General features: G+C 48.4%; 2 protein-coding genes across 2 annotated transcripts; both read left to right on the forward strand.

Moving 5' to 3' along the window:
- The first annotated feature begins 34,108 nt into the window (after positions 1-34,108).
- Positions 34,109-35,662, forward strand: LOC144673615 (uncharacterized). The gene is made up of 2 exons (XM_078535364.1): positions 34,109-35,073; positions 35,158-35,662. The coding sequence occupies exons 1-2, from the start codon at positions 34,109-34,111 to the stop codon at positions 35,660-35,662; spliced, it is 1,470 nt and encodes a 489-aa protein (XP_078391490.1).
- Positions 35,663-47,546: 11,884 nt separating this feature from the next.
- Positions 47,547-54,884, forward strand: LOC144673614 (uncharacterized). Its single transcript, XM_078535363.1, has 3 exons — positions 47,547-47,582; positions 49,284-49,459; positions 53,483-54,884. Exons 1-3 carry the CDS (start codon positions 47,547-47,549, stop codon positions 54,864-54,866), a joined length of 1,596 nt encoding a protein of 531 aa, XP_078391489.1. The 3' UTR covers positions 54,867-54,884.
- The last annotated feature ends 17,205 nt before the right edge of the window (positions 54,885-72,089 follow it).

A 72,089-nucleotide genomic window follows, 5' to 3' on the forward strand; every position in this document is an offset into this window, starting at 1 on the left:
TAACAAGGAAAGGGAGTATACAATGAGTGGGAGGGCCCTAGGAAGTACAGGGGATCAGGGGACCTTGGTGCGCATGTCCATAGATCCTTGAAGGCAGCAGGGCAGATTGATAAGGTGCTTAAGAAGTTATATGGGATACTTGTATTCAATGCTTGACCAATAAAGACAAGAGCAAGAAGGTAATGATGGAGCTGTATAAAGCATTAGTTAGGCCACGTCTGGAGTACTGTGTGCAGTTCTGGTCGCCACAGTATAGGAAGGATGTGATTGCATTGAAGAGGGTGCAGAGGAGATTCACCAGGATATTGCCAGGGCTGGAGCATTTCACCTATGAAGAGAGACAGGATAGGCTTCGGGTTATTTTCCTTCGAGCAGAGAAGGCTGAGGGGGACCTGATTGAGGTCTACAAAATTATGAGGGGCATAGATAGGGTAGATAGGAATAAACTTTTCCCCTTAATGGAGGGGTCAATAACTAGGGGGTGTAGATTTAAGGTAAGGGGCCAGAGGTTTAGAGGGAGTTTGAGGAAAAAGGTTTTCATCCAGAGGGTGGGAGGTATCAGGAGCTCACTGCCTGAAAGGGTGGTAGAGGCGGGATCGCACACAACATTGAAGAAGTATTTAAATGGACACTTGAAAGGCCATAGCACAGGAGGCTGTCGGCCAAGCGCTGGAAAACGGGATTAGAGTTGATAGGGGCCAGATGACCATCGTGGATATGATGGGCTGAAGGTCCTCTTTCCCTGCTGTAAAACTCCATGACTCTATGACCTTTGGCTACAAGTTCATTAGGCAGTGGTCGGCACGTAATGTCCGAGAGGCCCTTCGGGAAAAGGAAATGGTGGATCCTGTCGGATGATTCTCTGAGTAGACTGTTAAAGTCATTTGGCAGAATGCCTCATTGCCAGAACTTTCCAACAAGCACCACGACATAGCTTGGCTGGTGGTGAGAAAGGCCCTCCCCATCAGATCCTTCCTACGTGCCAGGAGTGTCACCCCCTCTGCTCGTTGCCCTCGCGGTGGCTGTGGTGGGGAAGAGACCATTGTTCACCTCCAAGTGGAATGTGCTTTTGCAAAAGGGGAAAGGATGCAGTCTAAGGCCTTTCAGCCATAACGCACCGAGGGGCTGGGAATTCTATAGGCCTCTCAGACTGTATGACTCACACTGTATGTATGCAACGAATATTACATGCATCACAATTGTATTGAAGCTCCTCAAAATGCAACGTGTTCTATGTAGACAACTTAAATACCATTGCACTGTCTGACTGTCGGTTATGACAATTTAGAAATGTTTCTAATGTTCCTCCATTGTATTGAAGCACCTCAGAGTGCGACATGATCTATGTGGAAAACTCGAATATGATTGCACTTTTTGTGATGGCCATTTTGAAATGTTTTTCTTTTATTCAGTCACAGGATGTGGGCTTTGCTGGCTGGGCCAGCATTCATTGCCCATCCCTAGGTGCCCTTGAGAAGGTGATAGTGAGCTGCCTTCTTGAACCACTGCACTCCATGTGGTGTAGGTTCATCCACAGTGCTGTTAGAAATGGAGTTCCAGGATTTTGACCCAGCGACAGTGAAGGAACGGCCCATATATTTCCAAGTCAGGATGGGAACTTCCAGGTGGTGGTGTTCGCATCTATCTGCTACCCTTATCCTTCTAGATGGTAGTGGTCGTGGGATTGGAAGCTGCTGTCTAAGGAGCCGTGGTTAATTCCTGCAGTGCATCTTATAGATGGTACACACTGCTGCTACTGTGCATTCGTGGTGCAGTGAGTGAATGTTTGAGGATGTGGTGCCAATCAAGTGGGCTACTTTCTCCTGAATAGTGTCAAGCTTCTTGAGTGTTGTGGGAGCTGCACTCATCTAGTCGATGGGGAGTATTGCATCACACTCCTGACTTGTGCCTTGTAGATGGTGGACAAGTTTTGGGGAGTCAGGAGGTGAGTTACTCATCGCAGGATTCCTAGCCTCTGACCTGCTCTTGTGACTATAGTATTTATATGGCTAGTCCAGTTCAGTTTCTGGTCAATGGTAACCCCCAGGATGTTGATAGTGGGGAATTCAGTGATGGTAATGCTACCGAACGTCAAGGGGCGATGGTTTCATTTTCTCTTGAAGGTCATTGCCTGGCACTTGTGTGGTGCGAGTGTTCCTTTCCACTTATCAGCCTAAGCCTGGCTATTGTCCAGGTCTTACTGCATTTGGACATGGACTGCTTCAGTATCTGAGCTGTCGAGAATGGTGCTGAATATTATGCAATCATCAGCGAAAATCCCCACTTCTGGCCTTATGACGGAAGGAAGGTCATTTATGGAGCAGCTGAAGATGGTTGGGCCGAGGACACTACCCTGAGGAACTTCTGCAGTGATGTCCTGAAGCTGAGATAACTGACCTCCAACAACCACAACCATCTTCCTTTGTGCTAGGTATGACTCCAACCAACTCTCCCCCGATTCCCATTCTCTCCAGTTTTGCTAGAGTTCCTTGATGCCACACTCGGTCAAATGCAACCTTGATGTCAAGGACAGTCATTCTCACCTCATCTTGGGGGTTCAGCCCTTTTGTTTATGTTTGAACCAAGGCTGTAATGAGGTTAGGAACTGAGTGGCCCTGGTGGAACTCAAACTGGGCATCAGTGAGCAGGTTATTGCTAAGCAAGTGTCGCTTGATGGCACTGATGATGACCCCTTCCATTACTGTACTGATGATCGAGTGTAGACTGATGGGGCGCTAATTGGCTCGGTTGGATTTGTTCTGCTTTTTGTGTGCAGGACATACCTGGGCAATTTTGCACAGAGCCGGGTAGGTGCCAGTGTTGTAGCTGTACTGGAACAGCTTGGCTAGGGGCCCGGCAAGTTCTGGAGCACACATTTTCAGTACTATTGCCGGAATATTGTCATTGCCTTTGCAGCAGTCATTGCCTCCAGCTGTTTCTTGCTATCACATGGAGCGAATCAAATTGGCTGAAGACTGGCATCTGTGATGCTGGGGACCTTTGGATCAGGCCGGGATGGATCATCCACTCGGTGCTTCTGGCTGAAAATTGTAGCAAATCTTCAGCCTTATCTTTTGCACTGATGTGCTGGGTTCCCTCATCATTGAGGATGGGGATATTTGTGGAACCTCCTCCCCTAGTGAGCTGTTTAATTGTCCACCACTATTCACGACTGGATGTGGCAAGTCTGCAGAGCTTAGATCTGATCCGTTGGTTGTGAGAGCACTTTGCTCTGCCTATCACTTGCTGCTTATGCTCTTTGGCACGCAAGTAGTCCTGTATTATAGCTTCACCAGGTTGAGACCTCATTTTTTGGTATGCCTGGTGCTGCTCCTGGCATGCTTTCCTGCACTCTTCATTGAACCAGGGTTGACACCCTGGCTTGGTGGTAATGGTAGAGTGGGGGATATGCCTGGCCATGAGGTTATAGATTGTGTTTGAGTACAATTCTGCTGCTGCTGATGACCCACAGCACCTCATGGATGCCCAGCCTTTAGTTGCTAGATCTGTTCGAAAACTATCTCATTTAGCACAGTGGTAGTGCCACACAACGCGATGGAGGGTATCCTCAATGTGAAGGCAGGACTTTGTCACCATAATGACATTTTGTAATGTTTTTTCAGATAGTTAATCATTAAAGATTATTATTGCAAACAAAAATTATGAGCTACTAAGTTGGCACATCTCTCCTAAATGCAGCCTACTCTGTCTGCTGTAAAAAGTCTCTAGCACATGACTGCTGACATTACTGTCACATCATGGTTTACGTCACTTATTACCATAACTATTCTATTAACTCATTACGCTACATATGCCCCAGGAACAGAGAGTGGGGAAATACAACCCAGGGATAGACTTTGCGGGAACACAACCTAGGGTTAGTTATTACGGTATTCCTACTGCCATTTCAGACTGAAGTACAGACATTGGGGCATACATTCCAGGAGCAGAGATTTCTTGTGGCATGAGGAATATACCCTCCACCCACCACGGCTGTACCCAGGGTCAAATAATGGGAGGTATTCCAAATGTGTCAAAGCTGAGGAAATACCACACCCGTGCGATCATCAGGAGAAGGCGCCTCATGAATAGATAATGGGGGAACACATCCAAGGAGCAGATATTGTGGGAATATACACCACATAAAATGTTGCGGGAATACAGCCTAGGACCAAAGCTAATGCCAAAGCTGAGGGAATACCCCATCAATATAGTCAACCGGGGAATACGCATCATGCACAGATACTGGGAGAGCACATCTGAGGAGTAGATGTTGTGGGAATACAGCCTAGGACCACATATGGGGAAGATACCACACGCCTGTTTATGGAGTGTTGCCCAAGTGTTATTGGAGAAATATGCCCTTGGTCCCAATACATGGGAAATATACCCCTGGCCAAATAGTGGGGGCAATTCCCAGTCCCATGCATGAGGAAACTCCATTACACTCCAGTAATATAAATAGGGAGCATATGTCAATGGAATTTACCAGAACACATTCCAATACACAATACTATTAAATGATTAATGATACAATTCACAAGTAACAAATCAATCATGATACAATCTACTGGTGGAACAATTATAATACAATCCAGTGGGGTATACGTTCCAAGAGAATAGTCTTCCCTCCCATCATCTATTCAGTGTGTGCGACAGGCAGCTATAATATTGATTCGCCGGCAACAGAATCTGTTACAGAAACAGAAACCCCTCCCACCCAACCATTCACCCACCTACAAATTCAGGAATGAATGGTTACCTTACACACTCCATCGCTCGTAGGAAACAGCCTGGTCCTCTGTTTCCTGTTTTGTGCTGTTTGCTTCTCTCCTTTCAGCTGATGGCCGAGGCAGTCTGTTTACACAAAGTGCAGCCAACCTCGGAGTCCCAGCTTCAGTCTCTGTGCAGTGTGGGTTGGGAGCAAGGACAGAGGAAGGGAAGGGGTGAGAAAGAAAGAGAAAGGAGGGAGAGGGCAGGGAAAGTGTAAGGAGAGGGAGAGGAGGGTGAGAGCGAGGGAGAAGGAGAGGGAAGAGAGAGGAAGGGGGAAAATACAGAGGGAGAAAGGTGGGATGATGGAGAGATGTAGTCTCTTTGTACACACTGCAGTCAGTTGGTGAATTACAGTTTCTGCCTGTGTGCAGGATAGAGTGTGGAAAGGGATGGAAAGAGGGAGAAAAAGAGAAAACATAACATGAAAATAGGGGCAGCTGTCAGCCATTCATCCCTTTCAGCTTGTTTCAACATTCCATAAAAACATGTTTGATCTCCTGCCTCATCTCCACCTTCTCACGTTATTTCCAGATCCCTCAATTCCCTTCGCACCCAAAAAACCCATCAATCTCTGCCTTCAATGTACTGAACGACCGAGCATCAAGTCTCTCGGGCAGAGAACTGAAAAGATTCACAATCCTTTGAGTGAAGAACTATCCCCTCATCTCAGTTATAAATGGCCAACCCCTTTATCCTCAGACTGTGATACCTCGTTCTAGATTCCACAACCAAGAGAAATACCCTCCCAACATCTGTCAAACCCCTTAAGAATTTTATGGACCTGAAGGTTTGATCCATAATGCAGCTGGGGACAGCACTACAGAAGCCGATAACCCTCCTGGTGGGACACACTGTGCCTACAGCTGCTTCTGACACGCCATGCGGGGCAACCCATGCTGAGGCTGGTGCTCACCTCCCCTGTATGTGGTGAATCCTCTGAACTGGTGATGTGATGACATCAATCAGCCCTACTGGCTGATTTGATGCTGTGATTACAAATTTGGCCCACGCAGGACCATTCAATGTATTCACCTCACACTCATCAAAGAACATGTGTTAAGCTGCAAGAGGGGCCCAGAACAAGCATTATTTAAAGGGCCAGGCAACAACTTGCAGCTGAGGTGCTTTTTGACTTTCTTCTCCTCAGATTGAGTTTGTCGAAGGGCTGAGTAGTATTTCTGGAAGTGGCTTTTGAAAGTTGCTGCTCAAAATCTGGGAATTGCAGCCTGAGGTAGGTACGGCCACAGTGCCGTTAGGAAGGGAGTTTCAAGTTTTTGACCTAGCGACAATGAAGAAATGGCAATATAGTTCCGAGTCAGGATGGTGTGTTGCTTAAACAGCAACTTGCAGGTGGTGGTATTCCCATGCATCTGCTTCCCTTGTCCTTCTAGATGGAAGTGGCTGCGGGTTTGGAAGGTGATGCCATAGGAGCCTTGGTGAGTTGCTGCAGATCATCTTGGAGATGGTACACATTGCTGCTACTGTGAATCTGTGGTGGAGTGAGCGATTATTAAGTGGCGGATGGGGTGGTGATCAAGTGGGCTGCCTTGTCCGGGATGGTGTCGAGCTTCATGTTCTAGCTGTGCTCATCCAGGTGGATGGAGAGTATTCCATCACACTCCTGACTTGAGCCTTGTAGATGGTGGATGGGCTTTGGGAATCAGGAAGTGAGTTACTCAATGCAGAATTCCCAGACTCTGACCTACTCTTGCAGCCACAATATTTATACGGCTGATCCATTTCAGTCTCGGGATAATGTTGATAATGCAGGATTCAGTGATGTTAATGCCCTCGAATGTCAAGGGAGATGGATTCTGTCTTTTGGAGATGGGCATTGCCTGGAACTCACCTGATACAAATGTTACTGCCACTTCTCAGCCCAAGCCTGAATGTTGTCCAGGTCTTCCTGCACATGGGCATAGGGTGTTTCAGTACCTGAGGAGTCACAAAAGGTGCTGAACATTGTGCAACCATCAGCGAATATCCCCATCACTGGCCTTGTGATGGATGGAAGGTCATTGATGAAGCAGCTGAAGATGGTTGGTCTCAGGACACTAGCCCGAGGAACTCTTGCAGTCATTTCCTGGGACTAAGAGGACTGACATCCAACTACCTCAACCAAAGTCTTCCTTACTAACCTCTGGGGGCTTGTACCAAAATTGAGAGAGCTGCCCCACAGACTAGTCAAGCGACATCCTGACATAGTCATATTCACGGAATCACACTAACAGACAATGTCCCAGGCACCTCCATCACAATCCCACTGACAGGACAGACCCACCAGAGATGCCGGCACAGTGGCAGGCAGTTGGGTGGGAGTTGCCCTGGGAGTCCTAAACATCAACTCTGGACCCCATGAAGTCTCATGGATTCAGGTCAAACCTCGGCAAGGAAAGCTCCTGCTGAATACCACGTACTGCCTACCACCGCTGCCCGACCCCTGCCCCACCCCCCACCGCCAACTCAACTGATGAATCAGTACTCCTGCATGTTGAAAACCACATGGAGGAAGCACTGAGGGTGACAAGGGCACTGAATGTACTTTGGTTTGGGAATTCAATGTCGTTTGCAAAGAGTGCCTCTGTGGCACCACTACTGACCAAGCTGGATGAGTACTAAAGGACATAGCTGCTAGGCTGGGTCTGCAGCAGGTGGTGAGGGAAAAACCTACTTGACCTTGTCCTCACCAATCTACCTGTTACAGGTACAATATGTCCATGACAGTATTGGTAGGAGTCACCGCCGCACAGTCCTTGCTCCTTTTAGCTCTGAAGAATAGTCATACGGACTCGAAATGTTAACTATGTTTCTCTCTCCACAGATGCTGTTAGAACTGCTGAGTTTGGCCAGCATTTTCTGTTTTTATTCCAGATTTCCAGCATCCGCAGTATTTTGCTTAGTCATAAAAACCCATCTGCTTTTCCCTTTAGGGAAGGAAATCTGTCATCTTTACTTGGTTTGGCCGACATGTGACTCCAGACACAGCAACGTGGCTGACTCTTAAATTCTCTCTGAAATGGCCCTGCAAGCCACTAAGTTGTATCAAACCACTAAAAAGTCTGAAAGGAACGAAACCAAATGGACCATCCAGCATCAACCTAGGCACCGGAAACGGCAAACTCAGCCCTGTCGACACTGCAAAGTCTTCCTCACTATTATCTGGGGGCTTGTGCCAAAATTGGTAGAGCAGTCTCACTGGCTAGTCAAGCAAGAGCCTGGCATGTTATTACTGACAGAAGCATACCTTATAGACAATATCCCAGACACCACCATTAAAATCCCTGGGTTTGTCCTGTCCCACCGGCAGGACAGACCCAGCAGAAGTGGCTGCACAGTTGTAGACAATCAGGAGGGAGTTGCACTAGGAGTCCTCAACAATGACTCCAGAATGCATGAAGTCTCTTGGCGTCAGCTCAGGCATGGGCAAGGAAACCTCCTGCTGATTACCACAGGCCACGCCACCTCAGCTGATGAATCAGTACTCCTCCGTGTGGAACACCACTTAGAAGAAGCACTAAGGGTGACAAGGGTGCAAAATGCACTCTGGGTGGGGAACTGCAACCTCCACCACCAAGAGTGGCTCGGTAGTACCACCACAGACTGAGCTGAGCGAGTCCTAAAGGACATAGCCGCTAGGCTGTGTCTGCAGGAGGCGGTGGGGTAACCAATAAGAAAGAAAAACATACTCGATTACATCCTCGCCAAGCTGCCTGCTGCAGATGCATCTGTCCACGACATTATCGGTAGGAGTGACTACTGCACAGTCCTCCTGGAGAGGAAGTCCCGTCTTCACATAGAAGATACCCTCCATTGTGTTGTGTGGCACTGCCACTGTGCTAAATGGGATAGATTTCTAACACACCTAGCGACTCAAGACTGGGTAACCATGAGGTGCTGTGGGCCATCGGCAGCAACAGAACTGTACTCAACCACAATCTGCAACCTCATGGCCCAGTATAACCCCACTTGATCATTACTACCAAACCAGGGGATCAACCCTGGTTCAGTGAAGAGTGCAGGAGACATGCCAGGAGAAGGACCAGGCATACCTAAAAATGCGATGTCAACCTGGTGAAGCTATGATACAGGACTTCTTGCGTGACAAACAGCATAAGCAGCAAGTGATAGACAGAGCTAAGCAATTCCATAACCAACAGATCAGATATAAGCTCCGCAGTCTTGTTGCATCCAGTCCTGAAAGGTGGTGGAAAATTAAGCAACTCACTGGAGGAGGACGCTCCACAAATATCCCTATCCTCAGTGATGGGGCATCCCAGCACATCAGTGCAAAAGATAAGGCTGAAGAATTTGCAACAATCTCCAGCCACAAGTGCCGAGTGGATGATCCATCTCAGCCTGCACTGGAGGTTCCCATCATCACAGATGCCAGCATTCAGCCAATTTGATTCACTTCACTTCAAGAAATGGCTGAAGGTACTGGACACTGCAAAGGCTTTGGACCCTGATAATATTCCGGCACTAGCGCTGAAGACTTGTGCTCCAGAACTTGCCACGCCCCTAGCCAAGCTGTTCCAGTACATCTGCCCAGCAATCTGGAAAATTACCTAGATATGTCCTGTACACAAAAAGCAGAACAAATCCAAACATCCCAATTTCTGCCCCATCAGTCTACTCTCGATTATCAGTGAAGTGATGGAAGGGGTCATCAACAGCGCTTTAAAGAAGCAATTGCTTAGCAATGACCTGCTCACTGACGCTCAGTTTTGGTTCTGCCAGGTTCATTTAGCTCCTGACCTCACTAAATTCTTGGGTTAGACATGGATAAAAGAGCTGAACTCCAGGGGTTGGATTTCCGCCCCCGGGGTTGGGGGGCAAGTTGATGGGCGGGCCCGTATGGGTGCGCTTCCGATCGGCACCCCCAATTGGAGGCGTGGCACCATTTAACGTGGGTGGGCCAATTAAGGCCTGCCCAGCATGATGTCCACACAGAAGTGCTGTGCGCTCCCTGTGCGGGCGGGGTGGGATTTCCAAAATCGAGAGTGCTGCCTCAGGGAGGTCACGTCTACTTTCAAAAAAATTAAAAATAGAAATAAAAAAATTCCCTTACATGTCCCCTCATGTGACAAAGTCATATGAATTGGGACATGTCCATAATTTAAAAAAAATCTTGATTAAAATTTTTTCAAGCCTACATGAAACCTCATCCCTCCCACGGATGAGGTTTCATGTTTTATCAACTTCCTGCCAGGGCTCCTGGCCTGCCCGCCAACCTTAAGGTTTTTAATTGACCCTGTCAATGGCCTCAATTGGCCATTGACAGGTCGGCGGGGGCGCAGCTAATTTTGCTGCGCTCCTGCCTTCCTGAAAATTTAAATCGGGTGCGGTGACATCGAGAGTTCCCCCGACATCACCACACCTCATTTTACGCATCGGCGAGCAGGTCCCAGAGGTGAGATGAGAGTGACTGCCCTTGACATCAAGGCAACATTTGACCGAGTGTGGCATCAAGGAACCATAGCAAAACTGGACTCAATGGGAATCAGGGGGAAAACTCGCCACTGGTTGAAGTAATACCTAGCAGAAAGGGAGATGGTTGTGGTTGTTGGAGTTCAATCATCTTAGTTCCAAGCCATCACTGCAGGGGTTCCTCAGGGTTGTGTCCTAGGCCCAACCATCTTCAGCTGCTCCATCAATGACTTTGAAATGAAATCTGTCGTCCTTACCTCATCTGGCTTTCATGTGACTCCAGACTCACAGGAATGTGGTTGACTCTTAAATGCCCTATGAAATGGCCTCGCAAGCCATTCAGTTGTAACAAATGGCTACAAAGACGCAAAAAAAGAATGAACTGGACGAACCACCCGGCATCGACCTAGGCACCTGAAACAACAATGGCAATGGCAGCCCTGTCGGCCCTGCAAAGTCCTCCTTACTAACATCTGGGGGCTAGTGCCAAAATTGGGAGAACTGTCTCACAGACTAGTCAAGCAACAGTCTGACAAAGTCATCCTCACGGAATCATACCTGACAGATGATGTCCCAGACTCCACCATAACCATCCCTGGATATGTCCTGTCCCACCGGCAGGACAGACCCAGCAGCGGTGGCGTCACAGTGATATACAGTCAGGAGGGAGTTGCCCTGGGAGTCCTCAACATCGACTCCGGGCCCCATGAAGTCTCATGGCATCAGGGCAAACATGGACAAGGGAACCTCCTGCTGATTACCACCTTCCGCCCTTCCTCAGCTGATGAATCAGTGCTCCTCCACGTTCAACATCACTTGGAGGAAGCACTGAGGGTGGCAAGGGTGCAGAATGTACTCTGGGTGGGGGACTTCAATGTCCATCACCAAGAGTGGCTCGGTAGTACCACTACTGACCGAGCTGGACAAGTCCGAATTGACATAGCTGCTAGACTGGGCCTGCGGCAGGTGGTGAGGGAACCAACAAGAGGGAAAAACATACTGACCACATCCTCACCAACCTGCCTGCCGCAGATGCATCTGTCCATGACAGTATCGGTAGGAGTGACCACCGCACAGTCATTGAGGAGACAAAGTCGTGCCTTCACATTGAAGATACCCTCCATCGTGTTGTGTGGCATGACCACCGTGCTAAACGGGATAGATTTCAAACAGATCTAGCAACTCAAGACTGGGCATCCATGAGGCGCTGTGGATAACAGCAGCAGCAGAATTGTACTCAAACACAATCTGAAACCTCATGGCCTGCCTCATGTGGTCCTCCCACACCCAGTCGTGAATGGTGATGGACAGTTAAACAATTCACTGGAGGAGGAGGCTCCACAAATATCCCCATCCTCAATGATGGAGGAGCCCATCACAGCAGTGCTAAAGATAAGGCTGAAGCATTCACAACAATCTTCAGCCAAAAGTGCCGAGTGGATGATCCACCTGAGCCTCCACCGGAGGTTCCCAGCATCATAGATGCCAATCTTCAGCCAATTTGATTCACTCCACATGATATCAAGAAATGGCTGAAGGCACTGGATGCTGCAAAGGTTATGGGCCCTGACAATGTTCCAGCAATAGTACTGAAGACTTGTGCTCCAGAACTTGCCGTGCCCCTAGCCAAGCTGTAGCTACAACACTGGCATTTACACGGCTATGTGGAAAATTGCCCTGGTATGTCCTGTACACAAAAAGCAGGAAAAATCCAACCCAGCCAATTACGGCCCCATCAGTCTATTCTTGATCATCAAGAAAGTAATGGAAGGGGTCAACAGTGTTATCAAGCGGCACTTGCTTAGCAATAACCTGCTCACTGATGCCCAGTTTGGGTTCAGCCACAGCCACTCAGCTCCTGACCTCATTACAGCCTTGATTCAAACATGGACAAAAGAGCTGAACTCCCAAGGTGAGGTGAGAGTGACTGCCCTTGACATCAAGGCTGCATTTGTCTGAGTGTGGCATCAAGGACGCCTAGCAAAACTGGAGTCAATGGGAATTAGGGGGAAACTCTCTGCTGGTTGGAGTCATACCTACCACAAAGGAAGACGGTTGTGGTTGTTGGAGGTCAGTCATCTCAGGCCCAGGACACCACCACAAGAGTTCCTCAGGGTAGTGACCTGGGCCCAACCATCTTCAGCTGCTTCATCAATGACCTTCCTTCCATCATAAGCTCAGAAGTGGGGATGTTCACTGATCATTCCACTATGTTCAGCTCCATTCACGACTCCTCAGATACTGAAGCAGTCCATGTCCAAATGCAGCAAGGCCTGGACAATATCCAGGCTTGGGGTGACAAGTAGCAAGTGACATTCACGCCACACAAGTGTCAGGCAATGACCATCTTCACCAAGAGAGAATACAATCATCGCCCCTTGATGTTCAATGGCTTACCCTCACTGAATCCCCCACTCTCAACATCATGGGGGTTACCACTGACCAGAAACTGAACGAGACTAGCCATGTAAATACTGTGGCTACAAGAGCAGGTCAGAGGCTGGGAATCCTGTGGAGAGTAACTCACCTCCCGACTCCTCAAAGCCTGTCCACCATCTACAAGGCACAAGTCAGGAATGTGATGGAATACTCCCCACTTGCCCGGATGCATGCAGCTCCTACAACACTGGAAAAGCTGGACACCGTCCAGGACAAAGCAGACCGCTTGATTGCCACCACATCCACAGACATTCACTCCCTCCATCACCGACGCACAGTAGCAGCAGTGTGTATCACCTACAAGATGCACTGTAGGAATTCCACAAGGCTCCTGAGACAGCACTTCCAAACATATAACCACTGCCACCTAGAAGGATAAGGGCAGCAGATAAATGGGAAGACCACCACCTGGAAGATCCTGCAAGACACTCACCATCCTGACTTGGAAACATATCGCTATCCCTTCACTGTCGCTGGGTCAAAATCCTCAAACTCCCTTCCTAACAGCACTGCGGGTGTACCTACACCACATGGACTGCAGTGGTTCAAGAAGGCAGCTCACCACCACCTTCTCAAGGGAACTAGGGATGGGCAATAAATGCTGGCCCAGCCAGCAAAGCCCGCATCCAGTGAATGAATTTTAAAAAAAATAAGGTCAGAAGTGGGGATGTTCACTGATAATTGCATAATGTTAGCACCATTCACAACTCCACTAAAAATTAAACTGTCCATGTCCAAATGCAGCAAGACCTGGACAATATCCAAGCTTGGGCTGACAAGTGGCAAGTAACATTCAGGCCACACAAGTGCCGGCAATGATCATCTCCAACGAGAGTGAATCGAACCATCGCCACTTGACATTCAATGGCATTACCCTCACTGAATCCCCCACTATCAACATCATGGGGGTTACCACTGACCAGAAACTGAACGAGACTAGCCATGTAAATACTGTGGCTACAAGAGCAGGTCAGAGGCTGGGAATCCTGTAGAGAGTAACTCACCTCCTGACTCCTCAAAGCCTGTCCACCATCTACAAGGCACAAGTCAGGAATGTGATGGAATACTCCCCACTTGCCCGGATGCATGCAGCTCCTACAACACTGGAAAAGCTGGACACCGTCCAGGACAAAGCAGACCGCTTGATTGCCACCACATCCACAGACATTCACTCCCTCCATCACCGACGCACAGTAGCAGCAGTGTGTATCACCTACAAGATGCACTGTAGGAATTCCACAAGGCTCCTGAGACAGCACTTCCAAACATATAACCTCTGCCACCTAGAAGGATAAGGGCAGCAGATAAATGGGAAGACCACCACCTGGAAGATCCTGCAAGACACTCACCATCCTGACTTGGAAACATATCACCATCCCTTCACTGTCGCTGGGTCAAAATCCTCAAACTCCCTTCCTAACAGCACTGCGGGTGTACCTACACCACATGGACTGCAGTGGTTCAAGTAGGCAGCTCACCACCACCTTCTCAAGGGAACTAGGGATGGGCAATAAATGCTGGCCCAGCCAGCAAAGCCCGCATCCAGTGAATGAATTTTAAAAAAAATAAGGTCAGAAGTGGGGATGTTCACTGATAATTGCATAATGTTAGCACCATTCACAACTCCACTAAAAATTAAACTGTCCATGTCCAAATGCAGCAAGACCTGGACAATATCCAAGCTTGGGCTGACAAGTGGCAAGTAACATTCAGGCCACACAAGTGCCGGCAATGATTATCTCCAACGAGAGTGAATCTAACCATCGCCACTTGAGATTCAATGGCATTACCATCGCTGAATCCCCCACTATCAACATCTTGGGGGTTATCACTGACCAGAAGCTGGACTGGAATAGCCATATAAATACTGTGGCTACAAGAGCAGGGCAGAGGCTAGGAATCCTGCAGTGAGTAACTCAGCTCCTGACTCCCCAAAGCCTGTCCAACATCTACAAGGCATAAGTCAGGAGTGTGATGGAATATTCTCCACTTGCCTGGATGAGTGCAGCACCAACTACAGTCAAGAAACTCAACACCAGCCAGGACAAAGCAGCCTGCATCCACTCCCTTCACTACCGACGCATAATGGCAGCAGCGTGTACCATCTACAAGATGCATTGCAGGGACTCACCAAGGCTCCTTCGACAGCACATTCCAAACCCACAATTGCTACTAGAAGGACAAGGGCAGCAGATACATGGGAACACCACCACCTGGAAGTTCCCCTCCAAGTCACTCACCATCCTGACTTGGAAATATATCGCCATTCCTTCACTGTCGCTGGGTCAAAATCCTGGCACTCCCTCCCTAACAGCACTGTGGGTATACCTACACCACATGGACTGCAACGGTTCAAGAAGGCAGCTCTCCACCACCTCCTCAAAGGCATCTAGGGGTGGGCAATAAATGCTGGCCTAGCCATTGATGCCCACATCCCACAAATTAATAAAAAAACATAGTACTGTTGTGGTCCTGTTCCACTACTTTGCTGAGGGTTGAGAGTAGACTGGCAGGGTAACAACTAGCTGGGTTGGCTTTCTCATGCTTTTTACAGACAGGACATACGTAGGCAATTTTCCACATTGTCGGGGAGATGCCAGTGCTGTAGATGTACTGGAAAAGTGCAGCCGGGGGCACGGCTAGTGCTGGAGCACAAGTCTTCTGTACTATTGCATAATGTCGTCAGTATCCAGTTCCTTCAGCTATTTCTTGATATCACATTGAGTGAATCAAATTGGCTGAAGACTGGCAAATGTGACGCTGTTAACCTCAGGAGGTGGCCGAGATGGATCATCCACTCGGCACTTCTTGCTGAATATTGTTGCAAATGCTTCAGCCTTGTCTTTTGCACTGATATGCTGGGCTCACTTATCATTGAGGATCTTAGCTCTTCCATTGTATTGTTGTTTAATTATCCATCACCATTCACAACTGGATGTGCAGTACTGCAGAGCTTAGATTTGATCTAATTGTGGGAATGCTTATCTCTGGCTATCACATGCTGCTTCCGCTGTTCAGCATGCAATTGATCCTGTGTTCTCGCTTCACCACGTTGACATCTCATTTTTAGATGGATGCCCAGATAACAATTGCTAGGCCTCTTCAAAATCTATCCCACTCAACACAGAGGTCGTGTCACACAACAGGATGCCGGGTATCCTCAAAGTGAAGAGGGAACTTAGTCTCCACAAAGGCTGTGCGATGCTCACACCTACCAATACTGTCATAGACCACATCTGTGACAGGTAGACTGGTGACGATGAGGACAAGAAGGTTTGTATGACGAATGTCACAGGACTGCTTGTAGTCGAGCCACAGTGGATGTGTGAGGATGGTGCAGGACAGACGAGCATGACATGCCATGAGTGCAGATCTCCTGGCAGGAGTAGGTCCAAGTAGCAAGCAAGTCTCTGAGCCATGATACCTCCTCAAATCTGACCTCCTTGAGGATGGCCCTGCCAGTGTCCGTCATGGTCACCATTGCCGGACTGTACGACGTGAAATCTACAGACAGCATAGCCTCACAATCCTTCCTACTTGCTATCACAGAGATGACAGTACAGAGGAGAGTCTGGACAGACTGCTAACTCTGGACAAGCTGACAAAGGTTGTCAAGTCACTCAAGAGGCATAAAACTCTCAGAACTGAAGGCTAACTCGGCGAGTTGCATTCGGCTCTGTGGGAGTGCATTGGCTAGAACTGCCAGAAGTCTGTGAGAGTATGCTTCTGGCCAGCAGCATGTCCATGAGATATGAGAAAAAATCCATGAGAAAAGAAATCATCACCCTCATTAACATATAGAAAGGGAGGAAATAAAAAATTGATGGATCATTTCGCTATTTTGTGTGGATACAAAATTCTGTCCAAGGTCATCGCCAATTGGGTCAAATATGCTCTGGAATGAAATAATCACAGAATCATAGAATGGTTACAGCACAGGAGAAGCCATTCAGCCCATCATGTCCGTGCTGGCTTTCTGTGAGAGAAACTGTTAGTCCCACTCCTTGCCTTTTCCCCATAACTTTGTAAATCGTTTCTCTTCAGGTAACCATCTGACTCTCTTTTGAAAGCCACAAATGATTCTGTCTCCACCACACTCTCAGGCAGTGCATTCAAGTTCCTAAGCAATCACTTTTAAAATCGTTTTTCCTTAAAACACCATTGGTTCTTTTGTCAATCACTTTCAATCAGTGTCCTCTGGTTGATGATATGAGTTGGTGATCCACCTTGCTCAGGCCTGCACTTTACCGCTCTGCATCACTCACTTTACTCAGTCTTGGCTTTATTTCTCTCCCTCTATTGGAGTCTCTCCGAAATCACTGTACTCAATCAAACATTTCTCTATCTCCCTCTGTTGGAGGCTCTCTGTATCACTCACTACGCTCAGTCTTGCCTTTGTTGGGGGAGCTGGTGGCAGAGCGGTATTGTCACTGGACTGGGTTTGAATCCCACCACGGCAGATGGTGAAATTTGAATTCAATAAGAATATCTGGAATTAAAAGTCTGATGATGACCATGAAACCATTGTCGATTATTGTAAAAACCCATCTGGTTCACTACTGTACTTTAGGGAAGGAAATCTGCTCTCCTTACCTGGCCTGGCCTACAGGTGACTCCAGCCCCACAGCAATGTGGTTGCTTCTTAAGTGCCCTCTAATTCAAGGGCAATTGGGGATGGGCAATAAATGCTGACCTAGCCAGTGACGCCCACATCCCATGAACGGACAAAAAAAATGATCTCCGTCTAATAGTGTCTCTTTGAAATCAATCAAACATTTATTTGTCTTCCTCTCTGTATCATTTACTGTACTCATTCCTGGCTTTATCTGTCTCCCACTATTGAAGTCTCTCTGTAAGGTGTACTCAATCAAACATTTATCTATCTCCCTCTGCTGGAGACTCTCCATATCACTCACTGTACTCAGCTACAACACAGAACTAAATACGTGATAAAGAATGGAAACAACATGCTATGTGATTCCAGATGCTAAGGGATTCCACAACAACGGGATCAGATAAAGTCTTTGAAATCCTGCCACATCCAGTTGTTAATTGTAGTGACAATGAAACAACTAAAGGGAGGAGCAAGCACAATGAATGTCCTCCTCCTCAACAATGAGGGAGCCCAGTACGTCAGGTTTGAAGCACTTGTAAACACCTTCAGCCGGAAGTGCCACATAGATGATCCAGCTCCCCCTCCTCCTGCATTCCTCAAGTCATTCTTCCTTCACCTCCAATCATTCCAACAGACATGAAAAAACTGCACAGTGCATTGGATACATCAAACACTATGGGCCCTGACAATGTCCAGCTGTCGTGCTGAAGATTATGCTCCAGAACTAACAACGTCCCTCACCAAGCTGTTCCAGTACAGCTACAGCACTCACCTCTAACACCCAGGAGAGTCTGGGCGGTACCATCACCATTGGCTATCCCTTGATTTGAGGATGATGTCAATTTAGGGTCACAAGTTTCTGCCATGGGTCGACATCTGACTGAACAGGTCGATCCTCAACTGGCAGATCTTTATGCACATGGGGCAGCTCATCTCACAAGATAGTAAGATTTGGAGTGCAGAATTTGCTTCTTTTTCATTCCTTCCATGCTGCCGTTTCACCTCATTATTAATCTGTTAGGCCTCAAAGCATGATGCAGCCTGATAACCGAGTTGTCATCATTCTGAATGATTGGCATCAAGCTCCCTATAATCATTAATGGCAATGCCCTCGTGTTTCAAGGAGGGCTTCGGAGTGTCTTTGAATCCATTTATTTGTCCTTCCCTAGAAGGCCATTTGAGAGTTGAGAATGGGACATTGCTGGGAGACAATATTTGGCCAAACAGATACAGAAGCCAGTCCATTGACGTTGATTTTTCAGGAGCTTTTCCTGAATGCTTGTGGGCCTGGGTTTAAGGGCAGATGGGTTTGTTTGACAGGGAAACAGAAAGGTGACCTCAAGTTCAGAACGCTGGGTTGGGGGGGGGTGGGGGGAGGAGTTGGTGGCGCGGGTGGGTGGCAACCTGCCCATCACACCACGGCTCCTGGAAACCTGGAGCAATGCAGTGTCCAGTGCACACCAACTCCAGGAGGCTGGGAGCAGCAACATGACCAGGGCACCCCAGTTCCGGGAAACAAAGAGCAACGATGTCCCAGAAAATGAACTGAGGGACAAGACAGCATGAATGAGGGGAAGCCCAAATCATTCTACTTTCATGACACAGCCCACCACCCGCCAATGCTGCGTTTTTCCTCACATCCCCCCTAAACCTCACCTTGAAATTATGCCCCCTTGTGACTGACCCTTCAACTAAGGGGAACAGCTGCTCCCCATCCACCTTGTCCATGCCCCTCATAATCTTGTACACCTCCATCAGGTCGCCCCTCAGTCTTCTCTGCTCCAACGAATACAACCCAAGTCTATCCAAACTCTCTTCATAACTTAAATGTTTCATCCCAAGCAACATCCTGGTGAATCTCCTCGGCAGCCCCTCCAGTGCAATCACATCCTTCCTGTAATGTGGCAACCAGAACTGCACAAAGTACTCCAGCTTTGGCCTCACCAAGGTTCTATACAACTCCAACATGATCTCCCTACTTTTGTAATCTATGCCTCCATTGATAAAGGCAAGTGTCCCATATGCCTTTTTCACCACCCCACTAACATGCCCCCTCCGCCTTCAGAGATCTATGGACACACACGCCAAATTCCCTTTGTTCCTCAGAACTTCCTAGTGCCATGCCGTTCATTGAATACTTCCTTGTCAAATTTCTCCTTCCAAAGTGTATCGCCCCACGCTTTTCAGGATTAAATTCCATCTCCCACTTATCTGCCCATCCCGTCTATGTTTTCCTGTAGCCCAAGACACTCCAGCCAATCTTTGTGTCATCCGCAAACTTACTAATCCTACCCCCCACATAGTCATCTATGTCGTTTATATAAATGACAAATAACAGGGGACTCAGCACAGATCCCTGTGGTACGCCACTGGACACTGGCTTCCGGTCACTAAAGCAGCCTTCTGTCATCACCCTCTGTCCCCGACAACTAAGCCAATTTTGAATCCGCCTTATCAAATTACCCTGTATCCCATGTGCATTTGCCTTCTTTATAAGTCTCCCATGTGGGACCTTGTCAAATTTTCGGCCTATGCAGGGACAATCCAAGAGCCGGGACTAGCGCCGGCAACCATAGTCGTAAGCAAATTGCAGTTTAAAAGGCATTAAAACTTGTTTCCGTTATCATGTGTGGTGAAAAGACGCAATTTGTTTTGGTGACCTCGCCAAGCTCAAGGTCGAGCTGCTGTTTCTGCAGTAGTGCGCAATAGTACATCTCAGCACCTACAGGCAATGGTCGCGATGGTGTCCCACAGGTCATTGATATGATTAGCAGGAAATGATTCCTGTTTTTCCGACCTGGGTATTTTGCTGTAGGGGAAGATATCTTCACCATCTGTGAAGTGAGGGAGGTGTTGGGCGGTCACCTCCTCGTAGCAAAGCGCTCAGCTCCGGTTAATTGGCACGTACGGCTCGGCTCTGAACAGCGAGCGGCCGAGCGTCTTCCAGCAGCTCCCACTCCTGCTGGTGTGGTCCGGGTGGTCATCCTAACTGGTGGTTTCAACTGCATCACCGATGCGGCTGCACGGTCAAGGCAGGACCGTCAACAACTGGATCCAGACTCCTGATGGAATTGGCAAAAGATGCCAAGCAGCGCGACATCTTCAGCAACCCTGCAGACGGAACATCGTGTGGATGTACCTGGTCTTTTCCTCATATCTTTGTATTTTTTGCCTTTGGCTGTTCACTGAGGGAATGAAAGGGGAATTAGTTCCATCAACCCCTGTCCCCTAACTCTGCTGTTCCATGTCTCCCCCTTTTTCCTGAGGGTTATTTGTGATTTTGAAGCGGGCTGGAGGAGCCCCTGAACCCGCTCTGCAGAGTGACTGAAGGAGACTGAAGGACCCGACTCGCGAGCTCAGCCTTTAAACCCCAGCGGCAAAAGCGCGAGCGGCCGGGAGAGGGAGCGGGAAAAAAAGCACAGCTCCGATTGGAGACTCAGAGGTCACGTGGGCGGGCAGGAGCTGGGCGTCCAACGGCAAAGGCTCGAGCTCCGAAGCATGGGATAGAGGCAGGGAGGAAAGCGAAGCTGTGATTGGCTGATCCGTCAGCACGAGCGGGGCGGGGCGTGCGGCACTGAACGTTCCAAACCACAGGGCAAAAGGGGGAACGAAATAAAACGGGTTGGAGGGTCAGTCAGTCAGCAAGAGCGTGTGGGGGATGGGGCGGGGCGGGCGCTAAGCTTCGAGGCGGCTGAATGGTGAACGGGGAACGAGCTCCGCCCTGATTGGAGGGTCGGCCAATCAGCATGGGGTGGGGGCGGAGCTAAAGCTTAAAACCTCTGCAGCTTCAGCACGAGCTCTGTGCGGAGAAAGTGAGGCGGGAAAAAGGGATGTGCTGATTGGCGGGTCCGTCAGCACGAGCTGGGGGGGGGGGGAGGTGGAGCCGAGTATTTAAATCCCAACAGCCGAAGCGCTGGGGCCGGGAGCGGGAAAAAAGCGATGTTCTGATTGGCGGCCCAGGGGAGGAGCCGAGTATTTAAAGCCCAAGGGCAGCAGAGCGGGCGCGGTTGTGGAACTGGATTAGAAATGCAGAGGCTGCACTCATCCAGTGAACTCAGCAACCCCAGCACTTTGACAAAGTGCAGTTCAGTTTAAAAACCTGGACTTGGAAAAAAAACCACATTCACAAAACCAAGTGCTGAGGTTCTACCTGCCCCCCCCCAGTGTTGCAGAGGTTGGTTTTGGCCACGCTGCCCTGGAATGCTCCAAATAGCTGGATTGTATGGGTGGGAATCAGAAACCTGTCCAATTAAATCTGGAGTCAGGCAGGGCTGCCCTCTTTGCCTTTTCCTGTTCGTGTGTTGCATGGATCCCTTTGCTGAGTCCATCAGGCAGGATCCAGGCACAAGAGGAGTGACGATCCCAGGCAGTGGAGGCACTCAGGTCAATGCCTCCCTGTACATGGACGATGTCGCCGTCTTCTGCTCAGATTCAGTCCGTACGCAGACTGATCAACATCTGTGACCAGTTCGAACTGGCCTCGGGAGCCAAGGTGAACGTGCCAAGAGGGAGGCCGTGTTCTTTGGGAACTGGGCTGGCCAATCCTTTGTCTCCTTCACCATCAGGTCAGGCTGTCTGAGGGTGAGAGTGCTGGGGGTATGGTTTGGAGGGGCCACGGCATGCGTTAGAAACTGGAAGGAGTGAGTAGCTGTGGTGAAAAGAAAACTGGGCATGTGAGAGCGATGGTTCCTCTCCGTTGCCGGTAAAAACCTGGTCATCAGATGTGAGGCATTCTCGGTGTTGCTGTCTGTAGAGAGGTCTGGCCCATTCCTTACTCTTCTGCCCTGGCGATCACCTGTGCCGTCTTCCGCTTTCTCTGGAGGTCGAAAATGGATCGTGGTCGCAAGGACATGATGTACAAACCTTTAGCCAAAGGGGGAAATACGTGCCCAACATCGCCCTCATCCTGATGGCCACCTTTGTGTATGGCTGCATCAAGCTATGCCTAAATCCTCAGTACACAAACACCAAGTGTCACTACGTTCTACCTGTCCCCAGTGTTGCGGAGGATGGGTTTGGCCACGCTGCCGTGGAACGCTCCAAATAGCTGGATTGTGCCTTACCACCTGTCCCACGTGGAAACATTTATGCAGAGAAACACCTTTGGCCACAAGTCCATCAGGCAGTGGTCGGCACGTAACGTCCTAGAGACCCTGCGGGAAAAGGGGATGGTGGATCCTGTCGTTATTTGACAGAATGCCTCATCGCCAGAACGTTCCAACAAGCACCAAGATGTAGCTCGGCTGGTGGTGAGAAAGGCCCTCCCAGTCAGATCCTTCCTACGTGCCAGGAGTCTCACTCTCTCCAAATTTTGCCCTCGAGGTGGCTCTGGTGGGGAAGAGACCGTTGTTCACCTCTAAGTGGATTGTGCCTTTGCAAAAAAGGTCTGGGGGGAGATGCGGTGGTTTTCGTCGAGGTTCATCCTGAGCAGTTCTGTGACACAAGACTTTGTGCTCTACGGGCTGTTCCCAGGGACACACACCGAGGCAAATATCAACTGCAGCTAGAGGATCATCAACTCAGTGCAAGATGCTCTTTGTTCTGCCCGAAACTTGTTGGTCTTCCAATGCCAAGTGTTGCAGACTGGCACATTCCAAGGTCCAGGACTACGTGCTGAGTGATACGCTATTTGGAGTAGTTTGTATTAGTTTGGAGCAGTCGCCGCAAAAGTGCAATGGGGAAAGGTCGCTGCCTAAGACCTTTCAGCCATTGTGCACCGAGGGGCTGGGAATTGTATAGACCCCTCAGGCTGTATGACTCACACTGAATGTATGCAGTTAATACTACAAGTATCACAATTGTATCGAAGCATTTCAGAGTGCAACATGATCTGTGTAGATAACTTAAATAGCATTGCACTGCCTGACTGTAATGACCATGTTGAAATGTTTGTAATGCTCATTGATTATATTGAAGCACCTCATGATCTATGTGGAAAACTTGAATATGATGGCATTTATTATGATGGCCATTTTGAAATGTTTTGTAATGTTCTTTCAGATATTCTATTTGTCAAAAAAAAGGGGCTGCATTCATCCAGTGAACTCGGCAATCCCAGCACTTTAGCAATGTGCACTTCAGTTTAAAAACCTGGAGTTTTTTTTTTCAAAAAGAAACACACACACCAAAACCTGGCATCAGCAAAAGGCCACGAATGCCCTTTCGGGATGGAAACCTGCCCTCCTTCCCCGGACTGTCCTATATGTGACTCCAGTCCCACACCGAATCTCAACTGCCCTCTGATGTGGCCCAGCGAGCCACACAGTCATATCAAACCCAGATTCAAGAGCAAAGCAATGTGTCCACATAATATAATCCTTTTCACCCCATGTCGCCTGGTGAACCTGTGCTGCATCCTCTCTAAGGGTTGTACAATCTTCCTGAGGAGTGGTCCCCAGAACTGAGGACATGGGAGCATAGTGGGAATGTTACTGGGTCAGAAATCCAGAGGCACAGATTAATGTTCTGAAAACATGAATTCAAATTCCAGGACAGCAGCTTTACTCTGTATCTAACCCCGTGCTGTACCTGTCCTAGGAGTGTTTGATGGGGACAGTGTAGAGGGAGCTTTACTCTGTATCTAACCCCGTGCTGTACCTGTCCTAGGAGTGTTTGATGGGGACAGTTAGAGGGAGCTTTACTGTGTATCTAACCCTGTGCTGTACCTGCGCTGGGAGTGTTTGGTGGTGACATTGGAGAGGGAGCTTTACTCTGTATCTAACCCCGTGCTGTACCTGTCCTGCGAGTATTTGATGGGGACAGTTAGAGGGAGCTTTACTCTGTATCTAACCCCGTGCTGTACCTGTCCTGGGAGTGTTTGATGGGGACAGTGTAGAGGGAGCTTTACTCTGTATCTAACCCCGTGCTGTACCTGTCCTGGGAGTGTTTGATGAGGACAGTGTACAGGGAGCTTTACTCTGTATCTAATCCTGTGCTGTACCTGTCCTGGGAGTGTTTGATGAAGACAGTGTACAGGGATTCAGTGATGGTAATGCCATTGAATGTCAAGGGGCGATGGTTGGATTCTCTCTTGTTGGAGATGGTCATTGCCTGACACTTGTGTGGCGCGAATGTTTTTTGCCAATTGTCAGCCCAAGCCTGGATATTGTCCAGGTCTTGCTGCATTTGGACATGGACTGCTTCAGTATCTGAGGAATCGCGAATGATGCTGAACATTGTGCAATAATCAGCGAACATCCCCACTTCTGACCTTAGAATGGAAGGAAGGTCATTGATGAAGCAGCTGAAGATGGTTGCGCCTAGGACACTACCCTGAGGAACTCCTGCAGTGATCTCCTGGAACTGAGATGACTGACCTCCAACAACCACAACCATCTTCCTTTGAGCTAGGTATGAATCCAACCAACATAGAACATTCTCCCAATTCCCATTGACTCCAATTTTGTTAGGATTGCTTGATGCCGCACTCAGTCAAATGCTGCCTTGATTTCAGGGGCAGTTACTCTCACCTCACCTTTAGCGTTCAGCTCTTTGATCCATGTTTTTGGTTAAGGAATAATAAGGTCAGAAGCTGAGTGGTCCTGGTGACCCTGACTGCGCCAATTGCCTCCTGCTTCACAGATACCCATCTCAAACAGTAAGAATTGCGTATGCTCAGCACACTATCAATCATCCTCCTCTGTATCTACGCGGTAGGTCCATGAGCTGCAGGAAGCCATATTCATGGTGGGTGTAGCGGGGGGAGCATTCATGGTAAAAGGTCATCTATCCGAGACGAAAACGACCCTGTTGCTCTCTTTGTAAAGTCAGCGTTCGCTCAGAGTCACATCCAGTGGCAGGAGGTGTGAGTTTTCTATGAGATCCGAGAGGGAGAGAGTCAAGGGAAAAACGAACCTGAGAGCACCTGGATCCAGCACTGAACGGCACCTCTTCAATTTGGTCCTACCCACCCCTACCCATAATCTCAGAAAGAGCCCTACCTGCCCTCACTGGCTCGATTTCAAAGGTTGGGGAAGTCGGGAATTGTTGAGCAACTGTAACATGGGCAGAAAGGTAAATTAAAGGAAATTTAAACTTGAAATTCCAAGTGCGTGCACCCCCCCCCCCCCCCAACCATGCACCAGTGGCTTCAGAAGTGGTGCAGTGCAATGTGATCTGTCCTCCCCATCAAAATGTTCTGGCTTTTAAGTCCCACTCCAGGCCTTGAGTATAAGAGTCTACGCTGGCACCCCCAGTGCAGCATGTGAGGATTTAATCCCTTACTTACGATACGATCAGACGTGACACAAAAACACAAGAACTAGGAGCAGGAGTAGGCCATTCTGCCCTTCTAGTCTGCTCCACCATGCGATAAGATCACGGTGGATCTGATTGTGGCCTCAACCCCACTTTCCTGCCTGCCCCTGCCCACCCCCCACCCCCATAACCCTTGACCCCCTCACTGATCAAAAATCTGTCTAACTCTAGCTTGAACACATTCAGTGACCCAGCCTCCACTGCTCTCTGGGGAAGAGAACTCCACATACTGCAACCCTCTGAGAGAAAAAAATTCTCCTTATCTCATGTCTTAAATGGGGGAGCCCTAATTTTTAAACTGTGACCCCCGGTTCTAGACTCCCCAACAAGATGAAACATCCTCTCAGTGTCCACCCTGTCAAGTCCCCTTCAGATCTTTTATAGTTCAATGGGACCACCTCTCATTCTTCTGAACTCTAATGGGTTTAGGCCCAAACTGCTCAACCTTTCCTCAGAAGATAACCCCTCCATCCTATGAATCTGTCGAGTGAAACCTCTCTGACCTGCTTCTATAATGATATGACAATAAAGTTCATTTATGCAGCAACTTTATTAAGAGAAAGGCAGGACAAGCTTATAGACTAAAGGCAAAGTTCAGGTTGCAATTTACAGAACAGTGCGAGCTGTATACTTTCCGTGTTGTATTTGTGGATAGCAGAACACACTTATCTTCTCGCAACTTTCGGTTTTTCTTGCGTAGTTTACAACCTCCTTTGTCTTTTTTTCTTGTTCTTGTGACTTGTTTTCCTTTATTCTGTTCTCCAAAATAAAACCCGTTGAGGTGGCTCCTTCTGCTCTGGTAAATCTCCCAAGGCTACCGATTGTAACTGCAGCACACAATCGCAGGTGTGTTCATGAGAACAGTATTCGCCTGTCCATGAGCACACACATTCCTCACTGATAACATAGAGCTTCTGTAGTTACACTTATTCCTCAGTTCTAAACCAATACAGGCCAGTTTTTAAAGCTTGGCCTTATTTCTACAGCTGATATTAATACACAGACAAAGATACAGCATAAGTCTTACACCTCATGGGAATGTTTCCGGACTTTATCCAAACCATTTCCTCTTCTAAGCCAGCCCGATGTACCATTCCATTTTTGCCTGCTAACCTTTGATTTCAATTTGCCAGGGACAGATCCATTTTCAACCCACTGAAATTGGCCCTCCTCCCAATTAAATATTTTTTTTTACCCTAAATTGTTCCTTGTCCTTTTCCAAAGCTAATCTAAACCTTATGATATTGTGATCACTGTTTCCTAAATGTTCCCCTACGGACCATTGGATGCACCTCATTCCCCAGAAGCAGATCCGGCAATGCCTTCTTCATTGTTGGACCAGAAGCTTATTGATCAAGAAAATTCTCCTGAACATATTTCAGAAACTCTTCTCCCTCTCTACTTTACACTGTTACTATCCCAGAATATATTAACATAATTAAGGCCCCCATTATAACTTCTCTATACTTCTTGTACCTCTCTGCCAAACTCCTTGAAAATGTATTACTCTATGTTTCCTACTAGTTGGTGGCCTGGAGGAAACACTCAGAAGTGGAATGATACACCTATTGTTTCTCAACCCTAACCAAATAGATTCTGTCCTTGACTCCTCCAGGGCATGCTCCCTCACCAGCACTGTAATATTTTCTTTAATCCATTCTGCCACTGCTCCTCCTTTCTTTCCTTCCTGATCTTTCCTGAACACCTTGTATCCAGGAGTCCCCAGTCTTGCCCTTTTTCCAGCCTGTCCTGCATTATCGCTTGTGACGCCTGTTCCTATTTTGTACGCCTGCAGCCCACCAACCATACTTGCCAAGCTTCACACATTCACATTCATGCCCTGTAAACCTAATTTAGACCTTATTGTATTCCTTCCTAAGTCTGACACTACCTAATACCTTACTATTTCTTGCTCTAGAGCGATCAGTCTCTCCCAATCCTTTGTACATCTCATTTTATATTTTTCCCTTTCCAATGCTACAGTCGAGTTTCCATTCCACTGCTGAAATTAAATCATGGAATTGAAGGGTGATTATTGAGCTGGGTAGGTGATTCGTTAGACAGTGGAAGGCAGAGGGAAGGGAGAATGGGTGTGTATACAAATTGGAAGGAAGCGGCAAGTGGTGTCCCACAAGGAGCAGGACTGGAGCCTCGAACATTCACGATTTTAATGACTTAAATAAAACAACAGAGAATTATGTATATTCAGGTTTTCCACAAAGAATGGTGGAATAGTTGGGAGTGTGGATGAAAGCATAAAATTGCAAAACAGATATTGACAGATCAAGTGAGTGGGCTTCAACCCAGGTAAAGGTGAGATCACCCAAGCTTCACCAAAAAAAAGGGCAGATTGGAGTATTTTTGAAATGGTGAAAAGCTAGGAACAGTTAAGGTCCAATGAGATTTATGGGTCTATGTACATGGATCACTGACATGTAGCGAAGTACAAAAAAATTAGGAAAGCTAATGGAATGTTAGCCTTTATACCTGGAGGGTTAGAATATAAAGGGGAGGAGATTTTGCTCCAGCTATACTAAGTTATGTTTCGGCTACACCAGACTAAATTTGAAAGGATGTACTGGTGTTGGGAAAAGTCTAATGCAGATTCGTCAAAATGTAACCAGGGCATTGCAGGTTAGATTATTACATGGCATTACATAGGATAAATGACACAGAAACAGGCCATTCAGCCCAACCAGTCCATACCTGTATTTATGCTCCACTCGAACCTCCTCCCATCTTTCTTCATCACACTCACCATCCTGACTTGGAAATATATCGGCCGTTCCTTCACTGTTGCGGGGTGAAAATCCAAGAACTCCTTCCCTGACGGCACTGTGGGTCTACCTACACTACATGGACTGCAGCGGTTCAAGAAGGCGGCTCACCACCACCTTCTCAAGGGGCAATTAGGGATGGGCAATAAATACTGGTCTAGCCAGCGATGCTCGCATCCCGTGAATCACAGAATTGCGGTGCAGAAGAGGCCCTTCAGCCCATCAAGTCTGCACCGACATATGAGAAACACCTGACCTACCTACCTAATCCCATTTACCAGCACTTGGCCCATAGCCCTGAATGTTATGACGTGCCAAGTGCTCATCCAGGTACTTTTTAAAGGATGTGAGGGAACCCGCCTCCACCACCCTCCCAGGCAGCGCATTCCAGACCGTCACCACCATCTGGGTAAAAAAGTTTTTCCTCACATCCCCCCTAAACCTCCTGCCCCTCACCTTGAAGTTATGCCCCCTTGTGACTGACCCTTCAACTAAGGGGAACAGCTGCTATCCACCCTGTCCATGCCCCTCATAATCTTGTACACCTCGATCAGGTCGCCCCTCAGTCTTCTCTGCTCCAACGAAAACAACCCAAGTCTGCACCCCCTCCAGTGCAATCACATCCTTCCTATAATGTGGCGACCAGAGCTGCACACAGTACTCCAGCTGTGGCCTCACCAAGGTTCTATACAACTCCAACATGACCTCCCTACTTTTGTAATCTATGCCTCCATTGATAAAGGCAAGCGTCCCATATGCCTTTTACACCACTTCACCAACATGCCCCTCCACCTTCAGAGACCTATGGACACACACGCCAAGGTCCTTTTGTTCCTCAGAACTTCCTCGTGCCATGCCGTTCATTGAATACTTCCTTGTCAAATTTCTCCTTTCAAAGTGTATCACCTCACACTTTTCAGGGTTAAATTCCATCTGCCACTTATCTGCCCATTTGACCATCCCGTCTATATCTTACTGTAGCTCAAGACACTCAACCTCACTGTGTCATCCGTAAACTTACTAAGCCAACCCCCCACATAGTCATCTATGTTGTTTATATAAATGACGAATAATAGGGGACCCAGCACAGATCCCTGTGGTACACCACAGGACACAGGCTTCCAGTCACTAAAGCAGCCTTCTGTCATCACCCTCTGTCTCCTACAACTAAGCCAATTTTGAATCCACCTTATCAAATTACCCTGTATCCCATGTGCATTTGCCTTCTTTATAAGTCTCCCATGTGGGACCTTGTCAAAGGCTTTGCTGGAACCCATATAAACTACATCAACTGCACTACCCTCATCTACACACCTGATCACCTCCTCGAAAAATTCAATCAAATTTGTTAGGCATGACCTCCCTCTTTTTTTCCCCTTATTGTTTTTATGAGGTGTGGACGTCACTGGCAAGACCAGCATTTGTTGCCCATCCATAGTTGTTCTTGAACTGAGTGGCTTGCTAGCCTATTTCAGAGGGCATTTAAGAGTCAACCACAATGCTGTGGGTCTGGAGTCACATATAGGCCAGACCAGGTAGGGATGGTAGCTTTCCTTCCCTGGAGGACATTAGTGAATCAGATGGGTTTTTTTTTTACGACAATCAATGATAGTTTCATGGTCACCATTACTGAGATTAATTTTCAATTCCAGATTTTATTAATTGAATTTTAATTCCACCAGTTGCTCTGGTGGGATTTGAATCCATGTCGCCAGAGCATTAGCCTCGGCCCCTGGATTACTTACTCCAGTCCCATTGCTTCAGTTTGTTTCTACCCGCCATCATGGCAGAGCCCGTTCCAATGGCGGACACCCCTACCCACAATCGCCAGCGCGCCAGAAACAGCCCGATCTGCCCTCGCCGCTCTGACCCCGAGGTCACCGCGCGCTCTCCGACAGCCGCAAGCCGCCACTCCAAAGAGCGCATGCGCCAGGCAGCGTGGCAAAACGCCAACGCGCATGCCCGCCAAGCCGACCATCGGGCCGCTGACGCGCCTGCGCAGCATCGCCACTCATTCTGGGGGAACCGTTGCGAGCCCGCGCCACCGGCTGGCGGAGAGTGGGTTTGATGGGAGAGCAACGCGCGGGACGGGTGTGATCGACAAGAGAAAATACAAGCCGAAACGTCCGACTGCTAGCCCCTCCCACCCCCCCACGGCACCGGGCAGAAGCGGCGCCTTGTGTCTGTTGGCAGGCGAGCTGGGAGCACGTGATCAGCACCGCGGCAATGATTGACGTGCAGTCCGACCAATAGAGAGAGCGGAAGGAGGCTGGAGGACTAAGGCGGGCTCCTGGTCCTCCAACCAATGGGAGCGACGGAGGGGCGGGGCTTCCAGAGCCAGCTGTTTCTCACTGTTCAGACAACAACAACAACTTGCATTTATATAGCAGCCCTGTCAAGCAAAATTTGACACCGAGCCATGTAAGGAGACATTCGCTCACGACCAAAAAATTGGTTTAAAAGGTAAGAATTCAACAGTGTCTCAAAGAAAGTGAGATTATTTTTCGTTTAGGGGATGTGGACTTCGCTGGCCGGGCCCAGCATTTATTGCCCATCCCTAGTTGCCCCTTGAGAAGGTGGTGGTGAGCTGCCTTCTTGAACCGCTGCAGTCCATATTGTGCAGGTACACCCACAGTGCTGTTAGGGAGGGAGTTCCAGGATTTTGTCCCGTGTGGTGTAGGTACACCCACAGCGCTGTTAGGGAGGGAGTTCCAGGATTTTGTCCCGTGTGGTGTAGGTACACCCACAGCGCTGTTAGGGAGGGAGTTCCAGGATTTTGTCCCGTGTGGTGTAGGTACACCCACAGCGCTGTTAGGGAGGGAGTTCCAGGATTTTGACCCAGCGACAGTGAAGGAACGGCTGATATATTTCCAAGTCAGGATGGTGAGTGACTTGGGGGGGAACTTCCAGGTGGTGGTGGTCCCCATGTGTCTGCTGCCCTTGTCCTTCTAGGTGGTAGTGGCTGTGGGTTTGGAAGGTGCTGTTGAAGGAGCTTTGGTGAGTTGCCGCAGTGCATCTTGTAGATGGTACACGCACTGCTGCTACTGTGTGTCGGTGGTGGAGAGAGTGAATGTTTGTGAATATGTTGCCAATCAAAAGAAGCTGGATGGTGTCGAGCTTCTTGGGTGTTGTTGGAGCTGCACTCATCCAGGCAAGTAGAGATTATTCTATCACACTCCTGACTTGTGCCTTGTAGATGGTGGCTTTGAGGAGTCAGGAGGGGAGTTAATCACCATACAATTCCCAGCCTCTATCTGTTACTGACTGTATCTGTCCTGATGTTAATCCAGCTCCTTCACACTGTCATTCAGTAACTCCTCTCCCCCCAGCACCCTGTGTTACTGACTGTATCTGTACTGATGTTAATGCAGCTCCCTCACACTGTCACTCAGTAACCCCTCTCCCCCAGCGCCCTGTGTTACTGACTGTATCTGTCCTGACGTTAATCCAGCTCCCTCACACTGTCACTCAGTAACCCCTCTCCCCCAGTGCCCTGTTACTGACTGTATCTGTCCTGATGTTAATCCAGCTCCCTCACACTGTCACTCAGTAACCCCTCTCCCCCAGCGCCCTGTGTTACTGACTGTATCTGTCCTGATGTTAATCCAGCTCCCTCCCACTGTCACTCAGTAACCCCTCTCCCCCAGCGCCCTGTGTTACTGACTGTATCTGTCCTGATGTTAATCCAGCTCTCTCACACTGTCACTCAGTAACCTCTCCCCCAGCGCCCTGTGTGGCTGACTGTATCTGTACTGATGTTAATCCAGATCCCTCACACTGTCACTCCTTCCGCTGAACATGGAACATCACAAGTGGTGTATGGAGGAAGAAGGGGGACCTTGGCAGTTGTTGAACCCGTGAAGAGGGGGTGGGTAGTGTTGGTGTGGGGGGCATCGGGCTGTCACTGGCATACCGGTGTTTTTAAATAGAGGTGGTTGCTATTGGGACTGGCTCTACCATGTGATAACCAGCCTGCCATGGGAGTCTCCCAGAGGCGGTCCAATTTGATGAAGAGAACGCACAAAGGAACAGGGAAGAGTTAATTCTGACCTGCCAGGGTATTCCTCTGTTCAGTGAGACCATGTCTGATCTTCCACGTCACTGCATAGACATACGAACATATGAATTAGAAGCAGGAGTAGGGCATTTGACCCCTTGAGCCTGCTCCGCCCCTCAATAAAATCACGGCTGATCCGATTGTGGCCTGAACTCCACATTCCCGCCTCAATAACCTTTGACTCCCTTGTTCGTCAACAATCTATCTACCTCTGGCTTAAAAATATTCAATGGTACTGCCCTCACCGCTCTCTGGGGAAGAGAGTTCCAAAGATTCACGACCTTGTGAGGGAAAAAATTTCTTCTCATCTCCGTCTTAAATAGGAGAACCCTTATTTGTAAACCCAGACACCCAGAGTGAACTGGTTCATGTACTCTTGCAATGATTCCCTAATCCTTCCCCAACTGGGGACATCTGTGCTTAGTTACCAACTTAGAGCATGTATTTATTCTACTGCAGCACAAATTCAACATTAACAGGCAGGACAGGTTGAGAAAGTGGCTAAGGCGGCACATGGGTTCATGGGCTTTATAAACCGAGGCACAGTGCACAAAAGCAAGGAAGTTATGTTAAACGTGTATAAACACTGGTTCAGCCTCAACTGGAATGTTGCATCCCGTTCTGGGAGCCACACTTTAGGAAGGATGTGAAGACATTAGAAGAGAGTGGAGAAAAGATTCTCGAGAATGGCTCCAGGGATGAGGAACTTCAGTTACGTGGATAGATTGGAGGAGTCGGGACTGTTCTGCTTGGAGAAGAGAAGGTTTGAGAGGAGATTTGATCGAGGTGTTCAAAATCATGAGGGGGTCTGGACAGAGTCGCTAGGGAGGAACCGTTCCCATTGGGGGAAGGGTGGAGAATCAGAGGGGCTCAGATGGAAGGCGATTGGTGAAAGAAGCAATGGAGACTTGAGGAGAAGCTTTTTCATGCAGCGAGCGGTTAGGATCTGAGAGTGTGGGGGAGGCAGGTTCAATCGAGGCTTTCGAAAGGGAATTGGTTAAGCTCCTGCAGCAAGCAAACTTACAGGGGTACAGGGAAAGTGGCACTAACTGAACTACCATCGCCCAGAGAGCTGACACAGACAGGCCGGGCCGAACGGCCTCCCTCAGTGCTGCAACAATTCTATGATTCGAAGAAGCTCGCATCAATCACGCTGCGGATCCAGGTCATGTGACCCTGCCGCGGGGGCGTCATTCAGGCCGCGGTGGCTGGGTCACATGACCATCACGCGGCACTCCGCCAATCTGGAGCGGCTCTCTTTGATGCCCCGATCCATGGAGCCTCATGTTTGTTCCCTTCACCACACCCCACCCCCCTCCCAACCCCACCCCACCCCACCCCACCCCCACCAAGTCAGATCCCGGGAAAAGCTCATCTCCCCTTTCTGATCGTGACCCTGAACGGACACCGGATTTACAAAGAGAGCCTCTCTACATGCAGCAGCCTGCAGCTTAGGGGCCCAGGGGAGAATGGTTCACCCTGCACAGCTCAGCACAAAAAGCTGGGAGGGGGGCGGGGGTGTGTGTGTGTGGGGGACGGGAGTGGGAATCGGGGCAGGGGGGTAGGTGGCCCCCTTGGCACGTGCCGGCGGCTGGGGCTTGCCGCTATTGCAGCCCGCCATCACCGATTTATTCTTTTCAACCAACTTGCCCAGCAGTTGGTGCCCTGATCAGAACCTGCTTCCCTGCCCCACGAGGAATGTGAAACAACTTTCTACATCACCCCCCCCCACCCTTTCTATGGTCACTTTACAGGGTCGTAGAAATGGATCGGTCACAGACAGGAAGCTCGGGCCAGACGTCACGCCAAGACCTGACGGAGCCGCTCAGTTCGTTTGGACTCGAATACCATCGGCCTTTGCACACGGAAGGAGAGGACAGCATTTGGCACGCGGACGGACAGTACAATTGTCCCGTGGGCGGACTCGCCTTCAGCCGATCGCCTGACCTGGAGAGACACGTACGCCGTCACGGCGAGGAGGAAGCGCGTAAAGGCGTGAGAGGATTCAGATCCCCGACCGCGCTGGGAGTTCATCGGCACCCCCGCACCTGGGAGAGCCGGTTCGTCTGCTCCGTGTGCGAAAAGGGATTTGTGTGCCTCTCCCACCTGGAAGCACACCAGCTGGTTCACACCGAGGAGCGACCGTGCCAGTGCCCCGACTGTGGCAAGAGCTTTAAAAGCCCCCGCGACCTGACGGCGCACCAGCTCGTTCACACCGAGGAGAGGCCGTTCGAGTGCTCAGACTGCGGGAAGAGCTTCAAGAGGTCCCAGAATCTGAGGGAACACCTGCGCGTGCACACCGGGGAGAGGCCGTTCACCTGCTCCGTGTGCGGGAAAGGGTTCACCCGGTCCTCGAATCTGCTGGCTCACCAGCTCCTGCACTCGGGCGAGAGGCCATTCACCTGCTCGGTCTGCGGGAAAGGATTCGCTCGCTCCTCCAACCTGCTGACCCACCAGCAGGTTCACACCGACGAGCGGCCGTTTATCTGCTCCGACTGCGGGAAGTGCTACAAACTCTACCAGGAGCTGAGGAGACACCAGCGGCTCCACACCGGGGAGAACCTGTTCACCTGCCCCGCGTGCGGCATGGAGTTCACTCGCTCCTCCCACCTGCTGAGACACCAGCAAATTCACACCGGGGAGAGGCCGTTCACCTGCTCCATGTGCGGCAAGGGCTTCTCTCAAACCTCCCACCTGCTGCGACACCAGCCCGTCCACGCCAGGGAGAGGCCTGCGAAACGCCGCGACGGTGGGAAGAGCTGTCAAGAGCCCCAGGGGCCTCCGAGTCGCCAGCCGGAGGGAGCTCGGAGGAGGCCGTTCACCTGCTCGGTGTGCGGGAAGGGATTCACCCGCTCTTCCAACCTGCTGGCGCACCAGCTCGTCCACACCGACGAGAGACCCTTCCCCTGCCCCGACTGCGGCAAGAGTTTTAAAACCTCCCGGGATTTGAGGAGACACCAGCGCCTGCACACCGGGGAGAGGCTGTTCACCTGCTCCGCGTGCGGCAAGCGGTTCACCTGCCCGTCCCGCCTGCTGGCACACCGGCGAGGTCACGCCGGAGAGAGGCCGTACACCTGCTCCCTGTGCGGGAAGGGATTCAGCGAGTCGCCCACGCTGCACAAACACCAGCGCCTGCACGCCGGAGAGAGGCCGTTCATCTGCTCCGTGTGCGGCAAGGGGTTCACCCGATCCTTCAACCTGCTGACCCACCAGCAAATCCACACCGGGGAGAGGCCGTTCACCTGCTCCGTGTGCGGGAAAGGGTTCACTCGATCGTCCCACCTGCTGAAACACCAGCAAGTTCACCACGCTCTGTAGCGCGCGGCCCTGCGGATACGTGGGCCAACCTGAACGTGGAATAGATAAAAGTTTTGTCCATTTTTGAACTGCTGTTTAATCTTTCAAACCGTGTTCCCTTAATTTGACCGTTTGTGGTGTTACCCACCATGTACAGCACAGAGCCAGGCCAAAAACAGAATTACCTGGAAAAACTCAGCAGGTCTAGCAGCATCGGCGGAGAGGAACACAGTTGACGTTTCGAGTCCTCATGACCCTTCAACAGAACTAAGTAAAAATAGGAAAGGGGTGAAATATAAGCTGGTTGGTTGGGGGGGGAGGGGGGAGAAGTGGGGGGGGGAAGGGGGAGGTGGTGGGGAGGGGGGGGTGCGGGGGGGAGGAGGGGGGAAGAAGGTGGGGTGGTTGTAGGGACAAGCAAGCAGTGATAGGAGGAGATAACCAAAAGATGTCACAGACAAAGGAACAAAGAGGCGTTGAAGGTGGTGATATTATCTAAAAAAATGTGCTAATTAAGATTGGAGAGCAGGACGAGCAAGGTAGCTCTAGTGGGGGTGGGGTGAAATAAACCATGGGTGGAATACATTTAAAAATAATGGAAATCGGCGGGAAAAGAAAAATCTATATAAATTATTGGGAAAAAACAAAAGGGAGGGGGAAAGAAACGGAAAGGGGGTGGGGATGGAGGAGGGAGTTCAAGATCTAAAGTTGTTGAACTCAATGCAACACCTGCCCCTTCACTTCCTCTCTCCTCACCGTCCAAGGGCCCAAACACTCCTTTCAAGTGAAGCAGCATTTCACTTGCATTTCCCCCAACTTAGTCTACTGCATTCGTTGCTCCCAATGCGGTTTCCTCTGCATTGGAGAGACCAAACGCAGACTGGGCGACCGCTTTGCAGAACACCTTCAGTCTGTCCGCAAGAATGACCCAGACCTCCCTGTCGCTTGCCATTTTAACACTCCACCCTGCTCCCTTGCCCACATGTCTGTCCTTGGCTTGCTGCATTGTTCCAGTGAAGCTCAACGCAAACTGGAGGAACAGCACCTCATCTTCCGACTAGGCACTTTACAGCCTTCTGGACTGAATATTGAGTTCAACAACTTTAGATCTTGAACTCCCTCCTCCATCCCTACCCCCTTTCCGTTTCTTCCCCCTCCCTTTTGTTTTTTCCAATAATTTATATAGATTTTTCTTTTCCCACCGATTTCCATTATTTTTAAATGTATTCCACCCATGGTTTATTTCACCCCACCCCCACTAGAGCTGTACCTTGCTTGTCCTGCTCTCCACTCTTAATTAGCACATTCTTTTAGATAATATCACCACCTTCAACACCTATTTGTTCTTTTCTCTGTGACATCTTTTAGTTATCTCCTCCTATCACTGCTTGCTTGTCCCAACAACCACCCCCCCTTCTCCACCTCCCCCCCCCCCGCCCCGCCCCCCACCATCTTAAACTAGCTTATATTTCACCCCTTTCCTATTTTTACTTAGTTCTGTTGAAGGGTCATGAGGACTCGAAACGTCAACTGTGTTCTTCTCCGCCGATGCTACCAGACCTGCTGAGTTTTTCCAGGTAATTCTGTTTTTGTTTTGGATTTCCAGCATCCGCAGTTTTTTGTTTTTATCACAGTACCAGGCCACTTGGTCAGCTGCTCCATTCTGGCGTTTATGCTGCATATGAGGCTTCTCCCTCCCCACTTCAATAAACCTTATCAGCGTAGGCTCCTATTACTGAGGCCCTGTACCCGTGTAAAGGCATTGGTGAGACCACAGCTGGAGTACCGTGCACAGTATTGGTCACCTTATTCAGGGAAGGATGTAAATGCGTTGCAAGCAGTTCAGAGCAGACTAATATCCGGAATGGGCGAGTTGTCTTATGAGGAAAGGCTGGACAGGCTAGGCTTAGAAGAGTAAGAGATGACTTGATTGAAACCTGTCAGATCCTGAGGGCTCTTGATAGGATGAACGGGGAGAGGATGTTTCCTCTTGTGGGAGAATCTAGAACTAGGGGCCACTGTGTCGCCCATTTAAGACAGCGATGAGGAGAATTTTTTTTTCTGAGGGTGGTGAATCTTTCGAACTCCCTTCCTCAAAAGGCGGTGGAAGCAGAGTCTTTGAATACTTTTAAGTCAGATGTAGCTAGATTCTTGATAAGCAAGGGGGTGAAAGGTTATCGGGTGTAGGTGAGAATGTGGAATTGAGGTTACAATCCGATCAGTCACGGTCTTATTGAATGGCGGAGCAGGCTCGAGGTGCCCAATGGCCCCCTACTCCTTCACCTAGTTCATATGTCCACACTCAAGTCACAAATCTATTAAGCGGTACTTTATCAAATGCCTTATGAAAGTCCATAAACACATCAACCACACTATCTTTATCAACCTTTTCCATTATTTCAGCAAAGAACTCAATCGTTAGTCAAACACGATTTGCCTTTATGATAAATGAAAGAAAGATTTGACCTAAGTCTTCCCACTGGCATTAGGCTGACTGGCCTCAGGTAGCTGAGTTTAACCCTCTCCCTTTTAAGAACATAAGAAATAGGAGCAGCAGCAGACCTATCAGCTTGTTGAGCCTTCTGCGCCATTCAATATGATCATGGCTTATCTTCAGCTTCGACCCCATTTTCCCACCTGTTCCCCATATCCCTCAATTCCTTGAGAGACCAAACATCAATCTATCCCATCCTTAAATGTATTCACAATGCTCTGGTGAAGATAATTCCAAAGATTCACACCCCTTTGAGTGAAGTAATTTCACCTATCGCAGTCCTAAATGGTGGACCCTTTAACCAGAGATTACACTCTCGTGTTCTAGATCCCCAGCCAGGGGAAACAACCTCCCTATACCCTGTCAAGCCCCTTCCAAGATCTTGTATGCTTCAATGAGATTACCTCTCATTCTTCGAAACTCCAGAGACCATTTTACTCAGCCTCTCATCAGAGGACAACCATTTTACCACAGGGACCAGTCTAGAGAACCTTTGCCACACCAACTCCAATGCAGGTGTATCATTCCTTAAATATGGACACCTTATTCCACTACAGTACCCGAGTGGTCTCACCAAAGCCTTGTACAATTGTAGAAAGACTTCTTTATTCTTGTACTCCAATCCCCTCACAATAAAGGCCACCATGCCATTTAGATACCCTAATTGCTTGCTAAACCAGTATTTCTTGTACAAATATACCCAAGTCCCTCTGAACATCAACATTTTCAGGTTGCACACCTTTTAAAAAAATTCTGCTTTCCTGTTCTTACTACCAAAGTGAAAAGCCTCAACCCGCATTATACTCCAGCTCACCATCTTCCACCTTGTTGCCCACTCACTTAACCTGTCCATGTCTCTTTGCAGCCTCTTTGTATCCTCACAACTTACATTCCTACCGAGCTTTGCATCTTCAAGAAACTTGGATGAAGAGACAGAGAGTAACGTATGTAAGTCATTAATATAGATTTTAAATAGGTCAGGCCCCAGCACTGATCCCTGTGGCACTCCAATAGCCAGCTTGAAAATGCCCCAGTTATTCTCTATCCATGTTAATCTATGACCCCCCAACTGCACGAGCCCTTATCTTGAGTATGAATCTTTTGTTAATATTGAATGCTTTATGGAAATCCAAGTATTCTACATCAACTGGGTCCCCTTTATCCAACCTATTAGTTACATTCTGAGAAAACTCTGAATACATTTTGTCAAACCCAATTTCCCTTTTGTAAAATCATGTTGACTTTGTCTGATCATACTGTGATTTTCGAAGTGCATTGTTAAGTCTTCCTTAATAATAGATTCTAGCACTTTCCGACAATTGATATCAGGCTAACTGACCTGTAGTTCCCTGTTTTTTTGAATAGTGGTGTTACATTTTCTAATTTCCAATCTGTCTCTGCAGCTATCTCTTTTAAAACCCTAGGATGTAGGCCATCAGGTCGTGGGGATTTGTCGGATTTTAGTCAGTACTGTTTCTCTGACATTAATGACCTTTATTTTTTGCACTCTTATTAGACCCTAGGTCGATATCTGGTATGTATCTTCAACTGTGAAACGGACAAAAAATACTTTTTTTCAAAATATCCACCGTTTCCTCACTCCTTATGATAATTTCTCCTGCATCTGCCTCTAAGAGACCAACGTTTACTTTAGCTACTCTCCTCCTATTTACATTCTTGTAAAAGTTTTACGTTTTACTGGTATTCCCTGCATGGATTTTCCTGATGCACTATTACCGTTAAACTTTCTGTCCCCTCCTGTCCCATTTTGCTTGTCTTTATCCACACCTGCGCTGTTCTATTGCCTCGACTTTCCTCATTGGATTTCTAAACCTCCCTTCACCAGAACCCTACCCCCTCCCCACTGTCAGTTTAAAGCCCCATCCACGGCCGACATTGATTTCACCCTGCTTTAAGAACAGCCCATCCCAATGGAACAGCTCCCTCTTCCCTGAGTACTGATTCCAGCGACCCATAAATCAAAACCCCTTCTTCCCACACCACTCTTATCAGCCACGTGTTTGACCCTCGAAGCTGCCTGACCCAATGCCAATTGGCACGGGGCTCAGGTCACAACCCAGAGGCCAATCCAATTCACAATCCAGAATCCTTTTTGAGGTCTTGCGTTTTAATTTGAACCCTAATTCCACAAACTCTCTCAGCAGAACACTATTCCTCGTTCTGCCTACGTCATTGGTTCCTACGTGGACCTTGACAACCAGATCTTCCCCCTCCCGATCCAAGTTTGTCTCCAGCCTTGAGGAGATGTCTTTGAACGTGGCACCAAGCAGGGAGCACAACCTTCAAAGCTCCCGGTCCTGGCTGCAGGGGACGGTATCCATCCCTCTGCCTATGCTGGCCCCTATCGCTGCCAAATTCCTTTTCATTCCTCCCACCTGAATGGTATTCTGCACCACGCTACAATAGTCAGTTTGCTCATCCACCCTGCGGTCCTTGTTTTCATCAATGCAGACAGCAAGTACCTCGTACCTGTTGGTCAAAGTCAAGGGCTGAGGCACCTCCGTCATGACAGGATGGATCCCCATGCCTGCCTGACTCGTTGTCACAACCTCCCATCCACGTCCATTGATCAACTGTAAAGATCTACCTAACCCAAGGGCTGACTGCCTCCTGGAACAAAGTGCCCAGGTAACTCTGAGCCAAAGTTGCTTAGGCCGCAGACGCTTACGACAGATATGGTTGACTGGGACCGCAATGCATTCCACAGATTCCCACGTGTTATAGTCACGGCACACCAGCAGCCCTGCCATGTCTGTTTGACCTATTTATTTAAATAGTCAGATAGTTAGTTAGCTAACATTATAGCAAGTTACAGTCTCTGAACTTGCCAAAAAAAAATCATCACCAGCTACTGGAAGTGGAACAAAAAGAATCAAAAAACAGCATCTTCTTCCTTCTCCGCACTGAATTCCCACTTGCACCAAATTCACCTCATCTTCCGACTAGGCACTTCCGGACTGAATATTGAGTTCAACAACTTTAGATCATGAACTCTCTCTCCTCCTTCCCCACCCCCTTTCCGATCCCCCCTTTTTCCAATAATTTATATATCTTTTTCTTTTCCCACCTATTTCCGTTATATTTAAATTTATTTCCATCCATTGCTGTATCTCTACCTTTTAGCCTATTTCGACCCCTTCCCCCCCCACCCCACCCCCACTCGGGCTATCTGTCCCTTGCTCGTCCTGCTTTCCACCCTTAATGTCACCTATTAGCACATTCCTTAGATAATATCACCACCGTCAACGCCTCTTTGTCCTTTTGTCTGTGACATCTTTTGGCAATCTTCACCTATCACTGGCCCTCCATCCAGCTCTACCTGTCGTCCCCCCCCCCCCCCCCCCCCCCCCCCGACCTTAAACCAGCTTACATTTCACCTCTCTTCTATTTTTCCTTAGTTCTGACGAAGAGTCATTCGGACTCGAAACGTTAACTGTGTTCCTCTCCGCAGATGCTGTCAGACCTGCTGAGTTTTTTCCAGGTATTTTTGTTTTTGTTTCCCGACTTAGCCTTCCGTTCATGAAGCACTCTGTTCCCTGTGCTTCCCCACTCTGTGCGGTAGCAAAACCCTCCTGTTTTTATAGAGAGCTTGTGACTCCCACCCAAGTTACAGCTACTCAGCCGGCTTCCTGCTGCAGTAATTATACAGGCAGGCCACGTTCAGCTGAATGACTGCCAGGCAGCTTCTGTTAACCAGGTATCTTAACTAGCCTTGCAGCTTTAAAGTTCGAATTCAAAGTCTGACCGTTAATCTGAATTACAGCTTGAGAAATACTCACCCGCGAGATCCCACTTGCACTGAATTCCCGACTTAGCACTTGGTTCATGAAGCAGTCTGTTTTTAAAAAAATGTATATATTTTTAAAGATGCAGCTGCAATGAGAATCGGTCAGCCAAGGCTTGCGATTGCTACCTGACCGATCAAATCCGGGCATGATTTGACGAAAGGATCCAGCAGGCCTTGCAAGGACACCTGCCATCTGAGGCGAGGACATAACGTGGAGACGAGAAGTCAATCGACCTGGGTGATCAGCACAGCGTGTTCGCCCGCACGATGAAACTGCTGATCAGCAAAATTGCTGTGTCCGGCTTATAATGCACGATCGCGAGTTGCGGGCACCTGTTCTGATTAAAAAGATGCACAACGGGATTGAAAGTTGTGGAGGATGAATATTCAGCGCTGCCACATCGGCGGGGCTGAAAGTTGGAGAAGGAAGTGGCTGTGGTCTCGAAGCAGATAGACGATTTGTATTTGACTCAGTAGCACCCGCCTTGCTCATAAGGAACATCCCAGCACCGCCCCAGTGAAGGTGCAAAGGACAAGAATGATCGGTGCGAGCCCTTACGGTCGACAGGAAGAGGAATGAAGGGGAGACGGAAGCAGCAGCTCGATCGGCCGACTGACTACGTTCAGTTACAGAGTAGCTACCCGTAGCGTGATTGTCAGTAAATGGAACTTTCAGCTGCAATACTGTAAGCTATTCAACCTATGTCTGAATTCTAAGATTCAAACAATAAATTGAATTTCGAAACTATCTAGAGTCATAGTCAATTTTGTAATCCTAGAGCAAAAGGACTGGTAAAAGCACCGGGCATGGATTTATCTCACACGTTGGTGTAACATTCTCCAGCCTCTGGCACCACTGCCATGTCCGGGGAGGACTGGAGACTTGTGTCGTCTGCAGAGATCGCCATGCCAGACTGAGGCTACTGAGCCACACCAGGTGATCCTGAACACTGAACCGACAACCAAGGTGCCATGAGAAGGAATGCTGCCATGTAACTTGTACCAGAGGGTGATTCAGGTCCCCCTTAAAAAAGATTACAAATTGCACAACCCTTCCTTCAATCCACAGCTTTATTCCTCACTGTCAACCGTACGACCAATTTTTGTATCATCTGAAAACTCCTTAATTATGCCCCGTCAAGCTATATCCCCACGGAGAGGAAGAGGCCCTGCAGAACCCCGCTGAGAGCGGCATTCTGGTCACAAAAACACCCATCGACGTTATTCTTTGCTTCCTGTCAATGAGCCAATTTTGAATCCAACTTTCCGCTTCCCCATGAATCCCACGGGCTTTTATTTTTCTGATCAAGTGGGACCTTGTCAAAAAGTCTTGCGAAAATTCATCTGGACTACATCAAACAACTCGCTAGCCTTAAGAAGCCTTGTTACCTCCTCAAAAAACTCGCTTACGTTAGTCAGGCACAGCCTCCCCTTACCAAATCTATGTTGACTGCCCTTCATCAATCTGTGTCTTTCTACATGAGGATTTATACTGTCGCACAGAATTTTTTGCAATACTTTGCCTTTCTATTGGGGTTCGGTTGACTGACCTGTAATTACTCGCCCAATCCCATTTTGAACAAAGGTACAACACTGCAAGCCCTCTGGCATCATGCCTGTAACCTGGGTGGATTGGCCAACGATGGTCAGAGCCTCTGCTATGTACTCCCTTTCTCTTCACATCCTGGTATGCCTTTCACCTGACCTTGTGATTTATCTACTTTTAAAAATGCTAAATCACTTAATACACCTTCTCTCACAATGTTTCACATTTTATAATGTTTGCATTGTCTCCTCTTTCGTGAATTATTCATTGAGAATCATGTCCATGTCTTGTGCCCCCAGGCACAGGTTACCATATTGGTAATCTTTCCTTGGTTGCAAAAGAAATAGGAACTGAAGGAGGCCATTCGGCCCCTCGAGCCTGCTCCGCCATCGAACAAGATCATGGCTGATCTTCTATCTCAGCTGCACCTTTCTGCACTATCCCCATAATCCCTTAATTCCCTTAGTACCCAAAAATTTGTCGACCTCTGTCTTGATTATACTTAATGACTGAGCATTCATAGAACGTTTACAGTACAGAAGGAGGCCATTTAGCTCATAGTTCCTGTTTCAGCCCTCCACCCTTTGAGTGAAGAAATATCTGAGTCTGTGACCCCCATCTTTTAGATTCCCCAGTCAAGGGAAACATTTTCTTGTATCTACTTTGTCAAGCCCCTTCAGAATTTTTTTTAATTTTTCAATTAGATCACCTCCCATTCTTCTAAACTCCAGGAATTATAGTCCTCATCTACTCAATCTCTGCTCATCAGGCAATCTCCGTATCGCAGTCCATTGAACCTCTGTTGTACTTCCTCTGGGGCAAGTTTGTCCTTCCTTAGGTAAGGAGACCAAAATACACACACTACTCTAGGTGTGGCCCCACCAGTGCTCTGTATGATTGCAGTAAGGTTTCTCTACTCTTATACTGCAATTCCTTTGCAATAAAAACTAACATTCTGTTTGCCTTCCTACTTGCTTAATGACCCAAAAATGAGGTGAAGCGGGATGATTTGCATGTTAAACAGCAGAAGCAGCTAAGTGATCCTACAAGCAATGGATCAGGTCAAAGCTCTGCATTTCTGCTACAGTTGTGAATGGTGGTGGACAATGAAACAACTAATGGGAGAGGGACACTCCGCCAACAAACCCCATCCTCCAGAATGGGGGAGCCCAGCATGTCAGTGCAAAAGTCAAGGATGAAGCATTTGCAACCATCCTCAGCCAGAAATGCCAAGTGGATGATCCATCTCGACCTCCTCCGGAGGTCCCCAGATGCCAGTCTTCAGCCAATTCGATTCACTCCACATGATATCAAGAAACGGCTGAAAGCACTGGATACTGCAAAGACTATGGGCTCTGACAACATTCCTGCAGTAGTACTGAAGATTTAGAGACGTAGATTTATACAGCACAGAAACAGGCCCTTCGGTCCATCGTGTCCATGCCAGCTATCAAGCACCTATCTATTCTAATCCCATTTTCCAGCACTTGGCCTAAAGCCCTGTATGCTATGGTGTTTCAAGTGCTCATCTAAATAATTCTTAAATGTTGTGAGGGTTCCTGCCTCTACCACCCCCTCAGGCAGTGTGTTCCAGATTCCAACCACCCTCTGGGTGAAAAACATTTTCCTCAAACCTCCACTAAACCTCCTGCCCCTTACCTTAAATCTATGCCCCCTGGTTATTGACACCTCCGCTAAGGAGAAAGGTTTCTTCCTATCTACCCTACCTATGCCACTCATAGTTTTGTATACCTATATCTGGTCCTCCCTCCGCCTTCTCTGCTCTAAGGAAAACGACCGTAGCCCATCCAGTCTCTCTTCATAGCTGAAATGCTCCACCTCAGGCAACATCCTGGTGAATCTCCTCTGCACCCTCTCCAGTGCAATCACATCCTTCCTATAGTGTGGCGACCAGAACTTTACACAGTACTCCAACTGTGCCTGACCAGCGTTTTATACAGCTCTAACATAACCTCCCTGCTCTTATATTCTATGTCTTGGCTAATAAAGGCAAGTATCCCATATGCCTTCTTAACCACCTTATCTACCTGTGCTGCTGCCTTCAGGGATCTATGGACATATACACCAAGGTCCCTCTGATCCTCTGTACTTCCTAGGGTCCTACCATTCATTGTGTATTCCTTTGCCGTGTTAGTCCTCCCAAAATGCATCACCTCACACTTCTCAGGATTAAATTCCATTTGCCGCTGCTCTGCCCATCTTACCAGCCCATCTATATCGTCCTGCAATCTAAGGCTTTCCTCCTCACTATTTACGACATGACCAATTTTCGTGTCATCTGCGAACTTACTGATCATACCTCCTATATTCACATCTAAATCATTAATGTACACTACAAACAGCAAGGTTCCCAGCACCGATCCCTGCGGTACACCACCTGTCACAGGCTTCCAATTGCAAAAACAACCTTCGACCATCAGCCTGCTTGATTGGCACCCCATCCACAAACATTTGCTCCCTCCACCACCAATGCACAATGGCAGCAGTGCGTACCATCTACAAGATGCACAGCAGGAGCTCACCAAGGCTCCTAAGGCAGCATCTTCCAGCATCCACAACCACTACCATCTAGAAGGACAAGGGCAGCAGACACATGGGGAACACCCACCACCTGGAAGTTCCCCTCCAAGTCACTCACCACCCTGATTTGGAAATATATCGGCCGTTCCTTCACTGTCGCTGGGTCAAAATCCTGTAACTCCCTTCCTAACAGCACTGTGGGTGTACCTACACTGCATAGACTGCAGCGGTTCAAGAAGGCAGCTCACCACCACCTTCACAAGGGGTTAATTAGGGATGGGCAATAAATGCTGGCCTAGCCAGCGATGCCCACATCCCATGAATTAATTTAAAAAAACCCATCTGTCTTATTCATTGGACTCCTTGCACAGGAGTATATACCATTAAAGATTGCCAAACTCCTTTTTTGTTTATTTTATGGCCTTTGCTTCCTCTGCATTCCACACTCACTCACTAATCTCTGCCTTCCATTTCCAGATTTCCTTCTCTCCCTTTGAAATTTACACTCCTGTTGCCACTCCCCTGCCAAGCTACTTTAAAACATCCCCAACAGCACGAACAAAAAACACTGCAAGGATATTGGTCCTGGGAAGTGCAACCCATCCGGTTTGTACAGGTCCCACCTCCCCCAGAACCCCAGGAATCTAAAGCCCTCCTTCACCTCTCTATCCATCCATTAGTCTGCTGTATCCTCCCATTTCTCAAACTCACGAGCGCGTGGTACACTGAGAACCACCTTTGAGGTCAAACTTTTTCGTTTCTTCTAGCTTCCTGAAATCTGCCTGCAGGACCACATCTCTCTTTCTTCTCATTTTGTCAGTACCATTATGGACCAGGATCTCTGGCTGTTCATCCTCCCACCTCAGAGTGCTATGCAGTGATACCCTGAACCCTGGCATCACAGAGGCAACATGCCCTTCTGTTAGCATGTCTGTGGCTGAAAGAAAATGCCTGTCTGTTCCTCCAACTGTTGAATCCCCTGCACTCAGGGGATTCTTGGGATGACCTGCATGGTCCTCCTTGTCGGTCTGGCCATCACCTCTGTCTCTGCACACCCCAAAGCTATGGGGTGACCACCTCCGGAAAGTGCCACCTGCACTTTATGGATACACCACAGTGACTCCATCTCCCGCTCAATCTCTGAAACCTGGAGCTTAAACTTCTTCAGCTGACGGCACTTAACTGAGTGTAAGCCCCTGAAAGGGGAAATCTGGAAAATGGGGGCACCTGACATGTGTGCAGATGCAGAGGTGCTGCCACTATACACTGGCCAGAAGGTTGGGGTCATACACACACAACACCGGACTTGGGGCCCCAGCAGAGTTGTCCAAGGTATGCAAAGAACCACATTTGTATGAGGTGCGAAAGAATCAATCTTACCTCAGGGAACTTTCTGCAAGGCACACACAAGGCGACCAACCAACATCACCTCTGTGCAAGCATTTCAGTTTTACATACGAATTAGGAGCAGGAGTAGGCCAGTCAGCGCCTCAAGCCTGCTCTGCCATTCAATAAGACTATGGTTGACCTGATTGCAACCTCCCGCCTACCCCAAGTAATCTTTCACCCCCTTGTTTATCAAGAATCTTTCTACCTCTGCCTTAAAAATATTCAAAGACTCTGCTTCCACTGTCTTCTGAGGAACAGAGTTCCAAAGACTCACTACCCTCAGAGAAATATTCCTCCTCATCTCTGTCTGAAATGGGCGACCCCTTATTTTTAAACAGTGACCCCCTCGTTCTAGATTCTCCCACAAGAGGAAGCATCCTCTCCACATCCTCCCTGTCCAAGACCCCTCAGGAACTTATATGTTTCAATCAAGTCACCTCTTACTCTTCTAAACTGCAGTGGATACAAGTCTAGTCTGTCCAACCTTTCCTCATCAGACAACCTGCCCATTCCTGGTATTAGGCTAGTAAACTTTCTCTGAACTGCTTCTAACGCAACTTGTCCGATTTTTCATCTCCCTCTTCTTTTCATTCTCAATTTCCTTCAATTGTTGCCAGGACGAGGCTGTCAGGTCTTTGTTTCCAATGTCTGTCCTTTTTAGCTCTCTCTCTCTCTCTAACTGTACTTTGCAACCCTTTTGATTCCTGAACTTCTACTTTTGATCTAACCCACTCATTTGTCTTTCTGCCCATTCAGCTGATCCTGAGCATCCTCCGCCACAGCCAAATTTCAGAAGCTGTCACTTTCCTCAGAGTCGAACTCTGGCATTCATGGAGTGCGGACACTTTTTTTTTTGCAAAAATATACTTTATTCATAAAATATCTTCAATCATATTCCAAACCATTTCAAAAACACCATTACAAGGGTACAATCCGGTTCAACTTTAACAAAATGTATCACCAGGTGCATCAGTACAAACGATATTACAATCATTTACAGCCTTTCATTTTGAGCTGTACAGCCCGAGGGGATTTAAACAGTTCCCAGTCCCTCGGTGCGCTATGGCAGAAAGGTCTTAGACAGTGACCCTTCCCCGTTGCGCCTTTGCGGCAGCTGCCCCAAGCTTTAGTGCGTCCCTCAGCACGTAGTCCTGGACTTTGGATTGTGCCAGTCCGCAACACTCGGTCGGGGACAACTCTTTGTGCTGGAAGACCAACAAGTTTCGGGCAGACCAAAGCGCGTCTTTCACCGAGTTGATGATCCTCCAGCTGCAGTTGATGTTTGTCTCGGTGTGTGTCCCTGGGAACAGCCCGTAGAGCACAGAGTCCTGTGTCACAGAATTGCTCGGGATGAACCTCGACAGCAACCACTGCATCTCTCTCCAGACTTTCTTTGCAAAGGCACAATCCACAAGGAGGTGAACAACGGTCTCTTCCCCACCACAGCCACCTCGAGGGCAACGTGCAGAGGGGGTGAGATCCTGGCGTGTAGGAAGGATCTGACGGGGAGGGCCACACTAGTGACTCTACCAGACCGTTTTTCAGCTTCATGCTGATGCTTTTGGACTTCCAGATGCTACTTAAATCACTGGTCACCTTTTACTGTGGCTAATCTAACCTGGATGCAACTTTAGTGTTTATCATCCAGCCAAGGCACTTGAATTTGTCCACTGCCCCTAGCTTGGTGCTTCTAATCATGACTTCCATGGCCCCACACACATGATAGTCTCGACTGAGCCTCTCAGCAGTGGGAAGGAGGAGGTGGCGGCGGAGGCCCCGCCCCCTAGCGCTCCCATTGGTAGGAGGACCCAGCGCCCAGCTCGGTCCTCCAGCCGCTGACCGCTCTCACCATTGGTTGGAGGACCAGGCGCCGCCTGGGTCCTCCAGGCTCGGTTCCTTCTTCCTATTGGCCGGAGCGCACGTCAATCAGCGCCGCGGCGGCCGTCACGTGGTCCAGAACGGACGCAGCTCCGCCGCAGCTGAAGTGGCTCCACTCGATGTCGATGGTGGGAAGGCGCGGGGGGCAAGCATTCAGATGATCAGGTTCGCATTTTATTTTATCGATCTCTCCGCTGTGAAAACACTCGGAACATTCACTTTCCGCCGGGGACACTGGTGGACTCTGAACGGGGTTTTCCCCCCCGCCTTGCGCATGCGCGTCAGTCGTCCCATTGACTCCAGTGAGGCGGGTAGGGCGGTTTCTGGCGCGTGGGGGCTTATGGGTAGGCCCGGCTGCCATTGGCACTGCCTTTGCCATGTGATAACCAGCCTTCCAGGACGGCCCAAGTTGCTGAAACCATTGCGCGTAGGGAGCAGGGGCTGGCCATTCGGCCTCCTCGAACCTGCTGTATCATTCCATGCCATGGGGAGAAGGCTAATGAAAGCTAGCAATCGAGAGGCCCAGGCTAATGTTCTGGGATATGGATCAAATATCCATCAGGGCAGCTGTTGGAATTTAAATTTAATGAGCAAGTTTAATTAATTAAGAATTTGAGTCGTGCTTAAAAAAAAAGAGACATGCTGTCAAAGCTTTTTGCCTTGCACTCCTCAGGAGAGGTGCAAGAATACCAAATTTCAAAGGGAACAACTTCTACTGCACGAGAAAAATAGAGCTGATTGGTTGGCAAGTGGACTCTGGTCGAGGTGTTGCCATGGGGAATGCTGTAGGGAACAGTTACCCCCAAGCTTTTGTTTAATTCAAAAAGGCGCAATACCTAGACGTGTTCTTTCTGTTTGCAAAGAACAGGGCCCTGCACATAAATATATGTAGCTTCCAGCATTTGTAAGTGAGCCACACTGCAAGCCCAACTGATTATCTTAATTAAGAATTCTGGAAATGAAAGCTAGTCTCTGATGATGACTGTGAAACTATCATCGATTTTCATAAAGACCCATCTGGTTCACGAATGCTTTTTAGGGAAGGAAATCTGCCATCCTTACCTGGCCTGGCCTACATGTAACTCCAGACCCACAGCAACGTGGTTGAATCTTAACTGTTTTCAAGGGCAGTTAGGGATGGGCAACAAATGCTGGCCTTGCCAGCAATGCCACATCCCATGAAAGAATTCAGAAGCCACCTTCGTAGCTGACTGTGACCTAACTCTATATACTGCCTTTGCCCCATTTCCCTTAATAGCTCTGATTCACAGAAATCAATGACCCAGCCTTTTGCTGATGAGAGTTCCAAACTTCTTTTGCCCATTGTGTTTAGAAGTATTTCCTAACTTCATTCCTGAGAAGTCTGGTTCTAATTTTTGGACCATCTTCCTTGGTCCTGGATTGCCCGACCAGTGGAAATAGTTTCCCTGTACCAACAATACCTGTTCCTCTTAATATCTGGAAAATACCAATCAAGCACTCCTGATTTTTCTAAATTCTAAGGAATGCAACCCTAGTTAGTGCAATCTCTCTTCATAATTTAACTCTTGGCATCCAAATATTTTTTTATATTCTGTAGGCATCTCTCGTAAGACGAGCATTTGTTGCCCTTTCTTAATTGCCCTTGAATTAAGTGGCTTGCTGGACTATTTCAGAGGGCAGTACTCATACCTACATAGATTGCTTTGTTTAGATTTAAGACCCTAATTTTGGACTTTATGTAAAATGAAACTAAATGTAAAATTCTCTCTTTATTCGTTCATGGGATGTGGGCATTGCTGGCTCAGCCACCATTCTTGCCCATCCCCAATTGCCCTTGTTCAGAGGGCATTTAAGAGTCAACCCACATTGCTGTGGGCCTGGAATCACATGTTTTGAGTCACAGACCAGCTAAGGACGGCAGATTCCCCTCCATTTTTATGCCAATTGGCAATAGTTTCACAGTCATCATTAAACTTTTAATTCCTGATTTTTGTTTTTATTGGTGTGGTGGGATTCAAACCCGGGTCCCCAGAGCGTTACCGCTGGGTTTGCGGATTACCGGTCTCATGACAACACCACTACGCCACCACCTCCCACGTGTTATGATCACTCTTCCCTAGACACCCCTTTACTACAATGTTATTAATTAGCTCTCTCTCATTGCACAATATTAGATCCAAGATAGCCTGTCCCCAAGTTGGTTCTTTGACATACTGATCTCAAAAACTTTCTTGTGTACATTCCATGCCACTGCCCTCTGTACTATGACTGCAAAGTTGGCCTGCCCAATCTATATGATGATTAAAGTCCCCGATGATTACCATATTACCCTTGCCACATGCACCTCTAATTTCCTTATTTATATTCTATCTTACACACCGACTACTGTTATGGGGGCCTAGAACAATCCCCACCGATGTTTGCTGCTTCTTGTTTCTTAGCTTCACCAAACTGATGCTGATTGTGACTGTCAATGAACACCGACTCTACAATGGAAGCTCCGTGCAGGAGCCTGTAGCTCAGGGCCTTGGCTTGCAGGCACAGGGGAGAGTGAATGGTACGCTGAGCATGCGGCGTACAAACCGACCGTGAGGGATAATGCACAGGAGCAGCGGGAGGCCTTTCGATCCCTCAAGTCTTTTCTGCCATTCAGTAAGATCGTGACTGATCTATGACCTAACTCCATAAACCTGCCTTTCCTCCCCATGTTCCTAAAACCTTTGGTGAATAAAAACCCAACTATCTCAGATTTAAAATGACCAACAATCTGGCATCAGTTGGCGTTTGCAAAAGGAAGCTCCCAACCTCCACCACCACCACCACCACCACCACCACCACCACCACCACCACCACCACCACCACCACCACCACCACCACCCCCCCCCCCCCCAGTCCTAAACACGCCCAACCAGTGGGAATACTTCCTCCCAATCTACCCTGTCTGCTCCCCTTAATATCTTGAAAACCCCACACTTTTCAAACTCCAGGGAATTCAAGCACAGTTTATGCAATCTCTCCTCATACCTTAGCCCTTAGTGTCTGGGTCTCATTCTGGTAAATCGACACTGTGCTCCCTCCAAGATCAATATATCCTTCCTAAGGTGCGGTGTCCAGAACTGCTCACAGTAACTCCAGGGGTGGTCTAACCAAGGCTTTGTATAGACTGAAGTATGACATCTACCCACTTGTATTCCAGTCCTCTCGATATAAAGGCCAGCATCCTATCAACCTTTTCGATTATTTCCTGTACCTGAACATGACATTTTAATGACCTATGTACCTGGACCCATAGTCTCTTTGGACCTCCACTATTTCTAGCTTTTCACTATGTAGGAAACAACCCGTTCTATCCTTTCCAGGTTCAAACTGGATGACCTCACATTTACTTACATTCAAGTCAGTTCACTTAACAAATATCAGTAATTCTTTGTAATATTATGCTTCCAGCTACAATGCTACCAACCTTTGTGTTATTTGTATGTGTGACTTTCCACCCCATCATCAAAGTAGTTACTGAGTCCAGTGAGTATTCGAGGCCCCAAGACAGATTGTAGCAGGATGCCTCTAGTCACATTCTACCAGAGCACCTGCCCCTTATCCCGACTCTCAGTCCTGTGCCGCTCAGCCAGTTTCTGAACCAGGTTAATAATTTGCCCTCAGTTCCATCAGCTTTAACTTTACAGCCTCTTATGAGGGACTTTACCAAGTGCCTTCTGGAAATCCATATAAATGACATCCACGGACTTTCCCACGTCCGATACTTCAGTCACTTCTTCAAAAAACTCAGTCAGATTCATCAGGTGTGACCGACCCTTTGCAAAGGACCTGTAGGGAGGAGGGGAAGCCTCTGGGGGGGGGGGGGGGGAGTGACAAAGGTAGGTGTTGAGCCTGCCCATTGACAACTGGCACATGCACGTTCTCCCCAGTGAGTCACTGCATTGGTTAGAGTGGTTTCTGAAGCCTGCGGGATTGTGGTTAACGACCCCATTATGCACTTCCTGTGTGAGAACTGAGGCCGGGTCCTTATTTACAATCTCCAACTCTCTGTTACAAACTTGGCGCCTCCATTCCTTCCAAACCTTCCCCTCTCCTGGCTCTCCGCTTCCTGCGAACGTGCCTGTCGAAAGCCTATTTCAAGCTCTTTGGGGCAAAGTTAGCCGCAAAATAAACACGATCCCTTTTACACCTTCTACACTCCTTTTCCAGGGTTTTACAAATGGAAGAGCTCCAGACTGGACAAGATCTCACCGAGCCAGTCAATTCTTCAGGACCTGAATATCGTCGGCCTTTGGACACGGAGGGAGATGGCGGCGAAGGCCAGGCGGACAGACCGCTCGCTCGTTCGCTGTGTGGGCTCACCTTTGGCCGATCGTCAGACCCGGAGAGACACGCGCACTGTCACGGCGAAGAGGGACAGGGTAAAGGCGGGGACGGTGGGAAGGGAGTCAGCCCCCACAATGTGTTGGACCTTCACCCAGCTCCTCTTGCCAGGGAGAGACGGTTCACCTGCTCCGTGTGTGGAAAGAGATTTGCTTATCCATCCCACTTGCAGGCGCACCAGCGGGTCCACTGCGACGTGAGACCGTGGACCTGCTCTGACTGCGGCAAGAGCTTTAAAAGCGCCCAGGAGCTGAAACGCCACCGGCGGCTGCACACCGGGGAGAGGCCGTTCGCCTGCTCCGTGTGTGGGAAGGGCTTCACTCAGTTATCTGACCTGCGGAGGCACCAGAAGGGCCACGCCGTCCCGCGGCTTCTCGTGTGCTCGCTTTGTGGGAAGGGATTCGCCCGGCCGTCTGCCCTGCTGAGGCACCGGCGGTTTCACGCTGATGACAGACCGTTCAAATGTTCCGAGTGTGGCAAGAGCTTTAAGTGCGACCAGGAGCTGAGGAGGCACCAGCTGGAGGGAGTCGGCGAGCGGCCCTTCAGCTGCCCCGTGTGCGGGAAGGGATTCACTCGCTCCTCCAACCTGCTGACCCACCAGCGGGTCCACACCGGGGAGAGGCCGTTCGCCTGCCCCGTGTGCGGGAAGGAGTTCGCCCAGGCTTCCAACCTGGAAACGCACCAGCGGGTCCACTCTGGGGAGAAGCCGTTCACCTGCTCGGCCTGCGGGAAGGGTTTCGCCCGGTCGTCGGCCCTGCTGACCCACCAGCGGGTCCACACCGGGGAGAGGCCGTTCACCTGCACCGTGTGCGGGAAGGGATTCACCCAGTCCTCCAACCTGCTGACCCACCAGCGCATTCACACCGGGGAGAGGCCGTTTACCTGCTCCGTGTGCGGCAAGGGCTTCATTCGCTCCTCCAAACTGCTGACCCACCAGCAGGTTCACACCGACGAGAGACCATTTCCATGCTCGACCTGCGGGAAGCGCTTCAAAAGCTCCAGCAGCCTGATGGTACACCAGCGCTATCACACTGCTGTCAGGCCGTTTGCCTGCACCGTGTGTGGGAAGGGCTTCACCGATTCGTCCCACCTCCTGAGGCACCAGCGAGTCCACACCGACGAGCGGCCGTTCACCTGCTCCGTGTGTGGGAAGGGCTTCATTCGGTCCTCCCACCTGCTGAGGCACCAGCAGATTCACCCTGTTCCGTAGCGCGGTGGGGGCGGGGGATGGGGGTGAAGTGTCAGCTGTTTTCTAAATCCCGGCGCTGCTGTTTTAATTTTTCATCCTGTGGAGCTAACGGTTCCCTTCATCCGACGTTTCATGGGGTTACGTCGAGTCTAAAGCTGTGAACCAGCTCATTCAGACCAGCTTCGCACCAGCCTCCTCCCAGCCCTTTCTTCATCTCGCCCCATTGCCATACCCTTCTATTCCTTTCTCCCTTGTGTATACCGAGCTTCCCCTTAAATGTGTCCGTGCCATTCCCCTCGACCACTCCCTGTGTGGTAGGTAGCGCACTCCACATCCATGCCCCCTTTATTGCTTTTTTTTTTGAGGAAACGTGTTAACCAAGGGCCCACGGAGAAAACAAATTCTTCTCGAAGTAACCGGGAGTGAAGCAAACTGGCGCCTAGACGAGGGATCGAAATGAGAGTAAAAGAGGGGCGTAGAATTTGGATTTCAAAAGTTCAATGTCGGAGTTTCTCAGGCTCAACACTTCCCTGTTCACGTGTTCACTGACCCGGGCTTTGCACTTTGTGCACTGCACCGCCCATCGCACGAGCAATGTTGGCTCATTCGCGTTTTTTTCCCCTCCCTCTCTCCTCTTTCCCTGGGGCTTTTGGCCGGTGCTGAGCGTTAGTATGTTGATCCAGGTGGGAAGGAGCTGACACAGCGGCTCATCTTCTTGCCTAAGCTCTTTTTTAAAGTAAAGTGCTAATCGAGGCATTTTGTTTGGTCAAGTGATGATTATTCTGGGAGCTGAAGCGCAGTCCCTCACTGAACAATTTTGAAATCTTTACTGATGTACTGTGTTGTTCAGAGGCTCCCCTGTCTGCTGTATACGGGTACTGCAGCACAATTTGCTGGAACCTATCTAATTGAGTCCCATTGAAAAATATGTTCATTGTTCATGAGGTCTCGCGGATACGTAACCCCCCCCACGAACGGCGAGACTTTACTGTATTGCATTAAATTTATAGCTTAACTTGTTAAACTACTTGGTATAACAACAGACAGCAGTTGAGTGATGTTTATAAACTTGAATCCTAACTAGTTTAAAAGGTTACTAAACAAGAGTAGGAGCTTACGATGTTGGGGGTGATATATTAGCATGGATAGAGGATTGGCTAACCAACAGGAAACAAAGTCAGGATAAATGGGTCATTTTCGGGATGACAAACTGTAACGGGTGGAGAATCACAGGGATCAGAGCTGGGCTCTCAATTATTTACGATCTACATGAATGGCTTGGGTGAAGGAACCAACTGCATTGTAGCCAGACTTGATATGATGATATGAAGGTAGGTAGGAAATCAAGTTGTGAGGAGGCTACAAAGAGTCTGCAAAGGGGCATAAATAGTGAGTGGGCTCAAATTTGGCAGATGGGGTACAATGTGAAAAATTGTGAGGTTGTCAACTTTGGGAGGAAGAATGGAAAAGCAGAGTATTATTTTAAATGGAGAGAGACAGCAGAATGTTGCAGTACAGAGAGATCTGGGTGTCCTTGTCAATGGATCACAAAAAGTTAGCGTGCAGGTCCAGCAAGTATTTGCTTGGTAATACAGAACTTGAGTATTGCTGCAAAAAGAGACATATTAACGAAGCTTTTCGTTTCTGCGCTGATCAGGACAGACACACGAATACCAAATCCCCATGAGAAACGCGGATGGAATGACCCCTAACCACCTACCCCTTGCATATTACTGACAGGTAGCTGATATGTTTGCTGTATTTGAATCTGCAGCTGATTGTAAGAATTTCCACATACACCTTAACGTGCTCCATCCTGTGCTCAAATTCACCTTTGAAATGGAGCAGTCAAGTGAGCTCCCTTTCCTCGGTACACAAGCTGAGAAATCTGCCAGTGGGCTCTCTATTAATGTCTACCACAGGCCCACCTTCACTGGTCAATATGCGCGTTAGGATTCCTACAGTTCCACACGCTATAAGATTCGCCGTATCATAAATAGGGCCCAAACCATTTGCTCACCGTGCAAGCTTGATGCCGACATAGGGCGTATCAGAGTTGTCCTGTGGGATAACAGCTACCCCGTTGTACATTGCACAAACTATACTGGTTGCCCAGTTGTATATTGCATGAACTCATGAATGGGTCCAATGCCACCACTTTTTTAGTTCTGAGAAGTGCCCACTCTACCCGCATTACCCTGAAAGGCTAAGGCGTCTTAAAAATTGGAGCAACAGGTGTAGCTAGCCGTTTCACGCTGCTACTATGCAGTAGCAACACTAGTGGTATTCCCCACTAACAGGATGCTGCCATCAAGTCAAAAAGACATTCCACCTTCCACACAAAAGAGTAATTTGATCAATGAATTTTCAGTGCTGGTGTGCTCTGGTAAGTAGGCCATACGTCCCGGCTGGAGGAATTGTAACAAACAGGACGTCCCTTCGGCTGTTTGCAACGTTCTCAACCAGCCTGTGCTTCCAAAACTCAGAAGACAGTGCCCAAGATGAGATGTGATTCCGCGATTGGACAACACTTAATAAACAATCCCGATTGGGCTGATAATTGCATTAACAACCAATTTAAGCTTATCAGTTGTGCTCGCAGTGTGGCTCACTTGCACGTGCTAGAAGCAACATATATTCATGGCACTTAAAGTAGACAAGGCACCCGGACCAGACCCAAGGATATTGAAGGAAGTGAGAGTGCAAATTGCAGGGGAACTGGCCATAATCTTTCACTCTTCCCTAGACAGGTGACAGAGGACCGGAGAATTGTAAACATTATGCCCTTGTTCAAAAAAGGTTGTTAAGGATAAGCCCAGCAATTGCAGACTAGTCAGTTTAACTTCAGTAGTGGGGAAGCTTCTAGACGCAATTATTTAGGATAGAATTAATAGTCAAATGGAAAAATGTGGGTTGACTAGGAAGAACCAGTATGGATTTCTAAAGGGAAAATCCTGTTTAACTAACTTGCTGGAATTTTTGAAGAGGTAACAGGAAAGGTCGATGAGGGTAATGCCGTTGATGTGGTGTACATGGACTTTCAAAGGGCATTTGATACAGTGCCACACAACAGACTTGAGAAAAGCTATAGCTCGTGGATTAAAAGGGACAAGTAGCAACGTGGATACAAAATTGACTGAGTAATAGGGAACAGAGAGTAATGATTAATGGATAATTTTCGGGCTGGAGGGTCTCCAGGGGTCAGTATTGGGACCCTCTCTTTTCCTGATGTATCTTAATGATCTAGATCTTGGTGTGCAGGGGACAATTTCAGAGTTTGCAGATGGAAATAGTGTAAACTGTGAGGACAGTGTAGAACTTCAAAAGGACATAGACAAGTTGGTGGAGTGGACAGATAGGTGGCAGATGGAGTTCAATGCGGAGAAGTGTGAGGTGATTCATTTTGGCAGGAAGAACGTGGAGAGACAATATAAAATGAGGGATACAAATCTAAAGGTGTGCAGGAGCAGAGGGACCTGGGTATATATGTGCACAAGCCGTTGAAGGTGGCAGGACAGGTGGAGAGAGCAGTTGAGAAAGCATACAGTATTCTAGCTTTATTAATATGGGCACAGAGTACAAGAGCAAGGAGGTTATGCTGAATTTATGTGACACTAGTCAGACCTCAGCTGGATTATTGCATACAGTTCTAGGCGCCACACTTCAATGTGCAGGGTTACAGGCAAAAGGTGGGAGAATGCCACTGAGTCATGATGCTCATTCAGAGAGCCAGTGCAGACACGATGGGCCAAATGGCCTCCTGCACTGTAACAATGCTGTGATACACAGGGCCCTGTCCTCTGCAAATAAAAACATGTCCACGCATTACGTCTTTTTCAACGAAACAAAAGCTTGGGAGATAGCCATTCCCCAGTTCATTCCCCATGGCAGTGCCTTGACCAATCAGAGTCGACTTGTCTGGTTTGAATTTAAACAAAAGCTTGGCAGTTAAGGTGCATTCTCTGTGGCAATGCCTCTACCAAGTCCACTTGCCAACCAATCAGCGCCCTCTTCCCGCGCAGTATGAATTGTTGTTCCCTTTGGGAATTGGTATTCTTACGAATGTGTCCTGATGAGTGCAAGATGAAAAGCTTTGGCAGCAGGTCTGTTTTATTCTTACTTGTGGAGGGATATAGTCACATTGGAAGCAGTTCAGAGAAGGTTCACTGGACTCACTCCTGGGATGAAGGGGTTGTCTTATGAGGAAGAAATTGAGCAGTTGGGCCTGTAACCATTGAAGGTTAGAAGAACGAGAAGTGATCTGATGAAATATATAAGATCCTGAGGAGACTTGGCAGGGTAAATGCTGAGAGGATGTTTCCTCTCATGGATAAAATCTAGAACGGGGGGGGGGGGCACAGTTTCAGAATAAGGGGTCTCCCATTGAAGATGGAGAGGAGGAGGAATTTCTCCTCTGAGGGTCGTGAGTCTATGGAATTCTCTTCCAGAATACAGAGAGCAGTGGAGGCCGGGTCATCGAATATATTGAAGACTGAGTTAGACAGATATTTGATTTACAAGGTTACATTGGGGGGGGTACATTCAGGAAAGCAGAGTTAAGGCCACAGCCATTATCTCATTGAATGGTGGAGTAAGCTAGAAGGGCCGAATGGCCTACTTGTGCCCCTATTCATAACAGGAGGAGAGTTGGAGAGTTTTAAATATGTGGTTTCCTGATGATAGGGTACACTTTGGCTTTCTTTGTAAGTGTTATAATTTTCTTTATCATGTGTAATAATCAACCAGACGAATTGCAGAGTAAAACTGCAAATGTTTCAAGAAATGTTTTTGTTTGTATTTGTTCATGGGATGTGGGCATGGCCCATCCCTAGTTGCCCTTGAGAAGGTGGTGGTGAGCTGCCTTCTTGAACCGCTGCAGTCCATGTGGTGTAGGTACACCCACAGTGCTGTTAGGGAGTTCCAGGATTTGGACCCAGCCACAGCGATATTTTTCCAAGTCAGGGTGGTGTGTGACTTGGGGGAGGATCTTCCAGGTGGTGGTTCCCCTGTGTCTGCTGCCCTTGTCCTTCTAGATGGTAGTGGTCATGGGTTTGGAAGGTGCTGTCGAAGGAGCCTTGTTGAATTGCTGCAGTGCATCTTGTAGATGGTACACACACTGCTGCCACTGTGCGTCGGTGGTGCAGTGAGTGAATGCATGAGGATGTGGTGCCAAACAAGTGGGCTGCTTTGTCCTGGATGATGTCAAGCTTCTTGAGTGTTGTGGGAGCTGCACTCATCCAGGCAAGTGGGGAGTATTCCATCACACTCCTGACTCGTGCCTTGTAGATGGTGGATAGACTTTGGGGAGTCAGGTGGTGAGTTACTCTCCGCAGGATTCCCAGCCTCTGACCTGCTCTTGTAGCCACAGTATTTATATGGCTTGTCCAGTTCAGTTTCTGGTTAGTGGTAATCCCCAGGATGTTGATAGTGGGGGATCAGCGATGGTAATGCCATTGAACATCAAGGGGTGATGATTAGATTCTCTCTTGTTGGAGATGGTCATTGCCTGACACTTGTTTGGCGCGAATGTTACTTGCCACTTGTCAGCCCAAGCCTGGATATTCTCCAGGTCTTGCTGCATTTGAACATGGGCTGCTTCGGTATCATGTGGTGTAGGTACACCCACAGTGCTGTTAGGAAGGGAGTTCCAGGATTTTGACCTAGTGATAGTGATGTCGTTGCAGGTCAGGATGGTGTGTGGCTCGGAGGTGAATTTGCAGGTGGTGGTGATGCCTGCTCTGAAAACACAATTTTTCATCCAAACAAAAGGGAAGTACTGCGGATGCTGGAAATCTGAAACGAAAACAGAGAATTCAGGGAATACTCAGCATGTCAGGCAGCACCTGTGAGAGAGAAAAAGAGTTAACGTTTCAGGTCAAGGACCTTTCTTCAGAACAGTGACATTTTTCATTGTTCATTTGAGCAGTAACAAAGTCAGACAGCGACCACAATCATTTTATTCTTTAGCTTCAGCATATTAAAAAAATTACAAGGAGTATTTTCAGCAGAGCTTACACGCACTTGAGGTTAAGTTTGCATTCCTTGTTGTGGCTGTTGCACAAAGGAAATGCCTATTATACATTGTTCTGATCAAACTGGAACTGGCATTGCCTTATATGTCATTCTCTAGCCTAACGCAGATTCCTTCAATGCATGTCTGTCGTGACACATGTCTCCATGATTCACGGTGTGGAATTACCGAATTATCAATCACGTAAGCTATAGTGTTGCGTTGTCTGTGATAGTTTTATTGTTTGGACTTGAAAATCTACCCTGAAGGTCTTGCTTGAAGACACTGTTGCTAGGCAGTTTTAGTTAATTGACTGTTGCGAGGCCAGGTCACACTCTTTCCCTGATGTATCAACATGCCTTTTTATTGTGCTTCATTGGTTGGCTACCTTCCGGAAGACGTCCCTGGGGCTGGTACAGATGCATGCACGGTCTACCTCCTGTTCTTGTTCCACTTTGTAGCCTTGCGTGCAATGGCAGGTTAACTATCCGATGTCAGTTCACTTGGATTTGTATCATCGTAAAGGTGCAATTATTCCACGACTCAAATGTCATTCCCAATCAGGAGTAGGAACGTGACATGCAGTATCTTCATTACTCCTTCGCCTGCGGACGTAAGAACAAATGTAACGTTTATTCTTAATTCATTTTTTTTTGTGGGGTTTACGCTGATCTCTATGATACCACGTGTATGGTAGTTTCCTCCCTCGTTTCGGGATGGCCAGTTTAATGTTGGGCTCTCCCACTTTGTCCATGATTTCATATGCACCTTCGCAGTAAGCCTCCTGCCTCCACCCCTCCACTCCCAACTTCCAAGTATACCGTAATAGAAAATGCTGGAAAAACCCAGCACATCTGGCAGCATCTGTGGAGAGAGAAACGGGTAACATTTCGGGTCTGTATGACTTCTTCAGAGCTGAAGAGAGGTAGAAACATGATGGATTTTGTACTGTTATAGAGGGCATGGGGCAGGTGGAGCAAAATAGAAGGTCTGGGATAGGTGGGAGCTGGAGAGATTCCACAAAGATGTCATGGACTCAAGACAAAGGGAGTGTTAAAGGCTAAAGAAGGTGCTGATAGCGGCTTAAAGGTAAGATAGCAGAATGTGTTACGAGCAGAACGAGGGTCAGTGCTCTGTGAAAGCAAAATACAAGAACAAGTGACTGATGGCCTTGTGGGAGGGGTGGGGATAAAGTAATTGGATTTAAAAAAGGGGTCAAGATGGAGGAGAGTTCACGGTCTGAAGTTGTTGAACTCAAAGTTAAGTCCAGAAGGCCTAACCGGAAGATGAGATACTGTTTCTCCAGTTTGCGTTGGGCTTCACTGGGACATTGCAGCAGGCCAAGGATGGGCATGTGGGCATGAGAGCAAGATGGTGAGTTGAAATGGCAAGGGACAGGAAGGTCTGGGTCGTGCTTGCGGACAGACCGAAGGTGTTCCGCAAAGCGGTCACCCAGTCTGCGCTTAGTTTTCCCAATGTAGGGGAGACTGCATTGGGAGCAGTGAATTCAGTAGGCCAAAAATTGGAGGAGGTGCAAGTGAAGTGCTGCTTCACCTGAAAGGAGTGTTTGGGGCCTTGCACATTGAGGAGGGAAGAGGCAAATGGGCAGGTGTTGCACCTTCTACAATTGCAATGGAAGGTGCCGTGAGAAGGGGATGATGAGTTGGGGTGATGGAGGAGTGGCCCAGGGTATCATGGAGGGAACGGTCCCTACGGAATGCCGACGGGCTGTGTTTGGTAGTGGCATCATGCTGGAGTTGGCGGAAATGGCGGAGGATGATCCTTTGATCCCCACCCCTGGTGGGGTGAAAAGTGAGGACAAGGGGGACCCTTCAGTGAGAGAACAAGTTGAGCCAGGTGGAGGAGAGTGATGATGCATGGGGATTGTTCAGGCCTCTGTTCAAGGAAGAAGCAGAGAGCCCTGAGACCATCTTAGTGGGGGATGATGGTGTTGAGGGACTGGACGTCCATAGTGAAGAGGAGATGGTTAGGGCCAGGAAACTAGAAATTGTTGATGTGACGTAGGGCATCAGAGGAATTGCGAATGTAGGTGGAAGAGACTGGACAAGGGGAGAGATATTGAGTCAAGACAGGAAGAAATGAGTTCTGTGGGGCAGGAACAGGCTGACATGATGGGTCCACTTGTGGATTTTTAGAAGAAGAAAGAAGTGGAATTGGAAGCTGTGGAGGGAAGATCTCCAGAGAAGATGAGGTCAGTGACAGTCCTGGAAACAATGGCTTGAAGTTTGATGGCAGGATCATGGTCTGAGGGCTCTCAGCTTCTTCCTTGAACAGAGGCCCGAACAATCCCCATCTACCACCACTCTCCTCCGCCTGGCTGAACTTGTTCTCTCACTGAACAATTTCTCCTTAAACTTGTCTCACTTCCTCCAAAAAGGTGTGACCATGGGTACCCGCTTGGGCCCCAGCTATGCCTGTCTCTTTATGGGGTATGTGGAACATTCCTTGTTCCAGTCCTACTCAGGCCCCCTCCCACAACTCTCTTTTCAATACATCAATGACTGTATCTGTGCTGCTTCATGCTCTCCTCTGGACCTGGAAATATTTATCAATTTTGCTTCCAATTTCCACCCCTCTCTCACCTTCACATGGTCCAACCCGAACACTTCCCTTCCTTGACCTCTCAGTCTCAATTTCTGGTGATAGACCGTCTACCCATATTCATTACAATCCCGACTCCCACAGCTACCTTGACTACAGCTCCTCAAACCCCGCTTCCTGTAAGGACTCCATCCCATTCTCTCAGTTCCTCCGCCCCCGTCGCATTTGTTCCAATGAAGCTACCTTCCAAAACGGTGCTCCCGACATTTCCTCCTTTTTCCTTAACCGAGGGTTCCCGCCCGCTGTGGTTCAGAGGGCTGTCAACCATGTCTGACCCATCTCCTGCAATTCTGCCGTCACCCTTCCCCCTCCCTCCCAGAACCATGATAGGGTACCCCTTGTCCTCCGCTTTTCACCCCACCAGCCTCCACGTTCAAAGGATCATCCTCTGCTATTTCCGCCAACTCCAGCATGATGCCGCCCCCCCCCCCCCCCGTCTGCATTCTGTAAGGGCCGTTCCCTCCGGGACACCCTGGTCCACTCCTCCACCACCTCCGACTTGTCATGCTCTTCCCATGGCACCTTCCCATGCAACCGCAGAAGGTGCAACACTTGCTCCTTTTACCTCCTCCCTCCTTACTGTCCACGGCCCGAAACATTCCTTTCAGGTGAAGCAGCGCTTCACTTGCACCTCCTTCGATTTGGTCTACTGTATTTGCTGCTCCCAGTCCGGTCTCCTGTATGTTGGGGAGACTAAATGCAGACTGGGTGACCGCTTTGTGGAACACCTTCGCTCAGTACACAAGCATGACCCAGACTTTCCTGTCGCTTGCCATTTTAACACTCCACCCTGCTCTCATGCCCACATGTCCATCCTTGGCCTGCTGCAATGTTCCAGTGAAGCCCAATGCAAACTGGAGGAACAGCACCTCATCTTTTACAACTTTGAGTTACCATGAGTGCAACAACTTCAGACCATGAACTCTCTCCTCCATCTTGACCCCATTTTTAATGCAATTTTTTTCCCCAACCACAAACCTGCACCCCCCCAACCCCACAGGGCCACCTGTCACTTTGTGCTTTCACAGAACACTGACCCTTGTTCTGCTATTAACACATTCTGCTATCTTACCTTTTATGCCATTGTTAGCACCTTCCTTAGCCTTTAACACTACCATTAACACTCCCTTTGTCTTGTGTCTGTGACATCTTTGTCAAATTTCTCCTGAGCTCCCACCTATCCCTGACCTTCTAGTTTGCTCCACCTGCTCCACTGCCTCTATAACAGTATAAAGTCCATCACATTTCTACCTCTCTCTTTAGCTCTGAAGAGGAGTTACATGGACTTGAAACGTTAACTCCGTTTCTCTCTCCCCACAGATGCTGCCACACCTGCATTTTCTGTTTTTATTTCAGATTTCCAGCATCCAGAGCATTTTGCTTTTATTTATGTCTAGCATCCTCAGTGGTAGCAACCATCTTTGCTGCTCCATGCAACAAGATGATAACGTTAGGATTGTTGGAGATCCTGGGGGAACTGACCTTCCCTCCATCATAAGGTCAGAAGTGGCGATGTGCAATCAACAGCGAATAATGTTCATCACCATTCGCGACTCTTCAGATATTGAAGCAGTCCATGTCCAAATATAGGAAGACCTGGACAATATCCAAACTTGAGCTGACAAGTGACAAGTAACATTGGCGCCATGCAAGTGCCAGGCAATGATCATCTCCAACAAGAGAGAATGTAACCACTGCCCCTTGACATTCAATGGCATTATCATCACTGAATCCCCCACTATCAACATCCTGGGTGTTACCATTGAGCAGAAACTGAACTGGACCCAGCCATGTAAATACTGTGGCTACAAGAGCAGGTCAGAGGCTGGGAATCGTGCGACGAGTAACTCACCACCTGACTCTCCAAAGCCTGATCACCATCTACAAGGCACAAGTCAGGAATGTGATTGAATACTCTCCACTTGCCTGGATGAGTGCAGCTCCAACAACACTCAAGAAACTTGACACCATCCAGGACAAAGCAGCCCTGCTTGATTGGCAACCCATCCACAAACATTCGCTCCTTCCACCACCGACGCACAGTAGCAGCAGCGTGTACCATCTACAAGATGCATTGCAGAAACTCACCAAGCCTCCTTCGACAGCACCGGACAAAACCCACGACCACTACCATCTAGAAGGACAAGGGCAGCAGACACATGGGGAACACCACCACCTGGAAGTTCCCCTCCGAGCCCCTCACCATCCTGACTTGGAAATATATCGGCCGTTCCTTCACTGTCTCTGGGTCAAAATCCTGGAACTCCCTCCCTAACAGCGCTGTGGGTGTACCTACACCACATGGACTGCAGCGGCTCAAGAAGGCAGCGTGCCACCACCTTCTGAATGGCAATTAGGGATGGGCAATAAATGCTGGCCCAGCCAGCGAAGCCCACCTCCCGCAAATGAATTTTAAAATCTGGTCACGGGTCTGACGAGTAGCAATCGGGAGGGGGACTCCTGTCAGGTCTGACTGCCTGTAACCCGGTGCAGCATCGATAGCCATGGGCTATCTGGGTGAGAGGGTGGTGTAGTGATAATGTCATTGGACTGGTAATCCAGTGCCCCAGGCTAGTGCTCTGGAGACAGGGATTCAAATCCCATGGCAGCTGGTGGGATTTAAATTCAATTAATTTTAAAAATCTGGAATATAAAGCTGGTCTTTGTAACAGTTACCGAAATCGATTCTCACAAAAACCCATCTGGCTCACTAATTCCCTTTTAGGGAGGGAAATCTGCCGTCCTTACCCGGTCTGGCCTCCATGTCACACCAGACCCACAGAAACGTGGTTGACTCTTAAGTGCCCTCGGAAATGGCCGAGCAAACCACTCAGTTGAAGGGTAGTTAGGAATGGGCAACAAATGTTGGCTTTCCCAGTGATGCCCACGCCCCACGCACGAGCCCTCAGAACATCAGACAAAGCTCTAGTCCAATCTGCGTTGCTCCTAACCAGATCGTGGGGTTCCTCCCTGACAGCCCTCAGAGGGCAATCCGCCATCCTGTTAGACTCTGGGTGGCAGGTTGTGTGGAAATGATGAGGCAGCATAGGTGTTACATGACTTCTTTCTGAAAATGTGAGCCCTTAGGAAAACCCCATGTAGAAAAAATTCTCTCTCAGAAAATCTAGCTGTGGTAATCACATGACTTTACGGGCAGGGAAATCTGCAATCCACTAGGTAAATATAAATAATAACTAAGATAAAAGAATATCCTAAAATAAACAAAAACGGAGGAGATGGTGGCATAGTGGTAACATCACTGGACTAGTAATCCAGAGCTCCAGGTTAATGCTCTGGGGACATGGGTTAGAAATGGCAGCTGGTGGAATTTAAATTCAATGAATAAAATCTGGAATTGGAAGCTCATCTCAGTGATGATGACCATGAAACCATTGTCGATTGTTGTATAAACTCATCTGATTCACTAATGTCCTTCAGGGAAGGAAATTGGCCACCCTTACCTGGTCTGGCCGACACATGACTCCAGACCCACAGCGATGTGGTTGACTCTTAACCGCTGTCTGAAATGATCCAGCGAGCCACTCAGTTCAAGGGCAATTAGGGGTGGGCAACAAACGTTGGCGTTCCCAGCGACGCCCGCATCCCATGAAAGAATTTTTTAAAATCCTCCTTTGCTGTTTCCTCTGTGTTTCCTTGGAGTTGGCCCATTGGGACCCAGCACTTGTCTGAGGCAAGATGCCCTTTGAGTATAAATGAGACCCAAAAGGCTGGGTGATGCTGAGCACCTTGCTGAATCGTTCGCTATCAGTAATGACTGTAGCATATCCGTAACCTGGGAAGTGGATGCATGGCCTCCATTTGCATCAATCAGACATGAAGTCTGTCATACTAGTGCCAGTGGTTGTGAGGTGAGTGGCTTCCATGGGTTTCCTTTATAACTGCTTTTCTGGCCTATTGATCAGCCACAGGATTATGCTAGCCTTCTTGGCTAGTTCCTTCCTGTTGATGAACTTGCAGCCACATATCCACGCAATCACTAAGACCACCCATTTCCTTCTCCGTAACAGCACGTGACTTCATCCCTGCCTCAGCTCATCTGCTGCTGAAACCCCAATTCATGCCATTGTCATCTCTAGACAGGACTATTTCAACGTATTCCTCGCGGGCTTCTCGCGTTCTGCCTCTGTAAACCTCAGGCCGTCCATAACTCTGCTGCCTATGTCCTAGCTCACCAGTTACCCATCACCCTTGTGCTCGCTGATCCACCTCCACTCCTGCTTAGGGAACAGCTTGATATTAAAATTCCCACCCTTGTTTTCAAATCCCTCCATGTCCTGGCTACTCCCCATGTCTGTAATCTACAGACCGACAACCCTCCCGGATTCCTGCGTTCCTCCAGGTCTGGCCTCTTGAACGTTCCTGATTTGGATCCCTCCACCATGACAAACCAACGTAGGACTTAGGAGTAGGAGTAGGCCATTTGGCTCATCGAGCCTGCTCCGCCATTCGATAAGATCATGGCTGATCTGGTTGTGGTCTCAGCTCCACTTTCCTGTCTGCGCCCCCATAACCCTCGACTCTGTTGCCTAACAAAAATCTATCCAACTCCGCCTGGAATAAATTTAAAGACCCAGCCTCCACTAATTTCTGGGGTAGAGAATTCCACCCTCTAATGATCCTCTGAGAGAAAAAAATTCTTCTCATCTCTTTCAAAAGGTAGACTTTTTATTCTTAATCTATGTCCCCAAGTGTTAGTTCTCCCCCTCCTTCCTGGTATCTAACCTATCCAGTCCCCGCAAGAGCTCATATGTTTCAATAATATCACCTCATTTTTTTCCTAAATTCCAATGGGTGTAGGTAGGCCTAACTTGTTCAACCTTTCTTGGTAAAATAAAGTCTTTAAGCAATTATATCCATTGCTGGCTGCCTGGGTCCTAAACTCTTAAATACCCTCCCTAACCCTCTCCATGTCTCTTTCCCTCCAAACAATGCACAGTAAAGTTAAAGAGGGAATGGAGTAAATAATTGAAGGAGCAGATTGCAGGGCTATGGGGGTAGTGGGAAACAACATAGCTGAATGAAACTAACTGCTGGCCAAATAATACCCTCAGAATCACACAGTGGCACCTCAGCCGATGAGCTGAGGCAGGGATGAAGTCACATGCTGTTAGGAGAAGGAAATGGGTGGTCTTAGTGATTGCGTGGATATGTAGCCGCAAGCTCATCCACAGCACCTCCCCCGTGGCCAGAGAGGAATTAAAAATTTGGGTCAGAACCCCTGTGATCTCCTCCCTTGCCTCCCTCAGCAGTCTGGGACACAAATCATCTGGACCTGGAGATTTGTCCACTTTTAAGCCTGCCAACACCTCCAATACCTTGTCACTCCCAATATTAATCTGCTTAAAAACCTCACAGTCTCCCTGAGTTCGATACCTTCATTCCTCATTCTCTTGGGTGAAGATGGACGTGAAGTATTCATTCAACACTCGAGCGATGTCATCTGGCTCCACCCATAGATTGGCCCCTTATGAGCCCTACTCTTTCCCTGGTTATCCTCTTCCCATTGATATAGAATACCTTGGGATTTTCCCTACTTTTACCAGCCAGAGCTTTCTCATATCCCTTCTTTGCTCTCCTAATTGCTTTCTTAAGCTCCGCCCTGTGCTGTCTGTACTCCACTAATGCCTCTGCTGATTTGTTTCCCTTGTACCTGCTAAAAGCCTATCTTTTCCTTCTCATTGTAACCTGAATATCTCTGGTCATCCATGGTTCTCTGGGCTTGTTACTCCTTCCTATCACCCTAGAGGGAACATGGTGAGCCTGTACCCTCCCCATTTCCTTTTTGAACACCCCCCACTGCTCCTCTATAGATTTCCCCACAAGTAGCTGTTCCCAGTCTACCTTGGCCAGATCCTGCCTTAAATTTACTAAAATCCACTCTCTCCCAATCCAAATTTTTTTTTGCAACTTGTCGATTTCTTTGTCCATAACAAGCTTAAACTGTACCATGTTGTGGTCGCTATGACTAAAATGCTCGCCCACCACCACCTCAGCCACCTGTCTGGCTTTATTCCCCAGAATTAGATCCAGCACTGCACCATCCCTTGTTGAACCCTCTACATATTGACCTCAAAAGTTCTCCTGTACACATTTCAAGAAAGCCACTCCATCCAAGCCCTTAACACTTTGTCTATCCCAATTAATGTTGGGAAAGTTGAAATCACCTAATACAATTTCCCTATTATTGTTTTTATACACCTCTGCAAATTGTGCACATATTTGCTGCTCAATTTCCCACTGACTATCTGAGGGTCTATAATAAACACCTAACAATGTAGCTGCCCCTTTTTTATTCCTAAGCTCTACCCACAAAGCTTCATTCGATGACTCCTTACTGCAGTAACTGACTCCTTAACAAATAATTCAATGCCTCCTCCTCTTTACCCCCTCCCCTGAAGATTCTATATCTCAGAATGTTGAGCTGCCAATCCTTCCCCTCCCTGAACCACATCTCAGTGATGGCTACTATATCACAATTCCACGTGTCAATCCTCATCCTTAACTCATCCGTTTTACCTGTAATAGTCCTGGCATTAAAGTAGAGGCTATCCAGCCTTGCCTTACTCCCTTGAAACTTAATGCAGCTGTACTCCCTGTACTTGATTGTTTTACTGTATTATGATGTGTCCCTATTCTGCTAACATTGTGTCCCCTCCCCCTGCTGAGTTAATTTAAACTCCTCCCAACAGCACTAGCAAACCCGCCCACAAGGATGTTAGTCCCGCTCTGGTTCAGATGTAGACTGTCCTGTTTGTACAGGTCCCACCTTCCCCAGAAATGGTCCCAGTGATCTAGGAATCTAAAACTCTCTCCCCTGCACCAACTCTTAAGCCACGTATTCATCTGAGCTATTCTCCTATTCCTGAACTCGCTAGCACGTGCCACTGGGAGTAATCCAGAGATTACAACTCAAGAGTCTTGCTTTTTAGTCTACTGCCTAACTCCCTGAATTTTTGACGCAAGTCCTCATCTCTCTTTCTACCTATATCATTGGTACGAATATGTACCATGACCTCTGCCTTATCACCCTCCCCCTTCAGGATGCCCTGCAGCCGTTCAGTGACATCCCAGACCCTGGCTTCAGGGAGGCAACACACCATCCTGGAGTCACGTTGATGGCCACAGTAGGGCCTATCTGTTTCCCTGACTATAGAATCCCCTATTACTATTGCTCTTTCTCTCTTCCTCCCCTCCTGTACAGACAGGCTGTTTGTGGTGCCAGAAGCTTGGCTCTGTCCGCACTCCCTGGAGGAACCAGCACCCTCATCAGTCTCCAAAATGGAATACTGATTTGCGAGTGGGACCCCAGGGGACTCCTGAACTACCTGCCTGTTTCTCTTGGACTGCCTGGGGTCACCCATTCCCTTCCTTCCTCAAGACCCTTCAGCTGCGGTGTGACCACCTCTCTAAACACGCTATCCACGATGCACTCAGACTCATGGATGCTCCACAGTGTCCCCAGCTGCCTTTCCAGCTCTGAAACCTGAGCTTCCAGGAGCTGCAGCTGGACACACGCTGGTCCCGGGCGCCAGAAGTGTTCCCGGCTTCCCACCTGGAGCACACCACAGCTTTGAATTCTCCTGCCATGACTTATCCCTTTATATTAAACCTTTGAAATCAATTACTCGAAGGCCCTTCTTTCCTGATCTTCGTTACTATAGAATGTACAAACTATAAACCACAAAAAGACCTTAAACTATAAGTGATTAAAGTAGTAAATACTTACCCAACCTGACCCACTACTTACCAGTCACTCCTTTCCCTTGTAGCCTCTGCTGCTGCAGCAGGGTGAGACCACTCTCTGAAGATTTAAGAAGTTGGATAGCCAAGAAAAAGTGCAAAGAGCGCCTCTTCCCCTAAGCACCAAATTGCCAATACCCACACTCACTCTGGCTGTATCTCACTCATGATGAGCTCTCTCCCCTGTTTATGTGCTTCTAAATAGTCCCTTTCTTAAATAGAGCTGAGGTGACACACTAGTTAAGCTTCAAATAGTAATTAACACCTATTCAGGCCCTAATTAGGCTTCAGGTAATTGACAGTAAACTGTCACACAGTCAGCTGAGTCAGCTACCTTACCAACCTTTTAACTAGACTACTGAACTTACAAAAGTTAAAGATAAATTAAAAGAGAAAGACTTACCAGTGCAACTCCCACTGTGCATCAGATTGCCAATACCCACACTCACTCTGGCTGTGTCTCCCTCTTCTGCTGCATCACTCTAAGTTTACATATTCCCAAATCATCTTGTTTGAAATTCCAGAAGAGGCCTTTTGAAGGTAAAGGAGGGTAAATGGTGACTATCATTCTCCACAATCCTTTGCGGTCCAGAAACCGCACTATCCGCTGAAATGCGCATGCGCCCCTGGGTTGCGGGGATTCCTATCTGCGCATGTTCGGTTTCTCAGTCCGGTGGAAACAAAATGGCGGCGGCCGCACCTCTACCCAGTTATCCGCGGGTTTGGAAACCAGCGGTGAGTGCGGGAGCACCGGGAAAGAGATTGTTTAAAGAAAAAACTGTCGGAGGGTCCTGGCCTCTTCGGGCACTGAGGCCAATTTCTGTCCCTGGTTCTCTCCTGACCCTGCACCG

The sequence above is a fragment of the Cetorhinus maximus genome, unplaced genomic scaffold (genome assembly GCF_964194155.1).
Source record: "Cetorhinus maximus unplaced genomic scaffold, sCetMax3.hap1.1 HAP1_SCAFFOLD_410, whole genome shotgun sequence".
NCBI lineage: Eukaryota > Metazoa > Chordata > Chondrichthyes > Lamniformes > Cetorhinidae > Cetorhinus > Cetorhinus maximus.

Coding starts and splice junctions, on each gene's coding strand:
- LOC144673614 (XM_078535363.1), top strand. CDS start 47,547: ATGGTTGACCTGATTGCAACCTCCCGCCTACCCCAA. Junction 47,583..49,283: donor CAACCTCCCGCCTACCCCAA/GTAATCTTTCAC, acceptor TTGGAGGACCAG/GCGCCGCCTGGGTCCTCCAG. Junction 49,460..53,482: donor GCAAGCATTCAGATGATCAG/GTTCGCATTTTA, acceptor CTCCTTTTCCAG/GGTTTTACAAATGGAAGAGC.
- LOC144673615 (XM_078535364.1), top strand. CDS start 34,109: ATGGATCGGTCACAGACAGGAAGCTCGGGCCAGACGTCACGCCAAGAC. Junction 35,074..35,157: donor CCCGTCCACGCCAGGGAGAG/GCCTGCGAAACG, acceptor AGCTCGGAGGAG/GCCGTTCACCTGCTCGGTGT.